This window comes from Rousettus aegyptiacus, unplaced genomic scaffold, assembly GCF_014176215.1.
Source record: "Rousettus aegyptiacus isolate mRouAeg1 unplaced genomic scaffold, mRouAeg1.p scaffold_m13_p_5, whole genome shotgun sequence".
NCBI classification, from domain to species: domain Eukaryota; kingdom Metazoa; phylum Chordata; class Mammalia; order Chiroptera; family Pteropodidae; genus Rousettus; species Rousettus aegyptiacus.
Genome location: NW_023416308.1, coordinates 113,682,482 through 113,738,101, shown reverse-complemented (window position 1 = coordinate 113,738,101; position 55,620 = coordinate 113,682,482). Strand labels below are relative to the sequence as shown.

At 54.2% G+C, this 55,620-nt stretch overlaps 4 protein-coding genes and 1 pseudogene across 8 annotated transcripts; 3 read left to right on the top strand and 2 right to left on the bottom strand.

Annotated features, from left to right (window-relative positions):
- Positions 1-4,436: 4,436 nt before the first annotated feature.
- PRPF19 (pre-mRNA processing factor 19) lies at positions 4,437-14,089 on the top strand. Its single transcript, XM_016119046.2, has 16 exons — positions 4,437-4,652; positions 6,334-6,483; positions 6,685-6,761; positions 7,525-7,666; positions 7,750-7,823; positions 7,961-8,023; positions 8,932-8,973; positions 9,101-9,175; positions 9,532-9,607; positions 9,766-9,875; positions 10,796-10,951; positions 11,203-11,272; positions 11,506-11,591; positions 11,881-12,051; positions 12,188-12,293; positions 13,544-14,089. Exons 1-16 carry the CDS (start codon positions 4,634-4,636, stop codon positions 13,639-13,641), a joined length of 1,515 nt encoding a protein of 504 aa, XP_015974532.1. The 5' UTR covers positions 4,437-4,633; the 3' UTR covers positions 13,642-14,089.
- A 5,397-nt stretch (positions 14,090-19,486) lies between these two features.
- ZP1 (zona pellucida glycoprotein 1) lies at positions 19,487-26,023 on the bottom strand. Its single transcript, XM_016118986.2, has 13 exons — positions 25,892-26,023; positions 25,566-25,779; positions 24,359-24,480; positions 23,755-24,067; positions 23,441-23,584; positions 22,762-22,949; positions 22,590-22,687; positions 21,174-21,301; positions 20,898-21,087; positions 20,667-20,811; positions 20,228-20,309; positions 19,977-20,093; positions 19,487-19,748 (listed from the first exon to the last, which is right to left on the bottom strand). The coding sequence occupies exons 1-13, from the start codon at positions 26,021-26,023 to the stop codon at positions 19,606-19,608; spliced, it is 2,016 nt and encodes a 671-aa protein (XP_015974472.2). The 3' UTR covers positions 19,487-19,605.
- A 3,294-nt stretch (positions 26,024-29,317) lies between these two features.
- On the top strand, positions 29,318-29,436 carry LOC118603334 (annotated as a pseudogene).
- A 4,915-nt stretch (positions 29,437-34,351) lies between these two features.
- Positions 34,352-38,623, top strand: PTGDR2 (prostaglandin D2 receptor 2). 5 transcript variants are annotated; one of them, XM_016119062.2, is made up of 3 exons: positions 35,322-36,038; positions 36,714-36,792; positions 36,962-38,623. In XM_016119062.2, the coding sequence occupies exons 1-3, from the start codon at positions 36,029-36,031 to the stop codon at positions 38,169-38,171; spliced, it is 1,299 nt and encodes a 432-aa protein (XP_015974548.2). In that variant the 5' UTR covers positions 35,322-36,028; the 3' UTR covers positions 38,172-38,623. The 5 variants fall into 5 exon arrangements, with proteins under 5 accessions (XP_015974550.2, XP_015974549.2, XP_015974548.2 ...); XM_016119061.2 differs by having other exon boundaries at positions 36,959-38,623; XM_036221329.1 differs by lacking the exon at positions 35,322-36,038 and adding an exon at positions 36,435-36,461 and having other exon boundaries at positions 36,959-38,623.
- Positions 38,624-39,629: 1,006 nt separating this feature from the next.
- Positions 39,630-45,878, bottom strand: CCDC86 (coiled-coil domain containing 86). Its single transcript, XM_016119065.2, has 4 exons — positions 45,046-45,878; positions 42,295-42,424; positions 40,608-40,682; positions 39,630-40,471 (listed from the first exon to the last, which is right to left on the bottom strand). Exons 1-4 carry the CDS (start codon positions 45,801-45,803, stop codon positions 40,352-40,354), a joined length of 1,083 nt encoding a protein of 360 aa, XP_015974551.2. The 5' UTR covers positions 45,804-45,878; the 3' UTR covers positions 39,630-40,351.
- Positions 45,879-55,620: the final 9,742 nt, after the last annotated feature.

The window sequence follows — 55,620 nt, the reverse complement described above, 5'->3', positions numbered from 1 at the left end:
GGCGCCCGAGAGCCCCTGTTGTTTGAAGAAACTTTTCGCGCTCAAAATGCATAACGATAAAAGGTGTTCGAGGAGCAGTTAGAGGCACACAACGCTGGGGAAATGCATCCGCTCCCCTGAGACTAATTCCACACCCGAACTGTACAGATGGCTCCCAAAACGTTCATTCAATTTTAGGGAAGGAAAGGAACCGACTCCCAGACCTCATCTCTACAAAACATAGATAGATAGATAGATAGATAGATAGATAGATAGATAGATAGATAGATAGATAGATAGATAATAGATAGATAGAGTAGGGCGGCAGTATAATGAGGGGGAGCGACCGGGGATTTGAAATGAGGTGATCCTTTGCCTGCTTTGTGATTCCAGGCACGTAGCTTCATGTCACTGAGCCTCAGTCTTTTCCGCTTTACTCTGAAAGTACTATAAGGTCCTAAAAATACCACTGCACAGTAAATGTGGGGATTCAATGAAGTAACAGTGAACATTATTTAAAAACATCCAAGTTGCTGTCCAAATGCTTTGATCACATTGGTGGCCACAGGAAAGCTCTCCTTTGATGTTAAAGTAGTTCCTGAAACCCGACAGTCTGAAACAGACCCCGCCCCCGCCCCCTCGGTTCCCCTACTCTCCGCACCTGAATCGGCCTTCTAATTCTGCCTTCTCAGACTAGGCACTGCAGTAGCAACCAGTCTGTTACCTCTTCCAGTTGTTTTGTGTGTGTGTGTGTGTGTGTGTGTGTGTGTGTGTGTGTGTGTGTGTGCGCGCGCATCTTGCATCTATCTTGCTCTGGACCCTCATCTCTTCATGCCACTTTCTTCCCCAACAAGCTCTGGTAGCTTCCCTGGACTTACCCTCCAGCCTTTCCAAACTGTTGCCACTTTACATTTCCTCCTGAGACTGTTTCTAATTTGTAGGACTACTAGTCTCAAGTCACAGACTTTGCTGTGCAAGAAAGGTAACTTTTTCCCTCTGTGACTAGTTAACTTCTTTTCAATTCTGTTTCTCATCTGAGTGGTAGGAACAGTATTTTAGGGTTCTTCCCACCCTTGATTTTCAGGTTGTACAAACCTTTTGGAAAATTAACATAGGACCAGGCGGTGGCGGGGGTGGAGAGGAGGGTGCCGCTGGCGGTATTCATCTAATCCTCAGTGTCAGCTGTTTGAGCTGCATTGTCCTGCCTAACCCTCTGTCATGTCAAATGAATTCAAAAAGAGTCTGGAGGCTTTGCTAGAAGTAAATGATAAGGATTAATTCAAGGGTCTTAGAGTTTGCAAACTGGGAACACAGGCAAAACCCCTAGAAGTGTTCCAAAAGAAAGAAAAGTTGAGTTCTTTGAGCAAAAAAAAACATTCTTGAGAATTATCAGTCCTGCATTCTCAGCCCTAGGATTGGCCCAAGACGGAAATCAGTCAGATGTCAAGCAGTCTGAATGTTGAATGCCAGGTAGTCTGGTCACATCAGCGGTTTGGATATGTGAGTCCCTTCAAGGGGTAATCAGAGGATTATTTGGAGGTCTGGTGTGTGTTCAGATGTGTATCCAGGCATTGATGCAGGACTGAAAAATTTAAAAAGTTTATGTTCCCAGGCTAGTTAGAACAAGAACGGAGTCTTTTCTCATGCCTCAACCTTCATGTTACTAATTTTAGCAGCTCAGTTAAAGTGAGTGCAGTTTATATATTCTCTATTTTCACTCTTTCCTCAGTCACACAGTTTGCCACCAAATCTACCTGGGAAGCTTCTTTCGGGTTATTAGCCAGTGTCTTCTTGCTTTCCAAGCAGTAGTAGCCTTGGCCGGGAGGAGCAGGGCACAGAGACCCTTTCTCAGGGATCCATCAACAGCTATGCAAACATCTCTTTCCTTTCCCACCCCCCCACCCCACCCCACAGCCTAGGGAATCTACCCCCTCCGTGGGAAGGTTGAGACTGGGGGGAGTAGGGAGGAATCTGAGATCAATTTCTTACCTATAATATTTACTCCAAAACCAATTGCTCTGAATCTTTTCTGTCACCAAGGGGCTGGCTTTTGAGATCGAAAACCTTGAAAGAACTCCCTTTTCCCTCTGTTCTTCTGTCACAACCATAAGCTCTCCAGTATAGGGACACCTGTTTTTTGCTTATGGTGTTAGCCCCAATGCCTAGTACAGTGCCTGACTGGCACACAGTGGATCCTCAATAAAGAAATGTCCAATAAATGGATTACTGTGAATTACTCCAGTCTGTCTTCCTCCGACTCCTTCAGTATCTTCTAGAGGAATCCTAAGGACATGTGGTTACCACCCCATATCTCATCTGCTGTTCTGCTGCCAGTGCATTCAAGTCTAACCACCTCTGGTTCAAGGCTCCACCTAGAGAGACTCATCTGATTTACTATCACATTCAAGTACTTCAGATGCCTGACCTGTCAGGCAGCCTGTCATTCAACCAACAACAATTATAAAGTTCCTGCTATGTGTCAGGCACTCTGTTAGACTCTGAGAAACACCAGCGACCAGAATAACTATGGTTCCTGCCACCACGGAGTTTACAGTCTAGCGGAGACTCCAGACATCAAACACATCCTTGTAAATAATTAAATGGTTATAGTTAACCAGAATGGCTCAGAGCAAAATTACAGGGTGCTATGGGGACTAAACTTCAGTTAGGGGTCAAAAAAAAAAAAAAAGACTCCAGAGGAAGTGCCATTTAAGGTGAGGTTGGAGTTTACTTTGGAGGGGTGAGAGAAAAGGAGATGAGAAGTAGTTGAGGAAAGTGTCCCGGGTAAAAGTTCTGGAACCAGCCATAGTGAGTAAGTTTAAGAACTTGAAAGGTCAATGTGGCTGGAGAGAAAATGGGGTGAGACTGTGGAGGTCAGCATGGGCTAAATGGTGCAGGACTTGGGGGCAACTTTCCTCTACCAAAAATACTCCCTTATTCAGACCTCAACAAAAATGTCACCTCCTCTGAGATGCCCTCCCTGAATACCTTGTTTAAAGTAGCCTATTCCTCCGACCCGCAGAACCTCCTATCTACTTTACTCTGATTTGTTTTATTCTTAGTATTTACTACTCTCCAGAATTTTCTTTTTTCTTTTTCTTTTTCTTTCCCCCCAGAATTTTCTTGTGTTGACTGTCTATGTATCTATGGGTCCTCCCCCTCCTCACCCCCACAGTAGAATGTAAGCTCCAAGAGAGCAGAAACCTTGTCTTTCTTGTTCAGCATTTATAGCCCCAAGACATCAATAGGGAGCACCCAATATTTGCAGAGTGAATGAAAAGCCTGGAGAGTAGCAGGAATCAATTTTTCATTGAAAGTAGATCACTGGCTGTTCTGTGGAAAGTGGCTGGAAGCAAGACCAGTTACGATGCTATTTTACTGGTGCAGGGGAGAGCAGGTATCAGTTTGGACAATCTTGCTTGGCTTTGGGATAATGATGACAAACATGAATATTTACATTCTATTTACTACGTTCCAGGCTTAGTTCAAAACACTTTTAAAATATTAATTTCTCACAACAACCCTATGAGTTAGTTCAACCTTTGTTATCACATCCCCATTTTACAGATGAGGAAATAAGGCAGAGAAGTTCACAGCTTACTGGCTGGGTGGAGCTGGGATTACGGCACGTGCGAACTTGACTTCAGAGTCCACGCTTTCTGCCATTATGCCATACTACCCTTCATACCTGCAACACTTACTCTTCTCTCCAAGCCTTCGCTTGTGCAATTCCTCCTGTTATCCTCTTCTGAATAGTGTCCACCTATCATATAGCTCATTCACAACCCTTCAGCGAAGACTTCACTGACCACTCCTGTCTTTCCTGCTGCTTGGTCTGGATCCCTCATTAGCCCACACCACGTGTTCTGTACATGATTTCTCGGAGTATCGTATCTTATAGATATCCACAAAGAGTCCTACACGATCTGAGTTGGAAGGAACCTATAAGTCATGTAGGAAAGGAATTGAGAAGCTGATGACTTGCCCCAGAGAGCAGGGTAAATTGGTAGTAGAGGCATGACCAGAAAGGTTTCTTTGTCAGTGTTAAGTTTCTCAGTCCGCTTGTACCTGCGTTTTCGTCACCGGGTTACCCAGAGGGTCTCTCAAAAGGCCGTCCGAGAAACACCTAAGAATCACGTGGGGCACGCAGTGAACATGCAGACTCTCTAAGCCAGACCCCAGGAATATGTATTTTAACAAGTTCTTTGGGAAATTCTCGCGCACCCCAAGTTTTCAACACTACAGTCCTATGGCCCAGCGCGCACCGATCTCGAAAGTGTCGCTGAATTGCATTGGCTTTAAAATTCCCACTGCATTGTGGGAAATGTAGTTTCGGGATCTCGTGTCCCTAGTTCCCGAGAGCGCTTTACGGAAGGAGCCGAGTCGGTCCGGAAATAGTCGAGTGTTCCCTGGCGGGCCCTTTCCTGCCAGATTGCATTCTGGGAAAGGGCAGTTTCCGTTAGGTACAGGAGGCTGAGGCGCGCGACCCGCCGCAGTCCCACGTGAAGGGCTACGCGAACATCGCTCGGCGGGACGGCTCCCCGCTCGCCGCGGAGCGTCCCGGAAGCAGCGGGGAACCGGAAGTGGCCCGCGGTGGCCCAGAAGCTAATCCCGGTTCCCGGTGTGTGGCCCCTCGAAGCGCAGCGACGGCGCCATGTCCCTGATCTGCTCTAGTGAGTACTGGCTGTGGCCGATCGCGGGTCGCAGGAGACCGGAGAGCCCAGCGGGAGCGTCTGCGAGCCGCTGCGGCCCTGGGGCAGGGACGGAGGTGAAACCGGGCTTCCGGGAGGCAGGGCAGCGGCCTGTCAGCATGGGGGTCCTCCTCCTCAGCGTGGGATGCATTTGTGCAGCATTTCCCAGTTTACGTAACGCCTCAAGTTTATTGTTGCAGGCATCACAGAGGCCAACCACTTTCTTTACGTAGCGGGAGCTGAGGCCTGGACAGAGGGAGCCGTTGCAGGGGGACCAGCCCTGATATAGGAATCAGGATACCCGGAGGGTTGTACAGGATCCGTCTCCGATTGGCTTTGAGATCTGTTTGGGGCAAGGCTCTGGGCCTCGGTTTCCCATCTGCAAAATATCTAAAGTCCCGCTCTAGTAGGCAGACCTGTAATTTGCGAAGGTCCCGCAGTGAGTTAGAGGCAATGACAGGGCTGGAAGCCAGGTCTCTAGCTCCCAGCCTCACTCTATATCGCTGGTAAAACAGCATACGTTTACGAAGCCTTTATTGGTTTCCAGTGCACTCCAAGCCTATGATCTCATTTTATCCTCACAAGACTTCTCCACAGCCAAAATAAAGGTCCGGTTTTTCAGACGAGGATGTATAAGGCTCAAGTAGAATGTGGCTTAGCTGCACAGCTAATCAGCGGTAGAGCTTGGTGATGGAGCTGGGTTCTCTGACCCCGAATCCATGCTTTTTTCGTACTTGTACTGTCTTTCCTTTTGCTATTTTATTGTGGCCTTCAGATGTTTTCCATTCTCATTGTTTCATCAGGTTCATCCCTTTCTCTGTTTGCTTCCTAATTCTCTAACCCTTTACTCTTAGAACCTCTCCATAGATCCAAAAAAAAAAAAAGGAGGTAGGAAGGAAGAGCAATGATGACTAGGAAAAGGAACCCTTCACAATGAAGAAATCAGTTTGCAGAGTATTTTCACATTTGTCGTTTCCTTTCAATCCTGAGGAAGCTCTTTTCCATCCAGCACCATCCTTCCTCTCATTCGCTCATGTGGTAGATGTTTACCGAGTGCCTGCTGTGGATCTGCAGTGTGCTGGAAGCCACAGGCACCTGCAGTCTCTGTCCTCAAGAGGTGCACAGACTACTGAGAGAGGAATCTACATGATACCTCCCTTGGGGGTGATTGTGAGGATGAGTTAATCTATGGAAAGTATTTACAGTCATGCTTGGCAACTAGTAAACAAGTAAATGTTTTGTATTATTATAACACTTGTCACATTACTTTGTCATTTCTTTGTCTGATAATTTATCTAGGTTCTGGACTGAGATTTGAGTGGCTTCAGGTATGGCTTCATGTCCCACAGTATAATGGTGCTTGAGCATCTTTGTTCAGAAATGAGAGGCAGGGGTGACCGACTGCTCTCTAGGTGCCTGGCACATACTCATTGTGCAGTAAATATTTGTTGGCTATCTGACTATCAGGAGACTGACGGAGAAGCTACTTATGTAGCTGGAAAGCATTCTGGGGACAGTACAAAACTGGCTTTGTGTCATGTCTTGATTACAGTTCGTTGAGTGTGGGGATGTGCGGTCTCATGGGGGCTAGCAGCAGGTGAGGCATCCCTTTGGCCAAGGTCCCTTTCACCACCTGAGTTCACTGCCCGCCTTTTCTCCACAGTCTCCAATGAAGTGCCAGAGCACCCGTGTGTGTCCCCTGTCTCTAATCATGTCTATGAGCGGCGGCTCATTGAAAAGTATATCGCAGAGAATGGCACAGACCCCATCAACAACCAGCCTCTGTCTGAGGAGCAGCTCATCGACATCAAAGGTGCCTGGTGGCCAGCCAGAGTCTACTCAGCCTGAGGGGGTGGAGCCTGAGGGGGTGGGGCCTGAGGGGGCGGGAGGTGCTGCCAGCACATGGGAGGAGGAGGGGGAGATAGTGTTCTGTTAATGCAGGCTAAAGGGAGAAGAGTGGGGGAAGAGTCCCCTGGGTTTTGGTTCTTCATACCCGCTTTTCCTCTCTTGGCAGTTGCTCACCCAATCCGGCCCAAGCCTCCCTCAGCCACCAGCATCCCAGCCATTCTGAAAGCCTTACAGGATGAGTGGGTGAGTCCCTGGGAGAGAACTGATGTCTTCCCCACCTGAAGAGAGAGATCACTGGACTAGGCCTTCAGGGTGGGAAGGATGGAGCATTCTTTGCTCTTTTGAGCAGGGTGATCATGGAGGAGGGGCCAGGTTGTTGAAATCCACAGATCTGAGTTCCCCACTTAGCTTCACTGATCACTTGCCATGTGACCTTGGACAGGTTGCTCAGATTCAAATCCTGGTTTTCCTGACTGTGCGACACAGATTAGTGTCTGTCTCTCAGGGTTTTGGGAGAATTAGAATAAAATTAGATTATAAATTTCATGACATCATGGCCTTGTTTTATTGGTGTATCCCCAGCTCCGAGAGCAATGCTGGGAACATAGTAGGCGGTCTAAAATGTGAACGAATGAATAATGAATAAATGTATCTCGAGGGACTGCCTGGCACAGTGCTTGACACAATGAGGACAGTCAATAAATAGCAGCAGCATTATTATTCCCTTTTGGCGAGACGATATACATGACATCTGAGATTTACCAATAAATTAGTGACGATGGGGCTGACAAAGAGCTGGCTCCCAGTCCTGTCTGTGGGCCCGGTGTCAGGCGGGGGCGGGAGCTCAGGAGTGGCTGCCAGCACATTCGGGGCCACTCGGATGTTGCTTGGGTCATCGCTGCTGCTCTAGACCGTGGGCCGGAGGCAGTGGTCTCTGTCGAGGGCCGACCCCTCTGCCGGGTGCTCCTCGCTCCTCCCAGCCCCTCCACTGGTGTTTCTCCCCCAGGACGCGGTTATGCTGCACAGCTTCACGCTGCGCCAGCAGCTGCAGACGACCCGCCAGGAGCTGTCCCACGCGCTGTACCAGCACGACGCCGCCTGCCGTGTCATCGCCCGTCTCACCAAGGAAGTCACTGCTGCCAGAGAAGGTGCGGCCTCTCCCACACCTCCCCCCGTTCTGGGCTGGTCCTGCGTTGTCCTATCCCGTTTCTAACGTCGTCTTCTCTCTCAGCTCTGGCTACCCTGAAACCACAGGCTGGTCTCATCGTGCCCCAGGCTGTGCCAAGCTCACAGCCAAGTGTTGTGGTGAGTGTCGTCCCGCCGCATCCCCCGCCCCACAACTACCTGCCAGCAGCCCGTTTGTGTGTGGTGGCGCATGTGGCTCTCCCCCTGCAGGTGTCTGTGGCATGCCGTGCCTCTCTCACCGTCACCTTTCTTTTCAGGGTGCAGGCGAGCCAATGGATTTGGGTGAGCTGGTGGGAATGACTCCCGAGATCATACAGAAGGTAAGTCGTGCTCTCCCTCGCTGGGAATGCCGATGGGCCCTCACCTTCACATCTGCCTTGAGCCCCATAGGAATAAAAATGCCATCCATTTGGGGATACCGTGGAGTCGTGCAGAGCACAGACTCAGACCAGCTGCCTGGGTGTGCATTTCGATGTCACTGCCTGTGTGTTTCATGACTTTGGGCTGGCATAGCCAACCCTTCTGTGTCCGTGGCCTTCTAAAGTGAGAATGATAGTACCTGCTTTATCGACTTGCGGGACTCAGACTAGTTACCGATAAGTACAGCTTGTAGATGTTCTTGTTATTGGGGTTCTTGTTATTGGGGTTCTTGTTATCTGGTTATTGTAACACTTTGTTACGTGTCTTCATGTTTTTTTTCCTCTGGGGGAGATAGGCCAGGAGTTAGCATTTTTATTTTACGGATGAGGCATCTTCGATTCGGATTCAAGGGCACAGCTCACAAGAGGCACTGCGGGCCCGCTCCCAGGCCCGTGCTCTCACACTCGCAGGATCCTCCTTTGTAGGACTTGATAGTTTGTGTCTTTTCCAAACAATTCAGAGTGTCAACCTGTATCCGCGCTTTCATCTTAGTGGCATAGACCTGGTCCGAGGGCTCTGCAGACCTGGTTCTGTTGGCTCTGCCATTGATCGTTTCTGTGATCTTGGGCCTGTGACTTCACTTCTTTGAGGCTCAGTTTCCTTCTCTGTGAAACAAGGTCATCAGCACCCACCTCATAAGGTTGGAGTGAAGTAAAAAGAGAATGCTCATAAGCCTTTAGCACAGAATTCAGCAGATGACAAATTTTTGGTGATACTTGTGAAAGAGATATGACCAGCATCCAACGTACTGTTGTCTTGGCAAGATAATTTGTCTCACACTGAGTCTGTTCCCCTCTTTCTTCCCCAGCTCCAAGATAAGGCCACTGTGCTGACCACAGAGCGTAAGAAGGTGAGTCCTCTCCCAGAGCTAGGGACACAGCTGGCCTGGTGAGGCCGTTGAGCCCTGAGGAGGAAGTGGGGAGGCTGACTCCCACATTCACTGTCGCTTTCCTTGGGGGGCTTTTTCCTTTCCTCAGAGAGGGAAGACAGTGCCTGAGGAGCTGGTGAAGCCAGAAGAGCTTAGCAAATACCGTCAGGTGGCATCGCATGTGGTGAGTGGCTGGGTCGCTTCAAACTCAGAGATGGAGCCCTCTGTGCTGTCCCTGGGCTGGGGCAGGCAAGCCTGGGAGGAGTGGGTGAGGAGCGGGTGAAGAGCCGTCCAGGGCCCCTGGCCCTGTTTCTGCCGTGGCCTCTGAGTGGTCAGGGCTTCTCTTCCTGCCCAGTCTGGCCTTCCCAGTAACGCAGTGAGGGAGGTACCACACCTGGGCAGAAAGCCAAGTGGATAAAGAACAGAAGTCACTTTTGTTCTCTGGGCTGCGGATGGCAGAGGTGGGGAGGGGCGTTGTGTGGCTTTGCGCCCTGCCTTGATTCAGCCGTGACTGGGTTCGGTGTGGCTTTCTCTGCACAGGGCTTGCACAGTGCCAGCATTCCCGGGATCCTCGCCTTGGACCTCTGCCCCTCTGACACCAATAAGATCCTCACTGGTGAGAGCTGGCCTGGCTCAGCGGGCTGAGGCTGGGAGGGCAGCGGGGAGGGTGCATGCTCCTGTCCCCTGCTTTGGCCTGGGGACAAAATTCCTTCTTCCACAAAGGGACGTGGAAGGCCCTGACTCATTTTTGGATTTCATTTGGGTCCTATCCAGGTGGGGCGGATAAAAACGTCGTTGTCTTTGACAAGAGTTCTGAGCAGATCCTGGCCACCCTCAAGGGCCACACCAAGAAAGTCACCAGTGTGGTGTTTCACCCTTCCCAGGTGAGGTGTTCTCATAGCCACACCTGGTCCCCATTCCTGAGCCTGGTTTCTCAGTGGTTTAGGGTCCCAGAACCAGTTGCCCACCCCGCTGTCTTGGTGAGGTGAGATGGGCCCGAGAAAGAGCCCTGACTCCAGGGCGGGCACATGGAAGCCTCCGTTTGGAGTCGTGGGGTTGCCCTTCACTCTGTACGGGCGCCCTCAGACCAGGGGGGAGAGGAAACATGTAGCTTACAAAAGCATAGTCATCGAAATAGTTTATGTTGGGAGAAGGGTACAAACTATAGAAAACAAAGCTCCACAAATCCTGACTTGGGTCTGAGGAAGTATTCCCGTGGACCTCTAGGGCGAAGGGTGAAGACTTAATGTGGACTATTGAGAGGTATTGATGTTTCTCTTTTGACGCAAGATGGTAGTTGGTTTTACCTTATAATTTTTAATGTCCTAACCAAAATAATTGGTTGGTGACACTATATAGTTCTCTTCCTGATCCAAACTTTTCTAAGAATCCTTTAGCGTAGGATTGACTGAACATGCTCTTGCAGCGCCATCCCAGACAGTAGCCAATAGCCACATGTGGTTATTTAAATAAACTAGAATAAAAAATTCAGTTCCTCAGTTGTCTTAGCCACATTTCTCTCTGGTCCTGGGAAACGGTGTGGGAAATTGCACTCTGGTGCAGTTATCCTTTTTACCACTAGGTGGCGAGGCCTCCTCTCCAAGGCCAAATACTGTTTTGATTTACCATTTTAATGTCCTTTAGCGTTGGCCCACCTAGGCATCTCTGGGTGGGTGGATGGTTTCAGGCAGGGCACGGCTGAAGGAGAAGCAATTGTGGGGGTCGTGGCCATCCCCAGTCTCCTTTTGAGGCTGTTACGGTCCAGCTCTTCTCTCTCTCATATTCTACTCTGCTTTGCTTTTAGGAGCTGGTGTTTTCTGCCTCCCCAGACGCCACTATCAGGATTTGGTCTGTCCCGAACGCCTCTTGTGTGCAGGTTGTTCGGGCCCACGAGAGCTCTGTGACGGGCCTCAGCCTCCACGCCACTGGCGACTATCTCCTGAGCTCCTCTGATGACCAGGTATGGTCCCAGCTAGGGCCCCTAATAGGCCAGCTGGGCCCCGTTCTTGAATGTCCTGGGAGGAGGGGACCTCTTACCAACGCCAGCCAGTTCCCCAGAACCCCAAGGAGAATGTTTTCTCTTTCCCAAGAGGAGCTGGCTTCATCAGGGTTTGCCACATTGGGGTCTCTGTCTTTCTGAAGGATCCTCACTTCCTTACTGGCTTCATTGTCTCTGTTTTTTTGTTTTTGTTTTTTTTTTGTTTTTCCCAGTACTGGGCCTTCTCTGACATCCAGACAGGGCGTGTGCTCACCAAGGTGACAGATGAGACCTCTGGCTGCTGTAAGTTATCTCAGAGGCACTGGGTTCTTTCTCTTCATTTGCCGTTCATTTATTCATTTTTATTTTATTTCCTCATTTATTCATGTAAAAATACATCTTCCGCTAGTACCTGCTGAGTGGCAGGTGTTTTGCTGGGCACAGTGGGGAATGCAAAGAACAAGGAACCCACCTTCCGGTGCGCTCGGCCTCTCCCCGGGGGCCCTGACCACAGGGCTGTCGCCCCTTCTCCACAGCTCTCACCTGTGCGCAGTTCCACCCCGATGGGCTCATTTTTGGAACGGGAACCATGGACTCTCAAATCAAGATCTGGGACTTAAAGGTAGGACATGGCGGCCTCCATCTGGGGCCCAAGGCCAGTGCTCTTGCGACTACTCTGTGTGATAAAGTGCTCATGGCACCTGGCCCTGGGGGTGTCCCGGGGTGGCTTTGTGTGTGCGACGTGATAAGGGTGGTCTAGGGCCCTGGGGCAGGCCACCTATTCCTGCTGTTCCTGCCACTTCTCCCTGAAAGTCGGAGCAGGGCATCTCAGAGGTAGCAGTGTGGTGAGCTCCATGTTTGCCCTCCCCCGACCAGTGAGTGACATTTTACTGCCCGCCCCCCACCCGCAGGAGCGCACCAATGTGGCCAACTTCCCTGGCCACTCGGGCCCCATCACCAGCATTGCCTTCTCCGAGAATGGCTACTACCTGGCCACCGCAGCCGACGACTCCTCTGTCAAGCTCTGGGATCTGCGCAAGCTTAAGAACTTTAAGACACTGCAGCTGGATAACAACTTCGAGGTGCGGCCGCCCCCAGCTCTCGGTTGCCTCCTCCTCTGTTGGTTATTCACCAAATTAATCTAAACTGCTTTTCTTTCTCCCTAATTGCTCCATCGTTTCTGTTCCCCTCGTGTGACTTCCGTTCTGGCTCTGGCAGGTGAAGTCGCTGATCTTTGACCAGAGCGGTACCTACCTGGCCCTTGGGGGCACAGATGTCCAGATCTACATCTGCAAACAGTGGACAGAGATTCTTCACTTCACAGGTAGGTCTCCGGATGTTCCGGCCTAGAGTGGGGCGGGGCGATCTCCCTGGGCCGGGAGTTTTCAGGCGGGTAGACACCGATGTGCCTCGGCAGCTTTTACTCACAACCCAAGACAGTAGGGTTTAGTGAGTAAGAGAACGAAGTCAAGAGCGCTTGGCTTTAAATGCTGGCTCTGCCACCTCAAGCTGTGTGACATCGGGTGACCTCTCTGGAGTGTGACAGTAGTACACACCTAGCGGAGTTGTTGTGAGGTTTAGATGAGTGTGTGTGTGTAGTTACAACAGTGTCTAGTACATAGTAAGGACTTGCCATTTTCATTCCGTATTGTGTCTTAGTCCATGGTGGGGTCGCAGTAGTGAATACGAGAGATCTGGTCGGCACTGATAGAATTTCTAGTCAGGTTTGGAAGGCAGATGTAAATGACTTCACAAATGATTATTTAATTGCACTTGTAAGTGCGTGAGAAGAGGAGTGTAAAATGCTAGACAGTGGATATCAGGGTCAGTCGCTAGCCTCATGATGGAGTAGGGTGGGCGGGGTGCCAGGCTGGATGGAAGCGCCCAGGGACTTTGTAGTGTGGAGCTGGTTGCTGGTTGGCTCTGGGTGTGGTACTCAGCTTGTTAGAAGGGATTTGCGCTGATGCTCATGAATCTTCCGGGTCCCATGGGGTGTGTTCTGCATGCCCCAGCCCAGCTCTGCGCTGTGTTAAAGCTCCATGAGCTCGAACGAGCAATGGACTATTCTAGTTACGAGTGAGGGGTTCGAACTAGATAGATACCAGCAAGCTGATTACTGAAGTGAACCAAACTGAAAACACAGCTGGATTTTTAGGAGCAGCAGGTTGTGAGGTATGGAAGGACAAGCCCCGCACGCTTCCTCTCGGTGCCCTCTGCCTAGCTCCCCGTCAGCCCTAGTGCTCGAACCGAGCAGCACTGCAGTTGCCCCAAAAGCTCAGGCAAGGGGGGCGTTGACAGTCCTCCGTTCACTCAGCCCACCAACGAAAACTTGAGTGGCTGCCACGTGCCAGGCCCGGCGCGAGGCCCTGGAGGGAAGTATGCGGGTCAGACTGGAGCCTCGCCCTGGGGAGTTCCAGTCCAGGGGGAAAACAGGCAGGCGGCCCCATGCGGCGTGAACACTGAGGGGGAAGGGCTGGGTGGATCAGCCGCGCGTCACCAGGGGCCTCACCAGGGGCCGAGGCCCAGACCCAGAGGCGGCAAAGCCTCTCACTGTCGCTTCTCGTCTCTCCTCAGAGCACAGCGGCCTGACCACAGGGGTGGCCTTTGGGCACCACGCCAAGTTCATCGCTTCCACGGGCATGGACAGGAGCCTCAAGTTCTACAGCCTGTAGGCCCTGTCCCCTCTGACGCGAGCTGAACCTCATCTCAGTAGTGGGGTAGAGTTAGGGTTGGGGCGGGGGGAGCCAGGGGAGAGACTGCTGGGGGTGGGGGGGTCTGTGGGGTGGGACATTCACATCATTTCACTCTGGTCGGGTGGTGGCCTGAGCCATGGCAGCATGGACCACCCTCATCCATGCCGCCTCCAGCCCCGACGGGAACGGATGTGGGAGGTAGAGCTGTCACCCTCCGAAGGCTCGGGGTCAGGGCCCAGGGCCTCTCCTCTCATGTCAGTCACTGAGTTGGTGGTGGCAGCCATTCCACACCCACACCTCGTTTCAGTTCCTGGGAGACGGGGAGGCCGAGCCAAGGGAACTGTGAAGGGGTCGGGCACCAGGGCTCACGCAGGATTTTGTAAGCAGTGATCTAGTTTCATTAAAAAAAGCAAACAATAAACAGCCACCTCCCTGTGTGTGTCTGGAGCTGGGCGGGTCAAGGGGCGGGAGCACAGAGCGGGACACTGGCTGTCAGGAAGCCATCATTTCTTTTCTTTCGTAGTTCTCGTACCTGCCTCCTTTTTTTTTTTTTTGATCAACAAACCAAAGAAAAGAAAAATCCACAAGCCGTTTGCCAGACTGTATCCTTATCTTCCATGTCCCTGCAGGCCTTGACCTTGTTTTATAGGGTCTCATGTCCTTTGTGCCGCCCTTTGCCTTGTGGTTGGCTTCCACACAAGCCTGGGAGGGAGAAGTACAGGGAAGGATAGCCTTTTCTTGCTGGTGAGGAACGGCGAGCGAGCATATGGGTAAGGATTCTTCGGTCACAGGTGATAGGAAACCTGTCCTAACTGGCTGAAGTCGTAAAGGAGATTTTTGTAATTGTGGCATTTAAAAATCTGAAGTAGGGCCGGTTCCAGAGGAGACAGCCAGTAAACAGTAAATAAAAAAGATCGGAAAACAAATGTGCCAAGTACGGCAGTAGAGGGGGGCCATGTGGCCGCTTTAGCTTGGGTGGTGAGGGAAGGACTCTCCGGGGTGACAGTTGAGCTAACGCCTGAATGACAGGTCTGCAAGCGAGGAGGGGTGTCGCAGGCAGAGGGGAGCTTCTGAGGCTGAAGTGATTGAGGCGGGGGGCAGGGTGGTAGGAGGCAGGTCGCCAGTGGCTGGTGTATGGAGGCTGAGGGTGGGTGACCACGGGGCGTGGCCCAGGGAGGTCGTCAGTAGCCTTGATGAGTGATCCCCAATAGAGTCGGGGCTGGAAGCCTGATCAGGTTGGGTTAAAAGCATGTGAGCTGAGGAAGCGGGAGCTGGTGATGGTAGATAAGGAATTGTGCCCGGAAGGGGAGCCAAGACATGGCGTGTTACCTGGAGGGAGCTGTGGGTCAAAGCACAGCTCCATATCGATGTAGCAAAAGTCTCCACGCGTGGTTTGCTGGGTCCGTGTCCGTGGTCCAGTACGTTTGGGCATGCCGTATCCTCCTTGGAGGGTCAGAATGCTGAGTAGCTAGAAAAACCTTTGAAAGCTATAGGAAAGAAACCACGTTTTAACCCACTTTCCTCAACTAAATATTTGGCTGGGAAAGCCCTTATGTGTATCTGTTAATTGTCCATGAAACTCACCTTTCAGAGAATATGCTAGAGTTTTAGCTTAGCCGTTCGTGGATAGTGTTGTGGGGAGCATCTTCGAGCATGCGGCCTCTTCTTTGGTTCTTCCAAGTAACTTTCCAAGAGCAGGGTGATGAGGCAGTTGGGAACAGTTTGAAGGCATGGCTCAAGGTCGGACTGTATTAGTCTCATATGTCCTCAGCCAGTTTGGGATATTTATTTCTTATATTTGAAAAGTATGATTATCCTTTTATAAGAAAAGACCCATGATACAATTCTCCTGAGCCCACACAAATTTCGGGAGTAAGGGAAACTGCCGAGTGAAGGATGGGCTGACAGAGCTGTGTTTTGCAGGTAGAGCAGCATTATTCCAGGTGGGGCGAGGGTTGAGGGCACGGGGAGCGTCATGGGGCTGCGTGGGACCCCAGGGCTACACAGCACTCAACCGTGTAGCTAATGGTTTCCGGCTGGATGTTGGCGTGCAGTCTTCGGGTCTGCCTTTCTGTGTAGGAAAACTAAGGAGATGAGTACAGAAGTTCTTGGGAAATCCGTGGGTCGCTAGGGACACTGGTCACCTTTGAATTGTGTGGAGTGTGTGGTGTGTCCCTACATCTGCGTTTTCCATGGGGCTGGGAGGGGAACAATACATCTCAGAGGGTCCGTAATCACACCCCACTCCAGTCCGCTCCAAACCTCTGCCCTAGGACACCGGGGTGGCCTGCTGTCCCACGCTCTGGGAGCCGAATGTTCGGGTCCTGAAGCTCTGAAATGCTTCCATCTCTGTCCCGCCATTTGTCCACTCATCAAAAGGGCCGTGCGCTGGATACTCCAGACCTTTCCTCATTCCATTCTGGAGGCAACCTTGCTTTCAGCAGCTGCACACATCTTTCTCGCAGCCCCGGGGGGCCTCATGCCTCTTCCTTCACAGGCCAGGGTGGAAGGTGGGCCGTGGACTCTGGACGCGGACTCCTGGCTTTGAATTTGGCTCTGGCACTCGGTAGTGCGGGGCCTTGGGCCAATTATTTAACTTCTTTCTGTTCAGTTTCTTCATCTATGAGATGGGGAAATTGTACTCAGTGGGGCTAGTGGAAGGGCTGAACGAATTAGCGTGTGAGAAGTGCTCACAACAGTGGCTGCCCGTAAATGCTGTGTATGTATTTTTAATTGCTGCTCTATTACTACTGCTACGATTCTATTACTAATACTTTTACCACTACTAATACTTCCGTTATTACTACTACTATTACTACTATTGCTGCTACTTCTATGGCTGAATACTTTTACCACTAGTGATATTTCTATTACTGCTGTCGCTACTACTATTTCTACTTCTGCTCTATGGAGTCTCCCTCCCCAGAGACGCGCTGACTCCTCCAGGAAGCCTCTGGTGCCTGTCGCTGCCCTGCCAGGTGACTGACCACACTTAGCCTGTGGTTCATGGCTCTGGTACACCTGTAACCATGTTAACATGGAGGTGAGGGTGGGACCATGTACTCAGTGCTGTCATTTCCCTTTTTACCTATGTCACACTGCTGCTGAGTGGCAGAGATTCAACTCTGTGGCTCCGTCCGAAGCCCAGGCTCTGTGTCTTAATACGGAAGAGCAAGGGGATGACAGATGGCTGGTTATTTCAGCCAAAACGGCCTGGAAAACTGGCGCCCACTGCCCGCCGTAAGTCCAGGCTGTGGTGCCTTGTAGGTGAGCCTTTCGGAAAGGGGTCTCAGTTGGTTCTAAAGGGCTCACCTTTCCTGGACCCATATTGTCAGGCTAATGAGGTTTGCGTTTAGGGTCCAGGAGCAGCCAGTAGTCCCAGGTGTCCAAAGGGAAGTCACCTGGAGGTGTAATTACTACACGTATTGCATCCCATGGGAACTCGAGCGCTTTGAGGATCTGTGCCTGGACCTGTGCTTGAGGACCCAGTCCCCAGGCTGCATGTCCCTCCCTTGCTGAAGATGAGGGAGTGGTTACATGTTGTGCTCGGCCTTGGAGCACTGACCAAGGTGGCCACCTGGGGGCACTGTAGTCACACGAGCCTGCCCATAACTACTGCTGGACAAGAAGTGGCACTTTTACGTGAAATGCCCTCATAGAAATGTCTGGGCATGGAGTCGCACTTTAAGGAGTTAAATTTTACTCCTGGGCTGAAGTACTCTATTTAAGGCAAAGCACCTCAACATCAATTTGATCTCAATCATTGTGTTGTAAGTATGAGGAGCCGGGGCGGGGAGTCCCTTGGGTCTTACGGAGAGCCACTGCCCCTGCCCTCTCCCTAAATAAAAGGACAGGAAGAGAAAAAACCTGACAGGCCCCTGCCACCGGCCTGCTTCCTGCCACGGGTCAGCAAAAGCAGTTGGTTATCACCCCCATCAGGTCTGACTCAACTGTTCTCAGGGCTCAGGTGCCTGCTCACGCCAGGTGGTGGTTTTAGGGGAAGGACAAAGTTTAAGTTGGACAAGATGGGGACTAGATTTTGCTATCTAGAGAAGTCAGGGCTTACATTGCTTCCCTCTTGAGAGAAAATGGGGACCCTAGTGCAGCGGTGGCCTGCACTGGTCACGCGTTTTGTATATTCGTTTCTGCAGACAGAATTCTTCGACATACAAGTATTGAGAAAATCTGTGTACAATTTAAGTATCGATTGCCAAAGTTACCCATCAAGAGTCTTATGCACTTGACAGTAGGAGAGGCACACTTGCTCTGTCACAGGCATGTCACAGAAAAAGTAAATGGATACTTTTAAGATTACATAGGGTAGAGGAAGGTCTTTGTCATACTCGAAGATAAAAATATGGAGAAAATATTCATTGTTACATAATTCTCTTAAGTAGCAAGTTGGAAGAACCCCACAAAGAAAAACCAATGGCCCTCTCAATGTGAAATAAGATGGACGTTGACCCCTTGCCTAGCGAAAGCTCTTTACAGACAAGGAAGGGAACATCTGGGAGAGTAGGGAAAAGATACAAAGCGGCAACTTATAAGACGAGGGGCTCTAAAGACACGGGGCTTCTAATCAGAGAGGTCTGTTTTGAATCAGCAATGCTGTCTGCCATATGACACTCAGGTAGGCAGATGTTTAGAATGATAAGATCCATGGTGGCCGGGCTGTGGGGGACCGGCACGGATACTGTCCCAGAGCCTGGTGGTCAGCAGGGGCGCAGCTTTCAACCCAGCACTTCTAAGAATTTCTCCCAACAAAGTAGTGAACAGAATGAGTTACATGATTGTGTTCAATACTTGCTGTTCTCAACAGATATAGTTTCTAACAAAAAGAGATCCAATTTGTAGTTCAACCACAATGTGGAAGAGAATGCATATGTTAAAAGTGATAAATGACACGAGATGTCTCTGTTTAAAAAAAACGTTAGAGAAAAGTTAGTTACACGGTGCGATTCCCATCGGCATCTATAGAATCACGTTCTGTTTAAACACCGCTAGATGCCATTCGCGGATGCACCATTCTGTGCTGTTTGAAATGCTAGTAATGAGCTTGTAGGGTGAAAGCAGTGGTGAGAAGGAAGAGTTGAAACTGGTTGGAACCAGACCCCTGACCCTGAAGAGCATGCCAGCCTGGTTCCTCCAAACAGCCTCTAAGCCGAGAATCCTCATGTACTCCACTAACCCCACAGAGCGTATCCTGTAGCCTCTGTGCAAGCCAGGAAGCTGGGCAGAACCCTCGTCCCTGGCCACAGAGCGGACGTGTCTGGATCTTCCTGCCCACCTGTCCTATTCTGCCCCCAGCTAGAAAAGCCTGAAGGCAGTGGTTCCTTCCAGCCCCTCCTCACCTCGGGCGATCCTTATCTGGTAACTTTTTAACACCCCTGTAAGGATAGGTATTATTCCCATCCTACAGATGTAGAAACTGAGGCCCAGACAGATTCCGTACTCGGTATCACACAGCTAGTAAGAGTCAGAGCCAGGTTGTAACCCTGGAGTCCCTATATTTGACCAGTATCCTGAAGACAAGAAAAATGGAGTAGGCCCGAGCACGGGAAGCGCCGCACAGTGTCAAGGCAGGCGAGCAGCGTGCTCTGAGGGCACCCAGCCGGAGCTCTGCGCCTGTGGAAAGGTGACAGAACCTCACCGGCCATTAGCCCTGCCAGGTTCCCGATTCCCAGCTCCTGCAGGGCATGATTCTGCCTTGATTCACCTTCCTCTACCTTCTCGCCCTATTCTCTGCCTGGAATTCCGCCCTCCCTCACCGAGAGGCAGAGCCTCCCAAATTCAGCCCTGGGAGACACTGCACTCCGCACAGGGTTTCTAATAGAGGCCACAGTTCTGAAAGGAACAAGCTTCTAAAAGGATTCCGTCCTACGCATCACAAAGAACTTTCCACACCTGCCATCCTAGCCTGGAAACCGTGGTTTATTAAACAGTTCACACTCTGCTGCCTTCCTGGAGCCTCTGGGCCTTGGCCTGGCTCAGGCCCATGAAGACACTGACCCCGAGGACCAGGGCAACAGCCACCAGCAGAAGGACCGCCCAGAGGAGAGGCCTTGGGTCGGAGTTCCTGGTGGAGCCTGCGGGGAGAGGGGTTTCAGGGCCGGGCGAAGCCCCCTCCACGCCAGACCTTGTACTCACGTGGGCAGAGCTAAAGCTGCCCTCCCACAGGTGAGGTGGGCCTCTCCCTGCTACCCACCTCGGTCTGCATCGTCCTCCACTGACTGCAGTCACACCGTGTCCTGTCCTCACCCTGGCTGGAGGTCCCCCGTTTCATCGGGGCACCCTGGCGAACAAGGCCCTGGTACCTGAGGTTCCCTGTGTAGGCTCCTGGCCGCGAGAATCCTCAAAGCCCACTGGCCCTGGAGAGCTCACGATGTGCTGGGGCGCGGCAGTGTCATTGTGAGCTGGGGAGCGTTGGCGTCCTGCCCAGGCGAGGGGGAGTGGTATCTCGGGCTGGTCTTTAGCCCCTAGTGGCCCAGAAGCCAGGACCAGGCCTGCGGACACCTGAAAGAATGCGGAACACCCCCCCCCCCGCCCACCCCTACCCTAGACTCACTTGTGGTCCCAGAGCCACAGGTAGCTGAGCAAGTCTCCGGCCCTGAGGGGGAGCAGGCAGAGGCGCTGCAGAAGAAGTAAGCCTGGCGGGGAGAGGAGGCCGAGGCAGGGCCTGACCCGGTGCCCTCAGCAAGAGGCACTGAGCTGGCGTCGTAGCATCCCGGACCCAGGCTACTCTCAACACCGCGACCAGGGCGCACACCTAGTCGCCGGCATTCTCACTCGGCATTTTCCTTCTTTCCTCTCGAGTCGTTTACGGGTCACCTCTGGGCTGACCCAAAGCCAAGACCTTGGCTCAGGGCCCTCCAGACACTTGGTAAAACCGAGCCTTTCTGGGAACCCTTGTTCGCATCAACTCACAGGGTGCTGGGAAGATTGGAGACCAGCTTTTGCCGCTTAGATGGGGAGCGGGCAGGTGCGAGGGTCACAGCGGTCCTTACCGGTCCCCCGAGGGCCCTCTGGGAGCCAGAGTCCAGGAAGGTGAAGGCGGCAACTGTGAAGCGCTGGTGGTGAGTTGGAAAGGGTAGATCAGCCCTGTCCGAGGCCACCATTCGGGTCCTGTAGCTGTCGCCCTCGAAAGGACACCTGGGAAGGAGAGAAGTCAAGGAGGCTGCCTCCGGAGGAGAGCCGGGGCAGGCAGAGGGAGCCTTGGGGCCGCTCCCCCGACTCACCCCTCAGACAGGATGGGCCACTGGGGCTGCTGGAAGGGGTTGGCGCTGGGGGCGGCCCAGCACCGGTGCAGCACTAGGACCAGACTGGGGTCTGTCCTCTGCAGGAGCCGGACCTCCACCGGGACGGGCGCCCGGAGCGGCCTCACGATCGGGTAGTCCTCCTCCCGGTAGTAGGAGTGGAAAGTCTCGTCTGCAGGGAGAGGGGCTCGTGAGCCCCTTGGGGGAGGTGAGGGGTGGGCTGTGCGTGGGGGCAGGAAAAGAATAGGGACATCGTACCCTTGGCGATCAGCAGCTCGAGCCGCAGGGGGCCAGACTGGGTCACCGGTGCTGGGGCAGGGGGTGGGAAGATGGACGCCTGGAGGGGCAGGAAGTCACTGGCGTTGAAGATACAGCGAACATTAAGCCTGAAGTTCAGGTGCAAGGATGGGAGGAGAAGACCCAGAGTCAGCACATCTGGCTCACACGATGAGCCAGGTACTGCCTATGTGGGTGCAATAAGCAGCCCAGTCCAGCGAGGTGGATGGAGGCCACCCGAGCGATCGCCAGGGCAACACGCATCCACGCGCATCTCATCCTCCTGGGGCAGCTCGGGCTTGCGGGGCCAGGTCCTCTTCTAGGACGGGGGTACAGCAGGATGGCGACGTGGGGCCGGGACATGGGCCTGGCATTCGAGGGCCCCTCTGAAGCTGAGAGACAAGCGTGACTGGAGGCCTGGGAGCTGTCTGCTGTCAGGCTGTCAGGCTGTGGGGCCACGAGCAAGTGGTCTGACCGAAGACTCAGTTTTCTCATTGGCACAATGGCAATGACTCCATCCCTTGGATGTCTGCGGTAGATTTCAAGTGAGGTCACGAGGTAGCGCCCCAGTGTTGTCATTGTCCTTGTAGTTGTAGCTGGTCTGTCACTGGGTCTCGTGTCCCTCACTAGCCTAAGTGCCCCTGCACAGTCATGGCAGGACCATGCCCAGCAACCCTGAGGTATCTGCAAGAGTAGCTGACCCCACCTGACCCCATCAGCCTCTTCTCTGGCTCCTGAGCACTGTATCTTACTTGAGACGGTGCCCCGAGCATGAGGCCTGGTTGGAAGCCCCCAGGGAAGACATCCTGCAGATGGGGGCGAGGGGGTCGTGCAAAAACTAGGTGCTAACAGGCATGGCATCCCGCCCTGAGCCAGTGGCCTTTGGTCCTGGAGCATCCGGCTTGCTCCTGCTGAGCAGCTTGCTCCGCCCCCCACTGCGCCCTCAGAGGGCCTCAGCCCCAGGTGTCTTCTGCCTCATCTGCGCTTCATAACCTGAGATCAGGAGGCGGCAACAGCCGCAGTCACAGCCTCTGCCTGGAGCCTGGAGGGGGGCACTTGCGGCTGCATCGGTAGTTGCTTAGTTTCTGAGCTTAGTTCTTGGAGGGATAAAGGCAAGTTTCTTTGAGGACTCTGGCCCTCGCGGGCACCGCCATGGCTTCTACCGGCCAGGTGGGGCAGACCCCATCTAATGCTCACACGAGCCCTGACTGAGGGGTGTTCCTTCTGCTTGATTAGAGAGGCTGGGAAGAGGTACGCAGCTCATGTCGGCTCACGCGGCCAGTGAAGAGTGTCAGCACAAACCTAGATGGCGCCAACGCCTGTTCGAAGCTCACAGGTGCTCCCTCCCCTCCCAAGCCCACAGCCCGCCCAGCCTTTCCGAGGACGGCTCCCCCTCACCGGAAAGCGCCGTCCCGTGTGACGGAACCTCGCGGCCCCGTTTGGACATCGATGCTGGACGCTAGCTGGTTCTCATAGATGAGCTGGTCGCCAACCACCTGTGGGAGAAGACAGCGTGGCGAGACCCTCCCAGGGACCAGTACGGGGCACCGCCTGACACCCTGGTGCCTACCTGGACTGTAGTGCCACAGCGGGAGAAAGGGAAGTGGAAGACTATGAAGGCCCCCGTGTCCTGGGTCGGGGAGCAGCCGGTAGGGGCGTAGGCCAGGCGGATGCTGGCCAGCGTGACCCTGTGTGCCAAGGCTGTTTCCTGGGACAGCACCAAGATGAAATGGCCATTTCTGAAGCACTGGGCAGTGGCTGGGTCAAAGGCAGAGCACACAGGCTGATCAGGGCCTTGGGGTTTGACGTCCATGCAGCACAGACACGGGGGGATGGGCTGGGGATGATCAGTATTTAAGGGTTGGCCCAGGAGTCAAGAGACCCGGATTCTCTTACTCTCCACTTGGGCCCTGTCAGCTTGAGTGATCTCTTTACGGACCCAGACAGTTGAGCTATAGCCTAAAAGGCAGATATCCATGTAAGTTATCATTCGAGCTGGGATGTTCTCGATCTAAAGGTAGGGGAACAGGCAACGGCAGGTCTAGTAATAGTTTCCCGGGGTAACTTGTCAGGCAAGCTGGCAGGTGTGGTCTCCCACCCAGCTGTCTCTTCTGCAGTCCATTCTGGGGCGGGGGGGGGGGCTCTCCTAGGAACAGGGTGTGAAGCAGTTTCAGCTTTGGGGGTGGGGTGGAGGAAGAAGCCCTTCAGGATTCAGAGGCTAGGCCCATGCTTGGTGTGGAAAGTTGTACCTGTGTTGCCATAGTAACAGGGAACTTCTCTGGTATTGTCATAGCAGCAGCCAGCTTGCTGACAGGCTTCCTTTGACGTTCTTCTCACTATGCAGGGGATGTGCCCAGAGGCCACCTGGCACTGCTCCGGAGTCAGAGGGGTCCCTAGGGTTGGTGACAGAGTGGTGAAGACATGAGAAGGAGACGAGTGGGTAGCAGGCTTCCAGGAAAACGGAGGGAGGCAGTTTCTTGAGCCCAGCAAAATGCCGTCAGGCCACCCGATACTCCAGAAGGCCCTGACGCGGGGTACGTGCACACAGAGGAGTCCTACGCACCTGTATAAGCTGGCTGGTCCACCTCCCAGTGCTCCGAGGTGCCCCACTGGGGGCGAGCCAGGGTGGGGTGGGTGGGTCCAGATCTGAGGGATGGCGAGGTGGGGGTCGGATGGACAAAGCTGTGCTCTGGGGAGGGGCGGAGGGGTCGACTACGACCGGTAGAAAGTGAGAATGTGGTGGGCGGCGCCAGGTGGCCATCCAGAGTCCAGGTGTGGTCAGGTTTGGGGCAGACCAGAGTGACATCTTGTGCTACGTCGACATGACCATCGGGCAGCACAGCTTCTACGAACACCGTCAGGTGGGAGCGCCCGTCCTGTGAGTGAGACGGTGACGGGATTGCAGTTGGGGGGAGGCCACCCGGCCTTCAGGCAGAGGAGACGCTGCCAGAGCCCAGCTCTGTGTCAGGCGGGGAGCTGGCTTTGTAGGTGGGTCCCAGGAAGTGTCTGCGCTCAGGACTTAGTCCCCCTCACTCGTCCGCTCACCCACCGAGCGATCCTGGGAGCTCGTGTGTCCCTGGTCCACACTACGTTCGGCCTGACACTGCGTTCGGCCATGCTGGCACCTGGCCGTGGGGCTCTTTCCCGGGGCAGTGAGTGGTCCCTACCTTCTCCAGCACGTGGCAGCCTTTGTAGTCAGCTGAGAAGACCACAGGCTCCTGGGGCTCGGCTGTGACCCAGTGGTAGCAGATGGAGCAGTTGTTCACTTCGAATCTGTTTCCAAATTCATCTGGGGTGGGGTGGGGTGGGGTGGGGAAGAGAGGGGTGGAGGCGAGGAGTCGGGGAGGCTGAAGGGCGAAGCCAGAGGCTGTTGGGTTCTGCTCAGATGGCTCCCAGAGGCCCCAGGTGCCAGCCTCAGCTTTGCCACTAGCCTGCTGTACGGCCTTGGGCAAGCCCCTTCCCTTCTCCGGCCTCAGTTTCCACATGTGTGAGGGAATGGGTGAGTTTAGCCAGTCTTAGGGTCTTTCTAGCTCAGGCTCCCTGTTGACAGCATACGGCAGCACGCAGAAACAAAAAGATGGTGGAGAAGTAAGTGGGTCTCGAGCAGTGGCCTCAGTATTTTACGTCAGTTCTTTCAAATTTAGTCGTCCCCATTCTGGGGATGAGGCAGCTGAGGCGCCGAGGGTGAGCGAGCTGTCTCAGGCACGCACAGTGAGGGGCAAAGCGAGGATTTGAACCTGGGATCTTGTAGCTGAGCCTGTTTCCGGTTAAGTGGTTATTGCAGTTACCTGGGGACACCTGCTAGGTGTTCACCTGCCTCATCAGCCCAGAACAGCCAGGGCACGCTCCAGGTGCAGGCACGAGGTCTACACCTCCATTCAGACCGCACAGTGAGGTTGGAGTCAATCTTTCCCATCTTACAGATAAGGAACGGGGGCTCAGAGAGGTCAGGTCGGTTGTTCAAGGTCACACAGCTTAGCAGTTGTAGATTCAAATCCCAATTCCAAACCCAGCTCCTTTTTCTCCATACCAGGCCGCACGCACTCGGACCCTGCCTCTCTAGAGTGGTTTGTGGACCAGCAGTCTGGGCATCAGCTGGGCATGGTTACAAACGCAGAGCCTGGACCCTATGGTGGCCAGGTGACCCGACTTCCGTGCATAGGGACATGGGAGAAGCTGCGTGGGGTGGCCAGGGAAACTGAGGCTGGAAACTAGCCTTCCTCCCTCCTCCTCCCTATGCAGGTGGGGGCGTGGGGGCTGCCGCCGTCAGGCTGGAGCGAGGCTCCTGCTCTTCCTCTTCCTACTACAGGGGACGGGTCCCAGCTCCCCACTGCAGCCCAGGAAGGCGGGCTCCCGGATCCAGCTGGCACTCACCCACCACCTTGAAGCGAATAGTGTGTCCTGACTGGGGGGACACCAGCAGCTGCATGCCCTTGACCCCACAGTCATAGCTGTGCCGCAGGCCTGGGAGACCAGGCTCGGGGTGTGGTGGCTGACCCAGCCCCAGAGTGGCCAGAACCAGCAGCATGGCCACGCAGTGATCCCAGGCCATGACCAAGGCTCCCGCCATCAGATACACCACAGGCCCCTACGAGCGCCCCTCTCGGCCACTACCACCTGAGGACCCAGGCCTTATATGGGAGCGGTGGCAAGTGGGAACGTCTAAAGGCAAAGGGGGCCCACCTGGGGGGGGCACCTACCTGGCCACCAGGGGCTCTGGTGAAACACCTGTCCTGGAGGCGGGGGAAGGCTTCCTCCCAGCCGGGGCCCTGAGGGCCTGCTCTGAAAGCCGCCCTTTGCCCTGGCTTTCTGCCCCTCAGCTGGAGATTCATGCTGGCTCAGCTGAGTGCTTCCGGCTGGGGAGGAGGGAGCTTTCTAGAAAAGGTGAGACTGCAGGTGGACTGAAGGGCTGGATCCATGGCTGGGAGGCAGGCCAAAGGCTTCAGGCCCACCTTCCTGCCTCCCAAGCCCTTCATCGGCCCCTCTCTGCTCAGCCAGGCTCTGCAGGGCCTCCCGCCTGTGTTGAGAGCTGCAGGGGCAGAGACGGTAGGCAGCAGAAGAGGATGGTTTATGCCCCACTTCTCAGGCAGGGCTTTAGGGGCTGGCAAAACAAGCCCCGCTCCTCTCACGGCCCTAAGAGCTTGCAGCAGGAGGGAGGCGACAGGTGGGCAAGCAAGCAGAGCCTCACAGAGCTCTCCTGAGAATCGAGGCGGCGAACACGACCATGGCACTTACCGGTAAAAACTAACACGAATGGACGAATAAATGGAACCCGGCCTCCTGAACTGGATCCCGGAACAGAAACAGGACATTAGGCAAAAGCTGAGGAAATGAACTTTAGTTATTAACCACGTAGCATCCTTAATGTAAGATGTTAATGACAGAGGAGATGGGGTGCGGGGTAGACGGGAACCCTCCCATCCTCTCAGGTTTCCCGCAAATCTAGAACAGTTCTAAGAAATAAAGTCTATTAAAAAGAGTGAGAGGATTGGCTCACAGCCTACAGCGCTAACCCGTGCCGAGCACAGTCCCAAGGGCTTGCTCGTGCTGGCTCATTGTGTGTCATCGCTCCCAGGGAGGTGCTGTCACCACCTCATTTCGTGGAAGCACTTAGCTCAGGGCCTGGCAGAGTGCAGCTCCGCAAGTGCTGGTCAATCTTGATTTGTAATCTGAAGCAGCGGGGAGAGCATGTGGCTTGTTCGCCAGGTTCCAATCCAGCCCCAAACACTTTCTAGCTGTGACCCAGACACATCATCTTGCGGAGCTTTGAGCTTCCCCCTTTGCAAACTGGGGCTGAGAATGCTTACCCAGCAAGGTGGACGGGAAGACGGGAAGAGGCAAATGGCGTGATGAGTTATACGTGGTAATAATGATTTAACATGTGGCAGTGATGGGCTGTTACTGTAACCAGAGCTTAGCTGGGGAAGCTTGGTGAGATGTGAGGAGCCCCTGGGCACAAGGGGTGGTGTGGGGGTTACTGCATGGAGGCAGAGTGCATCTGGGAAGATGAGGGCATAGAGAGGTCCAGGAACAGAGGCTTCAAGTGGGCTGGGGTTCCTGGAGAGGCAAGAGCTGGGCTGGGACGGAGGAGTTGCAGCTGGCGGGGAAAGGGGGCTGGTGAGGTGACTTTCTCCTGAGGGACGATGGGAAGTTATCAACTTTTAATTTGGAAATAATTTCTGACTTGTTGCAAAGAATTTCCACTTATCTTTTGCCCAGATCCCGCAAACATTGACTGTTAACTTCTTTTTCTATTTCTTTCGTCTCTCTTTTTCACTCTGTGTGTACACACACACACACACCCTCCCTCTTCCATATCATTTGAGAGTTAGCTGCAGACAAGATCACTTCTTCCTTTACCTCTAAACACTGCCTTGTATATTTCTTAAAAAACAAGTAACCACAGGAAATTAACATTGCAATGAGATAACTGTCTAATCTACAAACTTTAGTGGATTCACCAGTTGTCTTAATGATGGCTTTTATAGCAAAAGAGAAAAGTTTTTTTTTTTTTCTTTCTTTCTTTCTTTTTCCCTAGACCAGGATCTAATCCAAGATCAGGCTCATGATTTTTTTCAGCCTCTTCCAATCTGGGACAGTCCCTCTGTCTTTGTCTTGCATGCCCTTGGCATTTCACGCCCAGTTACTTTGCAGAATGGCCTTCATTTGGGTTTGTCTGCTGTTTCTTTCTGATTAGGTTCAGGTTGGGGGTTTGGGGCAGTGTGTTAGTTTGCTCGGGCCACCTGAACAAAATGTCAGAGACTAGACAGCTTAAACAGACATTTTTTTTTTTCTTTCACAATTCTGGAGGCTAGAAGTCCAAGATCAAGGTGCCGGCAGGTCTGGTTTCTTCTGAGGCCTGCCTCTTCGGCTTGCAGATGGCCGCCTTCTCACTGTGTCCTCACATGGTCTTTCCTCTGTGCACGTGCATCCTCGGTGTGTCTGTGTGTGTCCAAACTTCTTCTTCTTATAAGGACACCATGCAGACTGGGTCAGGGCCCAGCCTAATGGTCTCAGTTTAACTTAATCATCTCTTAAAGGTCCAATCTCCAAAGCAGGTGCATTCTGATGCCCGGAGTTAGGGCTTCAATATATGAATGGGGGCGGGGGCACCATTCAGCCCATAATAGGCAGGAATATTCCAGAAGCTATGTTGTGTTCTTCTCAGAGCATGCTACCAGGAGGCTCATCATACTGTTTCGTTCTGTTGCTGATGATATGAATTTGATCACTCGAGTAGGATGGAGTTAGCCAGGTTTCTCCATATTAAAGGTCCTGTTTTCCTCTTTGTAAACAGTAAGTATCTGATGGGGAGATACTTTGACACTATGTGATTATCCTGCTCCTCGGCAAACATCTAACTCCATCATTCCTCCTACATTTATTTGTTTTCTCTTATATCCAAGATCTTCCCCTGACGGTGGCTCTAGGTGGCAGGGAGAGCAGTGGCCAGAGGAGTTGAGTGCTCTGTATTCATCTGCGCTTGCTGCTCAGGAGTGAAGGGACCTTTCCCCACCTGTATGTAGGACAGGGATGAGATGGTGATGGTGGGAACAGAATTAGATAACACACAGACAATTGTTTCCTAACAAATCACGGACCTCACTCATGAGGAGAGAGTATCTCCCAAGGCCCTGGAAAGTCAGAGAAAGAGCAAGAGAGCTTCCTCTTGGCCAAGGGCAGAAGGGTGCCTTTGAGAAAGGTGGCACCACACTGTCCTGGAGAGGGGAGCCCTGAGCCCTAGTCTGTGATTCCACATTTGTGTGAAGACTCGTGGGCACCAGAGCCCATCAGCCTGGGAAGGATCCCAGCTCCTCCGCTCGACCTGCCAGAGACCTTGGAAAAGTCACTTACCCGCCTGGTGACTCCATTTCCTCATCTGTGTAATGGGGCTGATAACAGTACCGAACCCCGTAGGGTCCAGGTGAGGATGAAGTGAAATGATCCACGTAAAGCAGGGGGAACAGAGCCTGCAGGTGGCGCTCGTTAGAACAGGACGGCGAGGATTCTTCTCCATGAGGAGGGTTGGATCAGAGCCCCTTGGCGTGGCCTCTTTCCAAACCTGTTTGTTCGTCTCTTCCTTACTTTTGAACACTTTGTTTCTATTTTTAAAAATTGGACTTCAAGTCTATGGCCATGCCACCCTGAACAAGCCCGATCCCGTCTGATCTCGGAAGCTAAGTGGGGTCGGGGCTGGTTAGTACTTGGATGGGAGACCACCTAGGAAGACCAGGTGCTGTAGGGGTAAAACATAAAAAATAAGGGATTGTAAGCTGACACGGTCCTTGCAATCTGTGAGGTCAACCAAGGGTTGCCTCACCTTCAACCAAGGGTTGCCTCACCTAAAAAAAAATAATAAAAGAAAAAAAAAAAAAAGAAAAATTGGACTTCAGTTCCTTAATCTGCAACATGGGAGTCAGGAATAAGACCAAGCTAAAGGAGATGCCGTGAGATTTAAGTGCTCATTAAGTGTTAGTTCTCCGTCCTGTCTCTTCTGCTAATAAAAGCCAGCAACAGAGGGAGGGCACCGGCAGAGGAAGGCTGAACAGAAAGACAAAGGTGGTTGTGAGGATTAAATTAGCTAATACATGTGACGTGCCTAGCCTGAGGCCCGGCACACAGTAAGCACCGCATAAGTGGGAGCTATCACTACTTGTAGTGGGTGGAGTGGTGGCACCCCCAAAAGATGTATCCACGTCCTAACCGCTGGAAACTGCAAATGTGACCTTCTTTAGAAAACGGGGCTTTGCAGATGTAATTGAGTTAAGGATCTCAAGATGAGGTCACACTCGATTATCTGGGTGGACCCTAAATGCAATGACAAGCGTTCCTAGGGGAGACGGGCAGGGAGAAGCAGGAGGCCATGTGAAGGGGAGGCCGAGGTGGCATGATGCAGTGGCCGGGCAAGGAGCACCTGGGGCCACTGGAGCCAGAAGAGGCAAAGGAGGACCCTCCCCCAGAGACGTGAGTGAGGGCAGCCCTGCCGGGGCTGAGACTTCAGACTGCCAGCCTCCGGATTGATGAGAGAATAAACTTCTGTTGCTTTAAGCCATCAGGTGTGGGGTACGTTGTTATGGAGACCCTGTGATGTTCATGAGCTGTTGTTTCCGTGAAGTTTAACCGGCATATTAGTTAATATTAGTCCCCAAGGTTGTGCCCATCACAGGTGAAAACAAGCCAGGGAGAATGGCACCAGGCCATTGGGGAACAGTAGATCCAGAAACGGTGACCCCAGAAAACCTGGGGGGCCCTGTGGATTTAACTTCCAATACTGGAGATGCATTCTCTTCAGCAAACATTCACTGGGACCCTTCCCACATGTCAGGCCCTCTGCTTGGCTTCGGTGGTAAGCAGATGAAACAGGAACAGTCTCTGTCCCCAAGTGGCTCATCATGAAACTGGGGGGCAGGGCAGTTGTGTGGCAGGGTATCAAGCGAGGCAGAGCTGTGGGGGGAAGCAGTGGGAGGTAGGCAGGTTCTGTTGGAGATGGCCAGCAAAGGCTTCTGGGAGGAGGCAACATCTGGCCAGGGTTTTGAAGGATGAATAGGAGTTCGCTGAGAGGCCGAGGGAAGAAATGGTACTCTAGGACACGGAGCAACCAGCATGAGCAAGGGCACAGAAACAGCCCGGTAGGAGCAGGCTGTGTGGTGGCAGCAATCGAACCTGACTGACGATGGGACATGATTAGGGAGCAGCAGAAACGAAGGTAGAGGTGCAGGCAGGGCCGGGTCACTGCGGGGCTCACTGGCCATGTGAGGACTCTTGCCTTCTCCTGTGGGTGGTGGTGGCACTAGAGAGCTGCACCTGGGCCTCCCGTCATGTTCTGCTGGGCTGTTGCTCTGCTGTGTGTGGGCAACCCCGGGGCCTTTCGAGCACGGGGGAGTTGGAGGATTCCTGGGCAGGCCTCACCTGCTTCCTGGTGTGCATCTCACTTCCTGTTTGATCGGCTTCTGTAGGGGCCAGAAAGGAACATGAAAACCCACTTCCTAAGGCAGGGCCAGAGGGAGACAGCGGGGGAGAAACAGAACTGGGAGAGACAGGATGGGTGGGGGTGGAGAAAAACATGGCCCGGGCAGCAGCGACAGCACGGTGCCAAAGGGCAGAGGTGAGTGATCGGATGGGGTGGCCGAGGTCGAGGGGCGGGGAGCCGGGCTGGGCCCGAGGCTTTGGGAGTCTGGATGGACAGCTCCCGCAGGCAGCAGAGACCCGGCGGAGGTCTGTCACACTCAGGTGCACCTCCCCGGCTGCCTGCTGTAGGTGAGGTTAATACAGAGGTGGACGGGACTGTGGCTCTTTCTGGCTGTGACACCAAGTTCCAAGCTGTGGAGAAGGTTGCGTTTCAGGGACTAGGGCCCTGTGCCTTGGGGGGTAGCTCCAGGGTTCACAGGATAGGGAAGGACAGGGCAGGGTGGGGGCTGAAGACCTGCCCCTCCCTCTCCCCCTAGCCACTCAGAGAAGCCAGACTGGGGAGCATCCTTCCTCACCTCACTCGATTCCATGGGCCCCTCCAGGTAGGCCCTGGCTGGACTAGCAGCTAGAACAAAGCACAACTTCCTTCCCCTCTGCTCCTCCAAATTGTGTCTGGCAAGGCCCAGCTGCACCGAGGCCCTCACACCGGCGTCATGGCAAACAACAAGAAATAATAATAGTAATGGCAGCCGGCTTTTGTGTCCTCCCTGAGCCAGCCCCTGAGCTGAGTCCCTTGCTCATTATCTCCTCCCGCATCTTCCCAGCGGGGAGGGGCGGCACTCACAGGCGCCTCAGCAAAAAGGGCCCCCTCTCTATCAGAACCTAGCCGCTGCCCCCTGCTCCCAGCACACCAGACCCAAGGACTCCGAGTTCTCCGTCCCAGTGGAACCAGCAGCACCAGCAAGGGCACTGGTATCTCCCCGGGGGAACTTGACAGAAATGCAAACGCTCAGGCCGCAGCCCAGACCCGCTGGATCTTTGGACGGCCTGGGGGTGGGGTTGTAACAAGCCCTCCTAGGGGTCTAACGCGCACTTCACCGAGAATGGGTCTGTATCATTTCAGGTCTCTGCCGAAGGCCCCTGTCAGCCGCCTGAGGTCTTCCAGGGTTCATCCCACAACCCTGGCGTCCTTCCGCCCACAGCGCTGGCCTCCCTCTGCGGAGGCTCCACAGCGGTTCTCCGACTGGACTTTCTCCTCCTTGGACTCGGCCGGAGCCTGTGTGTTCCCGCCACCGGGGAGGCTCCTGTCCTCTGCTTCCAGCCAGCGAGCCCCACCCCGACCCCCCGATGCTTCTGTCTAGTCAGGAGCCTCTTCCTCTCGCTTTGCGTTGCTGGAACCCGGGCAGGAGGCATATCCTGCCGGCTCCTGGCGTCCGCCCTCCACGTGGGACGTGGGCGGTGGGAACCTGCGACCCGCGAGGCCCGTTCCCACGGTGGGAACGCAGCCAAGGGCTGCACAGCAATAAACGTCAGTCACCCGACTTCTTTAGAAAATGCCTCAGGGCCCTGCTCAGCTGGAGTACATTTTTTGGTTTGTTTTAGTAAGTCGTCCTCGGGGAGGATAGGGAGATGAGCCACCATGGGGATCATAGGATAGGAAATAAGGATGGGAGGAAGGGGCGGAGGAGTGGGGGTTTCCGGTGAGAGGCTGCACGTGATGGCCACCGCGCTGGGGTGCTGCGGGGGGCAGGGGGCGGGGCGAGGGAGGGCTAGCGTCCCGACGCGGGGCTGCGCACGGAGCCCGATGGCCCAGTGCCAGGACGTGTCTACGGGACGGAAGGGGACACTCTTTCTTAGCCCAGGGAGCAGTCTGTGCACCCAGCCCTGCACTCTGGGGAAGGGGCGGTGAGGAAGGAGGACCTTTCAAAAATTCACGTTTTCCTGCCGCGAAGGTCCGAGCTCGAGGGTCACATGGCTAGAGAGTGGCAGTGCCGGGTGCAAAGGCTGGCAGCCTGGCTCCGGAGTCCCCCCCCCCCCCAGCCTTACCTGGGGCGCCACACTGCCCGCGTGGCCTTGCAAGACGTCCGGGGTCAGCAGGTCGGGGTGGGGGGTGGGGCGGGGATGAAGGCACTCCCCCGAAGTGGAGTGGGAACGCCCCCTTATTTTCTAGGGACGTCTGCAGGCACTTGTCTTTGGAAGGCAGACCCCCTCCCTGACCTAAAGGAGCAGGAGGCAGTTTCCCAGTGCTGGCGATTTGCATGATGGAGCCCTCTTATGGACCTGCCCTCTGAGGCTGCAGTGAGAGATGCTACCCCATCTCACCGGCAGGCACAGCGCTCATTCTCCGCAGATTCACAGTCCTCCGGCCACTGTACTAAGCACCAGCCCCTGTATTAAGCCTGTGCCTGAAATGGAAGGTTCTTGTAGAGTCGGCCCCATGGGGATGCCCCTGGCCCCAGTCTGGCAGTGCTGAGTTCTTAACATGTTTTCTTGGATGATCTCCTAGGTGCTCGGACGTTAAGGGAATGGTCCCTGACCCTGGAAGCTTCATCGACAAAGGAGAGTAAACACTTAGGGAGACAGTAAACGCCAAGTTACATATATAGTTCAGTCATCTTATCTTAGGACTTTGAGCCCATTTTAAATAAAAGCCGTATTGCCCTTGCTCTACATCTACACCCATTTTTCCTCCGGAGGGAAAAGAAACTGACTTTTATGAGCGCCTACTGTGTGCCAGGTGCTTTGTGAATGAGGGTGCCTCGTCAGCACAGCCTGTGAGGGAGACGCTGTTTATCTGTTCACAGATGGCCAAACCTGACTCAGCAAGACATGGCTGACCTCCCAGCCGGGGATGCAGGGTCAGGACGGGCAGCCGGGCCTTGTGCCCTTCCCACTGCCCCACCCTGCCTTCCTGGACACAGAGCCCTCAAGGTTCCTCATGGGGAGGCAGCCATGCGAGCTGCTGGCTCAGAGGAGCGGAGGGGTTTCTTTTCTGAGGATTATGAGATTGGAGAGGGTAATCCGGGATGGTAGACAGACAGACAGACAAGACGTCCCCTTCCTCGTGCACTTCTATACACTGGTCACTCTCAAAAGCACTGCCATCTGCACACTCAGGCTCACATACTTATCTCCCCATGTGAATTTACACTGGCTTCTGCAAAGCTTCCTTTGTCCCCGCCTCCCCCCACCCCACCCCTGAAGACACACACAGACACACACTCTGGGGCTGACAGCTATTTCCTCTCTCAGCCTCACTCCTCTGCCCCCTCCTGTCCGGTGCCTCTTGCCTGGCGGCTGCCAGGACCTGACCTTCTCCAGGGCTGAAAGCCTGTGTTCCCTCTGTGCCCAGGTAAGGAGATGGTGGCCCAGGGGCTAGGCAGCCTTAGGGCCCTCTCTGGACCCAGGAGAGAAGACGCAGTTTTACTCGGGGAGAGAGCTATTAACAGCTAGGATAGCGGAGAGTTGGGTTTACCAAAGGGTGGAGGGGAACCTCCAGAATTGGGAGGGACTGCATCTTTGTAGGCACTGACTATGCACCAGGCACAGCTGTGAACCATTAAAGCTTCTCATCCCATACTCACAAGCAGTCTGGGTGGGATGATTTATTATTTTTTTTAAATAATTTTTTTTTTTAATGCTCCAAAAAGCATTATTGTTTCAATTTGGTCCAAGGCATGAGAGAGGGCTCCAGGATGGTTAGAAGGCTGCCTGTTGTTTGCAAGAAGAGCCTCAGGCACAAGGCCAACACCAGGGGGATTCAGAGGGGCCCCTCAAAAGCCTCTGGGCTCCAAAGGCTCTTAGTCATGCTTGAGGGTGAGCCTTTTGAACAGGTACTTGCCCAGCCCAGCCTGGGGGCCGGCCAGCCTGCGGAGCTTAGTCAGGTGGTCTGGGTGGGATGGTTTCCATGGCAGTCTTAGGGTAACTGACCCAAGTTCACCCAGCTAGGAAATCGAGGAGCTAGAATTCAAACCCAGGTCTCCGACTCCAAAAGCTTGCAATTCTCTGCCCCTGCGCCAAAACGGGACCCTGGGCTTCCTCAGAATTTTGGGAGGCGGGGGTGGGAGGGGGAGCGACTCCAGGCAGCCAGAGGACCAATCTGGACTAATCCCCAGGGTGCCAGCAGCACTGTGCTCACTGAGCATCCGCATGGGATTTGGACAAGCAGCTGCTGGACTGGGGGTGGGGGTGGGGGTTTCAGTGCGGAGGGGGCACAGCACTTATCTGGCTGTTGGGAGTGGTGTCCCAGCTTCAGCCCGGCCACCAAAGATTGTTGGGCAAGTCGCTGTGCTTCTCCAAACCTCAGTTTCCTCTTCTGAAAAATGGTGCCTCATAGAGTCAGTGCGAGTGTGACTGCTTCACAAACTCTAAAGCTTAGGAAGCGAGAGCGTTCTCAGGGAATGCGGGCCCGATGGCTCCCCATCCGCCACCCACCTGCAGAGCCCTAGCTCCAAGGGGCTCATCTGCCAGGAAAATTCTAGCTTGATATCCTGAACTCTCGCCCTACGAAGGGACGTGATCCCTGGAGAAGGGGGTGGATTTTCTCATCCTGGCCCACAGTGTTTCCCCTGAATGAATACCGAAGACCGCCCCCACCGCCTTCTCTTCGTCCTCCATCTCTCACTTAGAGCGGAGGGAAAAGAAGGGGAACAGCCTGAGTGCTAAATTGTTGCTTCTTCACTTGTGGATGTTGCTTGGGTGGCTCTGGCCAAGTAATTTAATCACTTGAGTCTCGGTTTTCTCATCTGCAAAATGGGATGGAGAGGAGTACAGGCACCTTCCTTGTGAAGCCATTGAGCAAGAAAGCACCTGTGTAAGGGACCTGTCACAGTACCGTTACGCCATGAGGATCCAGGAGAGCCTGAGTCCCCCTGCTCCCCGTCCCCTGCCTCCTCGTCCCTCACCGATCTCAACCAGCTTCGCATCAGATGGTCGCAGGTTCTTGATGAGGCTGTGGGTGTGCACATCTGGGTGTCTGCGCATCCGTCAGACGCTGGCTTCTCCAGTGCTTACCTGAATAGTTGCTCGATTAATATCTGTTGAATGAGTGTGTGAGTGAATAAACGAATGAACGGGCTGCGTTTCCTGGGGCAGGCAGTGCAGCTGTGGCTTCCACCTGGGGGTGGGGTGGGGTGCGAAGGGAGAGGCCTCCAGAGTCCCAATTTGGTAGTTCCTCCTGCCTGGTTCTCTCCAGCCTCTTATTTTATTTCCTCTCCAACTATTAGAGGAGGGACTGGCTCCACTGTTCGCAGTCAACACACTCTACCAGCCACCACTGTGGGGAGCAAAGGGCACTAGAGAATCTACAGAGAGGAAAGGTTGGGGGTGCTGTGAGTAGGGGAGGAGCAGCATCCCTTAAAGGTATGGACTCCTTCCATCCCCCAGGCCACCTGAGCCCTCCTGCCCTCTAGGTGGAGCCCCCATCAGCTCTCTGGGGACTGGGAAAAGGAGTCCTGCATGGCCTCGCCTTGTTGCTATTTCTCCATGTGGCCTTAGGCTATCTGCTTAATAATCACGATGACACTATGTCGTGCTTAAGGTGTGTCAGGCTCTATTCTAAATGCGTATGCATACATCCACTCATTTAATTCTCCCAACAACCTTCTGAGCTAGGTCCTGTTATGACTGACAGCCACACTGCTGAGGAGGAAACGGGCCCGGGAAGGTTAAATGTTTTGCTCGAGGATGCACGGTGAGCAGGTTGGGGAGCTGGGATGTTATTCCCCTCCACCTTCCTGCCTTTGCTCAACTTCACCGATCCCCAGGGGCCTCATGCATAACATGCACGGGTCAGACTCCCATCTCCTGGGTCCCCAGTGGCCCCTGCACTGCCCACCCCAGTACCCCCTTCTCTCCAGCAGAGCGACCGCCATGTTGGCCAACGGCACCACGAAGCCGCTCTGCCCGCTCCTGGAGCAGATGAGCCACCTCCCAAGCCACAGCAACTCCAGCATCCGCTACATCGACCACGCGTCCGTGCTGCTGCATGGGCTGGCCTCGCTGCTGGGCCTGGTGGAGAACGGACTCATCCTCTTCCTGGTGGGCTGCCGCATGCGCCAGACCGTGGTCACCACCTGGGTGCTGCACCTGGCGCTGTCCGACCTGCTGGCCACCGCCACCCTGCCCTTCTTCACCTACTTCCTGGCCGTGGGCCACTCGTGGGAGCTGGGCACCACCTTCTGCAAGCTGCACTCCTCCATCTTCTTCCTCAACATGTTCGCCAGCGGCTTCCTGCTCAGCGCCATCAGCCTGGACCGCTGCCTGCAGGTGCTGCGGCCCGTGTGGGCGCAGAACCACCGCACGGTGGCCGCGGCCCACAAGGTCTGCCTGGTGCTCTGGGCCCTGGCCGTGCTCAACACCGTGCCCTACTTCGTGTTCCGAGACACCATCAGGCGGCGGGACGGGCGCATCATGTGCTACTACAACGTGCTGCTCCTGAACCCCGGGCCGGACCGCAACGCTACATGCAACTCGCGCCAGGTGGCCCTGGCCGTCAGCAAATTCCTGCTGGCCTTCGTGGTGCCGCTGGCCATCATCGCCTTCAGCCACGCGGCCGTGAGCCTGCAGCTGCGCCACCGCGGCCGCCGGCGGCCGGGCCGCTTCGTGCGCCTCGTGGCGGCCGTGGTGGCGGCCTTCGCGCTCTGCTGGGGGCCCTACCACGTCTTCAGCCTGCTGGAGGCCCGCTCGCACCGCGACGCGTGGCTGCGGCCGCTCGCGTGGCGCGGGCTGCCCTTCGTCACCAGCCTGGCCTTCATCAACAGCGTGATCAACCCGCTGCTCTACGTGTTCACCTGCCCCGACGTGCTGAGCAAGCTGCGGAGCTCGCTGCGCAGCGTGCTGGAGAGCGTGCTGGTGGAAGACGCCGACCTGGGCACCGGCGGCAGCAGCCGCCGCCGCTCCTCCAGCGCCGCCGCCGCCCCCGCCCCCAGCGCCTCCCGCCGCCTCCGGCCCGCGCGCCGCCTGCTGGGCTGGCTGCCGGGCGGCCGCGCTGCTGCCCCGGCCAGGGGCCGGGCCCGATCCCAGGACGAGAGGGGCCCCCTGAGCCGGGCGCTGAGCTCCACCTCCAGTTAGGGGCGCGGCCGGCACGGCCATTCTGCCCGGAAGGCAAAGGCAGGGCAGTGGCCAGGGCAAAAGCATCCTGAAGGCACCTCGTTGAAATGTACAGAGACCCGGCAGCAGGCGCGGGCGCCTCAGTCTGAGGGCAGGGCCTCGTAATCTGTATTTTAAAGAGCCCCGCAGGACTCAGCGAGGCCTTTTCAGAAACAGAGGGGAAAGCGGGGCTTCGCATTTACTGTGCTTGAGTCACTTAGAGTGTATAGTCTGATCCAGCAGGCGGGGCGGGAGTCCGCGTGGCGAGGCGCTGTCAGTGCTGGTCCCCGGACCACACCTGGAGTGACATGTGACACGGGGTCACCAGCAGCCTTCTCAAGCAAGGGTGGCGGACTGCCCCTGGCACACCAGATGCCACACCCCTGGCATCCCCGTGGAGCTCAACTGTACCAGACGATGGGGGGTGCGGGCGGGCATGCTTTTGCATTAAACCAGAGATGTAGTTTGGGAGTAGAAAAGTGAGAAAAGGTTTGGGGAGCCCTGTTCCAGTCTAACCTCTTCGCTTTAGCCATTTCGCCAACTTTTATTGAGCTAGATGCTTTATCCCACATTCTTAAGGGGCAAGTTCTTATTAGCCCCAATTTTTACCGATGAGCAAACTGAGGCACAGGGAGGTTCACTGACTTGCCCAAAGTGCAGGGTCTGCGTGCTAACCATTGCACGATACCTGTTCAATTACTAGTTGGTAAGTGAAAGAGCCACCTGACAGACCCAAGGTACTTACAACAGTAGCTACGTGGGAGACCCCACCCATCTCCACCCTCCGGCCCAATGCGGCCCAAAGTGTTTACAAAATGGAAGCAAAAGGGTGCCACGGTCAGATGTTTGGGAAATTCAGGCTATTACGGTGCAACGGGCGTCTTTACTGAAGGTCTTTAGTCTTCGGTATTCGAATGTCCCTGGCAGTCACCCAGATCACAGCATGTAACATTTCCTGGCTTACCTGACACCTGAGCATGCCCGGTGTTCCACGGCATGTCCTGTGGGCAAGGCTGGTCACCCAAAGACCTTTGCAGCACGCACCTCCTGATCCCGCAGCAGCTGGGCAGCCAGTACTCCATTTGCAGACGTGAGGGGTAACTTGTGTGTCATAGCATGTCCACTGCACCATGCCCACTTCCCCTACCCACCATGGACTTGAGGACAAAGACCGCCATATTTGCTCTGCATCCCGGGGCCTGGCACAGAGCTGATGCTAGTGTTTGGCAGATGAAACACTAGTGGAAGAAAGAGCCGGGATGAGAAACTCTCTTGGGCTCTTGGTCCAGAGTGCCTCGTGCCTGGCAGAGCCTGGCCCATAGCGAGTGACCAGCAAAACGGACAGTAGATGTAGAGCCGATGGAACAGACACCCCATCGCAACGCCTCGCCCAGGCTCCCTGCCGCCCCGCCCTGCCTTACTCTCAGCACGTCTGCCATCTGACACACAATGAATTTACTCGTTTATTATGTTTTCTCCATCAAAATGAAAGCTTGGGGGCAGGAACTTTTGTCTGTATTCCCTGGTACCTAGAACTGCGCTGTACACAGCAGACACTCAATAAATATTGTTGTATAAGGACGAGCAGGAGTTTATCAGATCTTTGGGGCGTCTGCAGAGTCTGGCACAGGAAAGAGGGTGCTAGAGAGGAACCCCGCTTCCTGCAACCTCCCCGTTTTCATCTTTCGGTTTTAAAATGTGGGGCAGAGCTGGATTCAGTTTGCTAGGTGATGGGGTCAGTGGGGTTCAGAGGTACCCAAAGCAGCCTACAGAAGACGTGGCGGGCTGATTCCGGACTGCTGGCCTCCTGGCCTGGGTTGGACCCAGGACCTTGAGAAGAACATGCACATTTTGGGGAGTCACCAGCTCCCTGAGGAGCCAGAAGAATTTACTATCCTTGGTTTGAAGGCACTTGGAGAAGGAGGGGGAAGGAGAGACGAGGGAGTCGAACCTCTCCCCTCCCCCAGCCTCTGCCAGGCCTCAGGCTCCCTCTGGGTCTGTCCCAGAGACCTCAGATGTGAGCCCCGTCCGGGTGGGGTCCCTGTTCTGGAGCCTGAGTTGGAGTGCTGGGTCCAGCAGAGACGTGTGACCAGCGGCCTGGGACACGCTGTGCCTGTCTGACGTGGTGGCCGGCTACAGGAAGCCTCCGGGCTGTCCTGCGCTCAGACCTGGGCAGCTGGCCGCTGGGGCGGCTGTTTGTGCAGCAGGGCCAGGGTGTCCCGTTTCTCGATGGAGCGCAGCTGCTTCTTCTTCGCCCGCTTGAGCTTGGCGGGGTTACGGATCTGGGGGGTGGGAAGGGGGTGCGTGAGTGTGGCTGGAGTCCCCGCCCAGGATGGCAGCCGCGGAGTGGGGGCTGGGAGGCAGGGGTGCTGAGTGTCTTGAATGTGACGCCCGCCCCCCAGGTGGGGCAGCACTCACCACTTGGACAATCTCTGCCTTGCGTTCATTCTCCAGGCGGCGTTTCAGGTTCTCGGCTCGGCGCTGTTTCTTCTCCTGGAACAGAGGCGAAGGAGTTGTGGGGCCTGGAGCTGGGGTGGCCCTGGTCTCTGAGGCCCCAGGGGAGAGCTGGCCAACTCCCCAGGGAGGGAAAGGCCTCTTAGCCGGGTCCAGGTCATTCCTGGTGGTGTGTGGGTGGCCGGCCAGGAAGGACAAGCCCTGTCCCCAGGGGACCAAAGGCCCACCGGGGTGGGGAGGTCCTGACCCCACCTGAGGCGGGCACCTGCAGAAGCAGCTGAAGACAGGGCCCTAGACGGGACTGGGGGCAGGGGGCTTAGACACGGTGGCTCCCCACCTAGAAACTCAGGCACATGCAGACAGTGCCCCCTGGCACAGCCCCTCATCCGTTGCCAGGGGAGAAGGGGTGGGCTGGTTTCCTCCTTCTTGCCCTCTCAGCGTCTCCCTCCCTCCTCCTGACGTCCATGCGCCCTGAGAACGCCAAGGCCGGGGGCGAGCGCTGGACAGAGTGGAGGCTGCAAAGAAGAGGCTCTGGTTCGAATCCTGGCTCTGCCATTTCCTAAATTGGGGACGTTGGCCAAGTTGTTTGACCTCTGTGAGCCTCAACTCCCCCCTCTTTAAAGTAAAGATGATCACGTGAGCTTGTTTTGAAGAATGAAAGAATGAGCACATGTACAGGGGTTAGCATGCTCGCCTGCCTGCTGGGAGGGATGTGGGCTCCGAGGCTGCTGCGTGGCTGGGGACTCTCTTGGCTTTGGTAACTCAGGGGAGTGGGGGTGGCCTGGGCCCCCAGGGTGAAAGGAGAAGTGAGACTCGGGCTCCCAGAGTGAGAGGAAGGTCTGAAGTGAAGACCACGGTGAGACACTGTCTTGCCCAAGAGGGAGACCGGAAGTGAGATAAAGCTCAGTGCACATGGCAGCAGCCACACCTACAGGACCTTGGCCACAGGCTGAGCTGGGGCTACAGTAAGCGGGTGGCCGAGTGACCGGTCCACCCCCTCCTTTCGGTGGCCAGGCTGGGAGCACGAGCTGGGGAGAGGTGCCTGACTGCTCCTGTGGCCCTGGGACCACCAGGCCAGCGCTGTCCCACCGATGACCCTAGTCCTGGAGGGGCAGTCACTAGCCGATGCTCCCACCTCACTTCCTCTCCATGGCTTGCTGGGGCTTCCTGGAGACGAAGAGGTTGGACGTGGGCTTCTACTGGGGCATTTCTGGCCCTGGGATGAGGGTCAGGGGAAAAACTGGAAGAAAGTGCGGACATCCACTTTGCTGATGCGTGGTCGTCGCCTCTTGGACAATGACAGCAGCAATATGGGGGACGAGGCTTTCCACCCTGTAAGCCTTCCCCACCTGAGCAGGGACCCCAACCTCACCTCTCCAAATAACCTCCCCCCGCCCCATCCCTGAGCCTTGTATAGAACCCTGGGCTAAACTGGACGTCCCACTGGCCTTCCCTACCTGTGCTCCCAGACTGCACTTCTGCTTCTGGCGAGGCCGCCTGCCTCCCAGGGGCCCTCTGGCTCAAGAAAGGCCTGTGACCAAGTCGGCCACACCTCTGGGCGCCTGTGCGAGGTTACCCGCTCCGGGGCCTGTCACAGCAGACACTGGTGCAGCCTGAGCTGCAGCCTCAGCCTGGCTGGCCAGCCGCTCACCTGCCGGCGCCTCTCCTTCTCCTCCTCCAGGTGCCGGGCGAAGTCCTTAGCCAGCTTCCTCTCCTGCCGTTCCTTCATCTTCCGCTGCCAAGATGTGCGCAGGGGCTTGTCTTGAACCATCTGCGAGAACCTGCATGGGGAGGGGTTGCACGCGGGTTCTGTGGGCTGTACCCATCACCCTCTCCTCTGCTCTGGGCTCTGGGCCCTTCCCCTGAACCCAGCGAGCATCACCTCCCCACCGGCCAGTGTGCTGGGCAGTTGACCCTCTGAGTTTGCAGACTTGGGGCAGGAAAGGGCCCTGGCCATGCCGGCCGCCATTTCTTAAGCCCTGTTACGTGCGTCTAAAGTGGAGACTCTTGTTCTCTCCATTTTACAGAGGAGCAAACCAGGGCTCAGAGATTAAATATCTGTCCAAGGTCACCGTGTTCCCGAATCCCAGTTTGTGACCAGAGTCCAGGCCACACGGCCTCTGCCATAAAGCTGCTCTTCTGGAGACGGGGCTCACTCCTGACCAGGGCAGCCGTGAACAGGCCAGCTCCCCGTAATGGTTCAGAATCTCTCTCCCCAGTAGGGAAATGTGAAATGGAGAGAGAATTAAAGGTTAACAGGGGATGTCTTGTATTCCTTAAGTGTGACAGTGGCATTACAGTCACAGGAGAAAGGAGGTCATCTCTGTGGGAATGCATGCTGCCGGGATGTGTGGGGGCAATGACATGCCAAGGACCTGCTCTGAAATATTCCGGGGGGGGGGGAAAAAGGGAGGAAAAGACGTCAGGGTGCAAGATAAAGCTAGACCAGTAAAATGCTGAGGGCTGTGCCAGCTGGTGATGACAACATGGGGTTCTTAGACTGCGTGCTTCCTTTTGCCGTAGGTCTTTCTCCTTGAACTAACTGAAGGCTGCTTGGGTGTCCTGTGGGCCTTTTCTCCTTAGCAGATCCCCTCACAGTGGCCTTTTTGCCTCCCCCACCAATTTCTTAACTTCCGAAAGAGTTCCTGTTCATCTACATCCATTATACGGTGTCCTGAACTGTCGCAGCAGGTGCCAGCGGTCCTGCCCCAGCCTCTGAAAGCTGTGGTGCTTGCAGGGCAGAGCCCACTCCATCCACGGGGTGGGGTCAGTACGGCTCTTCTGGGCTGTCTTCTCCCCTTCCTGCTCCGTAGGAGTCTGGCACACACGGCCTGGGCCTTGACGCCCACGCCTGTCCGTCTTCAGGCTGACTCTGCCCCTGTTCCTCACCCTGCCTGCCTCCGACCCCAGCACACCCCTGCCCTACTCCTTCTCTCCCTCCCCAAGGGCGTGCTGAAGACCTGGCCTCCTAATCACAGAATGGGGCTATGGCATGGACTTCCTCCTTACCCTAAACTAGGGTGTGAAAAACCCAAAGGGACCAGGCAGTGGGGACCTGGGCGCAGAGTCACAGGACACAATGCTGCATCTTTCTAGAGCAGCGCTGCCAAGCAGAACGTTCTGTAATGATGGGAATGACCTACATTTATGCTGTTCAATAAGGAAGCCACTAGTCACACTGGCTGCCGAGCACTTGAAATGTGGTTGTTGTGATCGAGGAACTGAAAATTTAATTTTAATCAATTTAAATTTAAAAGCCACATGTAGCTATAGCTAAGTATGGGGCAGTGCAGGTCCAGAGCATCAGTTTTACCTGGAGAATTTACCTGGAGAGAGGCCTGGCTTCCCAGGCCTAAATCCACCACTTACTACCTCTGTGACCTCGGGCAAAATAGCCTCTCGAGTCTCAGCACCTTCCCTTGTTAAATGGAGATGAGAATCATTCCCATCTCAAAGCATGTGGGAGGATTAATCGAGACTTTGTCTGAGAAGCACTTAGCACAGTGCTATGCATACAGTAGGTGCTCAATAAATGCCACCCTTCAGAGAAGGGAGATGGCATACTCAATGAACACTGTGCAGAAAGTGGCGTTTGGCAGGGGCGGTGGGGCTGCAGCCAAGCTCTCCCAGGTGTGACTGTCTCCCTCCTTATCCTCTTTACTGGGACACCTGGAGCAGGTGCTGACTCCACTGTCTCTAGGCTCAATCGTCACCCACCAAAGCCGTTTCCTCAAAAAGCCCAAACATCAATTCCACGACCCTTTGGCCTTTTCCCACAAGACCTGCCAGCAGCTTCTGAAGGTGTTTTAATTCTTCTCCTTTACCAGGCTCTGCTTTCACCCAGGACCTCCTATAGTCTCTTTGCAGAGCCTCCATCTTCATATGTAAATTTAGTGAGGATAAACTTGCTGCTTCATAGGGCTGATGAGCAGGTTACACACCATGATGCATGCTGGTCCCTCTGTCTGAAAGGCCATCCCCCGGCCAATACTTACTAAAGTGCTTATCAGTGGCCTGTATACTCAATGCTGGTTATACTTTTTATCACAGAGGCTTATATCTTAACAGATAATAGCGGGTGAAGACATTATTGCTTTCTATCAAGTCATGGCTAGTTGACATGCTTCTGCCCCGCTCACCAGAGAGGGCAGACAAAAGTAAATGATTGTTGAATGAATACACAAATGTGCTATAGGAGAGGTCCGCAGGGACTCTCAGGAGAAAAGCAACACAGAAATAACTGTGCTCTCACCCTCCCCGGGTTCCCAGGGCGTTTTACCACATTCTGATTTTAACTACCAGTTTGTGTGAGCTCTCTCCAACCCAGTGGCTGTCTCCAGGCTGCATCGGCGCCCCAACACCACAGAGAACCCCTGCCCAGTCCCCCCCCTCCCCCGTTCACCTCTTCTTGGAGCGATCCTTCCATACCCGCCCCGACTTGGGCTTTCCCTTCGGGATTATTGGAACCTCCACCTCCTCCTTCAATGTCTTGGACGCTGGGGCCTGGGCTGAAGATTCTTTTCGCTTCTTTGGCCCGAGGCTGTCACTTACGGGCTCCCTGGCCGGAGGTGGCTTGCTAGGCTGGTGCTCACCCCGGGGAGAGCCGGGTGACGGCGGTGTCAACTCCTGTAGTGGAGGCGAGGGCTCCGGACCAGGCGCTAGCTGACCGAGATAAGGCTCTGGTGATTCTGGGCCCGGATGCAATTGATATCGGGGGGCCCCTAGGGCCAGCTTCTCCTTACTCGGGGCTAACTCCGCGTCCGGTTCTTCTTGGCTCTGAAAGTACTTTGGTGACTCCCCACTTGGCTTTGGCTGACATGGGGCGGTTTCAGGGCTCGACTCCAGCTGTCTTTGAGGAGACTCCTGGCCTGGATGTTGCTGACTCTGGGGGAACCCTGGCCCCAGGTCTGGCTCCTTTCGGGGGGACTCCAAGCCTGCTCCTTGTCGTAGGCTGGGCGATCCCGGACATGTCTCCGGCTGACGTCCGGGGGATTCCAGGCCGGGTTGCCGCACACTCCGAGACCCGGGCTCCCTCGTTTCTTCTGGGTTCGACTCAAACTCCAGAAGGGCCCGTTTCGCCCGCGGAACCGAGGTGGAGCTCTCAGAGGATTCAGGGTTAAGGCCTTCCAGCCGCCGGCTGCGCCTCAGAGGTGTATCCATGGCCCAGCCGGAAAGTTTCCCAAATCCGAGCCCACGTGCAGCCTCTGGGACCACAGGCGCCGTCTTATGACGTCAGGGGTTACCACGTTTGTGCCGGGCAGGAGCGGCTGTTGCTAGGGCGGCCATGTTGGTGATGGGCAGAGAGGTGGGGTGGACGGCCCGAAGGGGGTTGGTGTTACTGGGCGCATGCGCAAAAACGTTGCGGAGCATTTACTTGCGATTGCCGAGCCAAGGCTCGCTTGAGATCTGTTTACCTTTCATGCAAACACAGTCCCCTGGGGGAAAGAGACTGTGTAGGCAGGAAAGGGAAGGGGGACCCATTGCTTGGAGAGAAGAGAATTGGAAAAAGATCCAGGGAGCCCGTAGAGAAGGCTGGATGAAAACTTTGCCGCTGACTCACTCCTGTGCTTTTGGGCGGAGGTCTCACCCTCTTTGGGCCTCAGTTTTTCCATGTGTGATATGGGTGATTTTGCACTAGTTTAGTGTATCTATCTAAAATGACGCTGTCTAATACTCCTAACTGCCAGAGTGAATGTTACCCGGTGGACGCTGGAGATAGGAAGTCTCTTAAGTCGAACAGTCACATCCTTGCCTTCTTTTCTCCCACCCCGTGCTGTGCTTAGGTACCAGATTTATGGCTCTCCTTTTTCAACATTTTTAACATTTATGTATGCAATTGAGGTACCGGTAAGATGCACCATCTTTGGCCTGGCACACCTGGGCCCTCAGCCATGCCGCATACTCTCTTAGGTGCCCTTTTCAAACCCAGTTCTAGAAACGGATTGGATGGCCTCTGAGCTTCCTTTCAGCCAAGACTCTGGTGGTGTCTTTGCCCCAGTGTGCGGAGCTACCTCTTTCCCTACTTCCCGTGAGACCCGGGAAGGGCTTTGAGTCCTTCAGAGGAGGAGTTTTTCTTAGGAAGAACATCTTGGAAGTTGCCCAACTACGTCCCAGCTCTCTAGTATTATTCTGAGAACTGCCTGGGGATGGCCTTCTGGGATCCCAGGGCTCACATTGTGCCATCCCGGTGGCCTCTTTTAGAAACCACTGTTTCTTCAGCAGAGGGGTCGTGAGAGAGCCTGGGAAGTTGTTCAAGGATGTTTAGGGGTCAGAGGAGGAAGGTCAGGGCAGGCATTTGGGGCCTCAGCACTGAGCATAGTCCCCACCTACTGAGTCACTCTGCAGTGTCAGATGGAGCCCAGACTGTCTTGACTGCTGGTCTAGGACGTGGTGAGGAGGTTCCAGACAAAGGTTTCTGGAGGATGGAAAAGTGGATTGAGAATCTCTTTAACACCTCTCACTCCTTGGCTGGTGCCGCATACCCTCCACAGTGCGTCTTGATGAATTCAGCCACTCGAAATCACTTTCTTAAGGATAAAGCGATGGCATGGCTTCTCCAATGTCCCTCAAGGTTGTCAGAAACATCTGCACTCTTTCGCTGTTACCTGTGTTAGTCCCTGCCTTCCTGGCCCCCCTCAGAGGCTCCATCTGCAGGCTCAGTGCCCTCGGAATCCTGGGCCGAGTAAGGCCCTGTGGGGATGCTTCGCCCCAGTCCCCTGCCCAGCCGTGCAGCTCCCCACCGCAGAAGCAGCTTGGGCCATCCTCGCCCATCACCCAGCTCTTCCAGCTCCAACTCTTGGTTCCTTAAATCCCCACAACTGCCTAAAGACCCAGAATGGCCGGCTGCTCAGAACCACACCTGGTGCGCATCCCCAGGGCTGCTGAAGGAGACCGAATGCCATCCTACTGCTACTGCCCTGTGTCAGGTGCCCTCAGCTTCCTGCTTTCTGAGCTCCTGTCCTCGGCTAGCGACCTGCCCCTCCAATGTCGATTGGATCACATCCCAGCCCTGCTTAAAGTACTTGAGAGGATAGTCTCAGGCCCCCGCCAGGGGAGCATGAGAGAAAGAGACGTTTTACAGACAGGGCTCAATGGGTGCCCCTCGAATCGTGTGGAGGCCCTTTATCAACCTAGGCACCAAGCAAACTCTGTCCCAGAACCCTCCACTGCCACCTAAGCTGTTCATCATTGTCATTATGAATGGTGTGCATGCAGGGGCCCAAGGGGGACCCCCTGAATTTTTCAGAAAAGCCTGAGGTGGCTGTGGCCCTTGGGACTCTGTGCCCTTACGATCCTTTGCTTCCTACGGCAAACATCCCAGCCTCCTTGCCCTTGGGTGGGAGGGTGCTGAGGGGTTCTCTACACATCCCCAGTGGACCCCGCAGGATGGAGCCCCAGTTGTCTGGTAACCTGGTCTATTCATGCACCCTCTTTTGTCCTCTTCCCTGTTCCTGCCTCGCTTTCTGACTTGTAGGTGCTCGCTGGTCATTTTCTGAACAGATTATTGGCACTTAGATCCTTGTCTCAGAGTCGGCGCTGGAGGAACCCGGCACAGAAAGGCAAAGGTGCTTGCCCAAAGTCGCGCAGCTGTGCATCGAGGAGTCAGGGCTGCTGTGCCATAACTGGCATGCTCGGCTGCCTTGCGGTTCCCCTCACATGGGCCTCACTTGCGTCCTCCACAACACCGACCCTGATTTGTGCACTGGGAGGTGCCGAGTGCCACATCACCTCGGAGGCTGGCTGTGGCTCCGTGTGCGCCCACGCCAAGCAGAGAGCTGAGCGGGCAATGTTGGCTGACTTATGTAATCTGAAATCTGCTGACTGAAGGAAGCCGCGCACCCACAGATGACCAGAGATATGGATCAGGTGTTCTTCTCTGAGCCATTGATTCCCCACCCAGCCAAGGGTGTAGCCATCGAGAGGGTGCGACAATCTCTAGATGTCAGGGGAGTGAGTCCGGGCAGCCCCTCTGTTCAGAAGCAAGGTCAGACAGAGATAAGCAGAGAAAGTGCCGTGGCCATCACCTGCAGGACTAACTGAGTGCTTACTAAGTGCTGGGCCTCTCCTGTGTGCTCGTTTAACACCTCGGAGTGGCCAAGCAGAAGGGCGATGGCCTGCCCCAGGACGCATTTGCTGAATGCGTGAATAGATGCTCACTATGACCCCCCCAGGCCAGGGTTGAACACCTCTAATTTAACCAACAGGGAAATCCGTGGCTTGGAGACCTGGTGATTTGGTGCCAGCGACTCAAGAAGACAGTGCAGGGTGCAAGGTCAGGATTGAAACTCAGGGCTCCCCGACTCCACACACAAGACCTGACGCTCACATCCACCAGGCCCAGGACTGGGGAACAGGGGCCAAGGGTGTGTAAGGACCTGGCAAACTGGGATGTTGCCGAGTGTGGCCCGAGTGGGGGCAGAACCTCGATGGGGCAGAGGTGACACTGGGCTCAGGCTGAGCATGGCCGCACGGGGCCAGGCTGGCCTCTCCCCCACTCAGAGGTCTCCTAAGTTTTTGAAGACAGTTTTCCTGTCGCCTCCTCAGAACTTTCTTTTTCCTCCTGCTCCTCCGGTTGCCCCTCCCACAACAACATGTAACTCAGAAAAGACACCAGTTCTCTACAATGCTTCAAGAACGCGGTGGGCGGAGCTGACCGCTCAGGCGCCCAGGTTGACTGCCCCACAGAGAGCCGAGGGCATTTCTCACTTCCCTACTTCACCATTTCCCTCAGCGTGGCCAGGTCCCCATCCTCTTCCCAACCGTGAGCCGCCAACTGAAACCCTTAGTCGGCTGCCATTCCAGCTGCTGTTCCCTGGATCCTGGTCACGAGCCGTCGTTTATTTCTTTCGGGACGAGTGCAGGCTTTGCCGCTGGGCCTTGCTGCATTTTGTCTTGACCTCTCTGGAGACCCAGCTTTCTTCCTTCAATGATCGCTCCCCCTCCTCCTTCGCGTGAGTGAACGGCTGCTTCTAGGTACCGAGAACCAGGCCCTGCTGAGAACTCGCCGCAGGACCAGGGCTCTCGTGTCACTGCTTAGCACGAGCACTTATCTCGGAGGTTCATCTTTTCTGTGTTCCCAACAGCTCATGATGAGTCTCAGGTTCTCAGGAGGAGAGGCAGAGACCTCAGTGGAGGGGTAAGCTGGACGGGTGGGGGCAGAACCTGGGACCCCTGCTGAGAAGCCCGCCTGTGGCCTCAGAGGGCATCGCCAGGGCGCAGAGAAGCTGACTGGGTTGCGGAGAGCCCCTTTGCGTGGCTCCGTGTACCTGCAAAGCTTATCTCCTGATCCCCTCACAGCATCGACAGGTTTTGCTGAGTCAGGAAGGGGCACACCTACGTTCCCCAGGATGGCGAGACCACTTCCCCCTCTTCAGGCCCCTCCCCGCCAAGCCTTGGCAGCCTGTTCCCTTGCTGAGGAATGAACACCTGGGCCAGGTGGCTGGTAAATACTCCCAAGAAGGGTTGCAGAGAATGGTAGCTCACGCCACGTCTCGCCCTCAACCCAATGCGAGGTCTCCAACTTTGGTGAGCATCAGAATCATACGGAAGGCCTATTCAAATGCAGATTCCTGGGTTCCAACCCCAGAAATGATGACTCAGGATGTCTGGGGTGGGGTAGAGATTCTGCATTTCTACCAAGCTCCTGGGTGACCCTGCTGCTGGCCTGTGGCTTCGTGGGGATGAGTATAGATTGCAGAGATACAGACCCTTGATGCTCTGAGGCGTAGTGTGATGCAGGACACAGGTAGAGATTCTCTGCTCCGTCTGCCCATGCAGAGCATGGCCTGAGTTTACTCTCTCGCTTATTAATTCACCAAATATTTAGCAAATCTTTATTATCTGACAGACGCGAGCAGTAGAGCAGGGAACCGCGCAGTTGTGGCCTCCGCCTCGCTGGCGCTTAGTGTGTCTCGAAACGCTCGAATCTCAAAGCTATGCCCTGAGGAAGGCTGAACGGAGCGGGAATTATCATTCCAACTTTATGGGAGAGGAAAGAGCCCCGGAGAGGGGTTTCGTGACTTGCTGAGGGTCACACAAATGTAAAGTGGCAGAACCTGAACTCGAGACATCTTAACTTGAAATCTGGCTGTCATTCCCCTGGCCGTGAGCCATCTCGGCTCCATGGGGTTGGGTCCGGATGGCGGGGCTACAGACCCTGGCCATGTGTCAGTGGGTGACAGCTGGGGGCTTCACCCTTATGTGTGGAAGGAGGGTCTGACAGACAGAAAGACAAACAGGCAGCCCCCCCCACACCCACATGCACAATTCTCGGTTCCTAAGTCGATGGAGTTTCACAATGCGTCACCTCCTCCCCCTTCCTCTTCACTCGGCTGGCTTTCCCCTCTCCTCTTACCCCTCTCCTCTTACCCCTCTCTGCTCCCTCTCCTCTCTGTTTCCTCTCACGTCTGGTTTCTCTGTCGCTCCCGCTCTTCCCATGTGGATCTGCTCCAGTGAGCCTTTTCTTCCTCAACCTACAGGGCAGCCTTGTCTCCATGGCAACCCCTGGAGACCTGTCCTTGGTGACTAAGGAGCAAATGACAAGGCCCCTTTCCTGAAGCAGGGACCAACTAGGTCCTTGGGTTGAGGGCGGACGCTGCTGGCCCTGTGGCAGGGGACGTCGGTTCCGTCCACCCCTGCACATTCTCATGGTGGACGAAACCTGGCCTCAGACCTGACTGAGGTGCTGAGATGAGGTTTCCCCGGAGTCAACAGACTTGCTTTTCTGTTCTTCCCAAGGAGCCTCAGGGACCTCCGTCCTCAACCTCCCCCCACCCCAAACTACCTCCCCCCCCCCACCATGCAGGATGGAGCAGCCATCCCACACCCGCACCCCCAGTCCACTGAATCGGCCAGGCTCCTGCCGGCTCTCACGCCCCGAGGCTTGCTCTATCAAAGAACTGTTATGAAAACAGGGATTCCCCCAACCCTCCAAAAGGACCCTTCACCTGCTTACAGATTCAAAGGCATATCGTTTATGCTAAATTTTAAGGACATAAAAATTATATGAAATGCTGACGAGAATGCATTTTATTGCAGTGGATTAAAAAACACAAAAACATACCAATTCCATTGGAAGTTTAGAAGATAGAGATTCTGTCCAGGGTGGCTACCAAGCACGAGGCTGTTTGCGGGTGTGAGCTCACTGAATTCTCATGGGCACCCCATGAGGAAGCTGATCCTGCGCCCTCAGTTTTAGAGGTGAAGGAGTTTGTCAAGGCCAACAGTGAATCTGAATTCAGGACTCTGGCTCCAAAGTGGGTGCACCCTCACCCACACCTTTCTGGCTCTGTGTTTTTGGGAATTTGACATAAATCAAGAATAAATCTTTTCTCTAGCCTAGGCCTGATTTTTCTATTCTTTTAAATATGGCACAAGGCAGAATTTTTGGATCATTAAGAATGCCTTTCACACACAGCAGGGGCCAATCGATCGAAGGGTGATTTTTGCTCTTTTATTTTCTGTTCAAAATAAAATATTACACAATGTTGTAGCGCGGTCAAATCTAAGACCCACGGAGCCAATTGAGATTAATTACGAGCCTTTATTAGCCGGCCGGTGACTGATTCTCCCCACTAGAGAATCAGCCTTCATTAGCCAGCCGGCGACTGACCCTCCCCACTAGAGAGTCAGCCTCGAGCCTCCAGAGGAGGCAGCCTATAAAGCCCAAAACTACGTCCTGATTGGCCTTGATCAAGCAAGCAAGCAGATTACAAAAGCAAAAATTAGCTGTTAGCTTCTAGCACAAAGAAATACGGTTTCTGAGGGACAGCTATGTTATCTGTACTCCAGCGACAATATTGTTTTATTTTTCTTCTTGGGAGCCTTGGAGCTATTTACTCCTAGGCAGCTGGCACCTGGAGATATCACTCTCTGCCTTGTCCTTCGGGCTGACTCACTGAGGAATTGACACCAATAACCATAACAAGATATTTTCCAAAGTAGTAACGGCCGGAGTAAAGAGGGGAGATGTGAACAAGGAAGATGTTATTAAAATGCATTTTTTACACTGTTACACACAACACTCAGATATTATCACTCTGCTTGAGTGGTTTTAGCTCTGCCTACGAGATGACTCAGGGTAGATCTAGATACTCTCATTTTCGGAAATTAGATGCAGAAGGTGTAGGAGAGTGCATTTTCTAAAGCTGGCTGCATCAGTATCTCCTGTCCAGATGCTCCTCCTCCAATTTGACCTTGACATCTCTCTCCTTGGGAGGTAGGGTCTATGTTTCCTGAACCTGGATGACCTTTGTGGTTGCCTTGGCCAAAACAGTATGGCAGAACCATTGTTATGTGACTTCTGAGGCTGGGTCGTAAGAAGGCCACATACTTCTGCCTGGCTTTCACAGGATGCTCATTCTCGGAGCTCAGCTCCCTCACTGTGAAGAAGCCTAAGCCGTCCCACGTGGATGGACCACGTGGAGAGAGAAAGTGTACCTGCCGACAGCCCCGCTGAGGTCTCAGCTGACAACCCACATCATCTGCAAGGCAAGAGCGAAGATGCTTCCAGATGCGTCTAGCCCCCGCCTGTCAGGTCACTCCCGACTTCGAGTCTGCCTAGGAGAGGTCCCAGGAATCATGGTGCAGAGACATCCTCTCCCCACTATACCTCGTCTAGGTTTTATGACACTGAACTTATGAGCACAGCAAAAATGGTTGTTTTATGTCATGAAGTTCGGGGTTGTTTGTGACAGAGCAAGAGTAACTGGAACAAAGAGTATTTGCTCACAGTGAGTGGGTGTCTATCTCAAGAGAGAAAGTCTTGTGGCCTTTTTCGCACCCTCTTTTGGGGACGGCAGATGTGATTGGCAGGGGCGATGCCTAATCCTAGCCTCATTCATTAGAGGTAGATTGGATGGGCAAGATCTTCCTTGTTCTTTAGTCACCACATATTAATGTATTTTACCTGCTTACTCGTTTATTGTTTATTTCCCACTGACGAGAATATCAGTTTCTTGTGGACAAGATTCGTTTTGTTGTTTTGCTTCGTTTTGTTACTGTATTCCTAGAGCCCAAGCTAGTGCTTGACACTTAGTAGTTTCTCAATAAAAAATTCCTGAATGAATGAATGAATGAAGATGAAACATCAAATGGGCAGAGTTTTCGACAGTAATTTCTTAGGAGAATTTGGTTAACATTACCATGTTCTAGTTATTGTGATAATGTGAAATTATTCTCCGGACAATGGCAAACTCATGCGGTAGGGGGAATCGCTTGAGAATCATAGTAGAAAATAGAATAGAGAAGAGAATAATAGAGAATAACTAAGAGTTAATCTTAGTTATTCTCTATTAAGAATAGATAAGAATCCCAACTTTTTCTTGATATAAAGAAAAAAAAGAATCATTAAATGCATGATGAGTGGTAGGGGGATTTCAGGGCTATACTAAGGAGTTCGTTCAAGGAATTTATTCCTGGACATTGTCTAAAGGATTTAAAATCAGTCAATAATAAGGATCGATTCAAGCAAGATTTCTTTGTTGATTGGCGTGTACTGGTTGTCATGGGGTCCACAAACAAGTGTAAGGTGGGGTCACTGTCCTCCAGCTATGTTGAGTCCAGATGGAGAGATAAGACTGAAAGCTGTGAGACAGCCAGCCCACCAAGGCAAGCTAGGCCCAGTGGTAAAACTGATAGGATGAGAGAACATCAAGGAGGACTTCCTGGAGGAGGCAGGTCCAAGAGCTTGAGAGACTGGTTAGGTAGGCTGCTTTCCCAGGCACTGACCCAGAAACATGCCAAAGCACCACAGGGATTCATCAGAAATCTGCTGCCTAATAATTCAGGTTTCCAGCTATAGGGTCTCACGTAACTAGTAGAAAGGAAATTAGTGTCTCTTTTGACAAATCCTCTTAAATAGATAAGTACGTACTTAAGTATTTAAGTAGGTAATATTTTTAAGTAGACAGAAAACCTTCCCCTTCCTAGCACCAGCCCATATTCATGGAATTTTTTTTTTTATGATGTGCATTGCAAGTCGCTGCATCCATGGGCTGGTCCAGCCCTGAGACCAGTCAGCTAGCAGCTCCTGGGGAGGGGGGCACATTGTTGAGCAGCCCAGATTCTGAAACTGCATCCTGCACAGCAAGGGCTGTTTACCAAGAGCGCATCTGCATTTGGTTACAATGAAAAACTGGAGAATAACAGCTACAAAGACTAAACCCTGCGTTCCTGAAGAGTGGTAACTATGTTTAGAATGGGGAGGGTCCCCCTGCTAGTCACCTCCCAGGTTCGTAACTTGAGTAATGCTCCTTTCGAGTAAGAACCAGGAAAGAAAATTCCAAATCAATTAAGAGTTCTTTGTGATGCATGTGATACACCTCCGTTTTGAACGTAAAGAGAGATGCAATTTTTATTAATGGGAAAATTATTTTTTCTTCCCACATTAAACAAACATTGGAAGATTAGGAATTCAAAAGGTGCCAGATTTTTAGCCTGCCGTGGGCCCCCAAGTGTTTCTGATCTGCCCTGTAGGCGGAAAGATTTCTATCAGGCCATATTGTTCTGTCCGCCAGAGAAGACAAATCATACATGTGCAATAACTTTAGAGACTTCCAGAGGCCACGATTAGTGATGGTGGTCAGGGCGACCACAACCGGAGGAGTGAGTGTCAGTGGAAGAGCCTAGCTTGGTGTCTCTGTCTTGTGACATCCCTGGCTGTTCCTTCCTTGACCGATTCTGTTCCATTATGCAAATGTTACCTTTCTGGGCGCAGCCTTGGGCAGAGCTGACCCCGCTGGGACCAGCAACCTCAGCGGGTACCCGAGTTCTGCGCTTGATGCCACACTACCACCTACTCTAGGCATATGTCTCTGAGGCTTCCTGTCTGCTGAAAGCGACTTTCCCAGGGTCTACTGTGACCTTATAATTTATTGACCAAATGGGAGCTTTTGCCTAGGTGGGACGCCAGGATGACAGGTGCAAACTAGGTCTGTGCCAAGGTCATTTGATTTCGGTACCTCCCAGGGAGTGGGGT

Coding starts and splice junctions, on each gene's coding strand:
- PTGDR2 (XM_016119061.2), top strand. Junction 36,793..36,958: donor GTTTTGCTCGAGGATGCACG/GTGAGCAGGTTG, acceptor CCTTCTCTCCAG/CAGAGCGACCGCCATGTTGG.
- ZP1 (XM_016118986.2), bottom strand. CDS start 26,023: ATGAATCTCCAGCTGAGGGGCAGAAAGCCAGGGCAAAGGGCGGCTTTC. Junction 24,068..24,358: donor GCTGCCACGTGCTGGAGAAG/GTAGGGACCACT, acceptor TCTCACTCACAG/GACGGGCGCTCCCACCTGAC. Junction 23,585..23,754: donor GGACCAGCCAGCTTATACAG/GTGCGTAGGACT, acceptor CACCAACCCTAG/GGACCCCTCTGACTCCGGAG.
- CCDC86 (XM_016119065.2), bottom strand. CDS start 45,803: ATGGATACACCTCTGAGGCGCAGCCGGCGGCTGGAAGGCCTTAACCCT. Junction 42,425..45,045: donor AAGGATCGCTCCAAGAAGAG/GTGAACGGGGGA, acceptor CTCCCCATGCAG/GTTCTCGCAGATGGTTCAAG. Junction 40,472..40,607: donor AGGCAGAGATTGTCCAAGTG/GTGAGTGCTGCC, acceptor CCCACCCCCCAG/ATCCGTAACCCCGCCAAGCT.
- PRPF19 (XM_016119046.2), top strand. Junction 9,608..9,765: donor CACCAATAAGATCCTCACTG/GTGAGAGCTGGC, acceptor GGTCCTATCCAG/GTGGGGCGGATAAAAACGTC. Junction 11,592..11,880: donor TCAAGATCTGGGACTTAAAG/GTAGGACATGGC, acceptor CCCCACCCGCAG/GAGCGCACCAATGTGGCCAA.